At 35.5% G+C, this 72089-nt stretch overlaps 3 protein-coding genes, 1 long non-coding RNA gene and 1 other non-coding gene across 11 annotated transcripts; 2 read left to right on the forward strand and 3 right to left on the reverse strand.

The window, feature by feature from the left end:
* Positions 1-10979: 10979 nt before the first annotated feature.
* On the forward strand, positions 10980-13948 carry LOC126695161 (transcription factor TCP4-like). Its single transcript, XM_050391811.1, has 2 exons — positions 10980-13540; positions 13636-13948. The coding sequence occupies exon 1, from the start codon at positions 12216-12218 to the stop codon at positions 13494-13496; it is 1281 nt and encodes a 426-aa protein (XP_050247768.1). The 5' UTR covers positions 10980-12215; the 3' UTR covers positions 13497-13540; positions 13636-13948.
* A 1848-nt stretch (positions 13949-15796) lies between these two features.
* LOC126695162 (protein IQ-DOMAIN 10-like) lies at positions 15797-23398 on the reverse strand. Of its 5 annotated transcripts, XM_050391817.1 has the most exons (7): positions 22942-23041; positions 22729-22814; positions 22515-22627; positions 20470-20637; positions 18236-18511; positions 16416-16529; positions 15797-16330 (listed from the first exon to the last, which is right to left on the reverse strand). In XM_050391817.1, the coding sequence occupies exons 3-7, from the start codon at positions 22587-22589 to the stop codon at positions 16046-16048; spliced, it is 918 nt and encodes a 305-aa protein (XP_050247774.1). In that variant the 5' UTR covers positions 22590-22627; positions 22729-22814; positions 22942-23041; the 3' UTR covers positions 15797-16045. The 5 variants fall into 5 exon arrangements, with proteins under 5 accessions (XP_050247774.1, XP_050247773.1, XP_050247770.1 ...); XM_050391816.1 differs by lacking the exons at positions 22729-22814; positions 22942-23041 and adding an exon at positions 23272-23398; XM_050391813.1 differs by lacking the exons at positions 22729-22814; positions 22942-23041 and adding an exon at positions 23080-23211.
* A 165-nt stretch (positions 23399-23563) lies between these two features.
* TRNAI-UAU (transfer RNA isoleucine (anticodon UAU)) lies at positions 23564-23637 on the reverse strand. The gene has a single exon. It is a non-coding gene; the product is annotated as a tRNA-Ile (tRNA).
* Positions 23638-38144: 14507 nt separating this feature from the next.
* On the forward strand, positions 38145-41401 carry LOC126695163 (uncharacterized). Of its 3 annotated transcripts, XM_050391819.1 has the most exons (6): positions 38145-38287; positions 38921-39673; positions 39785-39901; positions 40490-40653; positions 40739-40946; positions 41059-41401. In XM_050391819.1, the coding sequence occupies exons 2-6, from the start codon at positions 39068-39070 to the stop codon at positions 41227-41229; spliced, it is 1266 nt and encodes a 421-aa protein (XP_050247776.1). In that variant the 5' UTR covers positions 38145-38287; positions 38921-39067; the 3' UTR covers positions 41230-41401. The 3 variants fall into 3 exon arrangements, with proteins under 3 accessions (XP_050247776.1, XP_050247777.1, XP_050247775.1); XM_050391820.1 differs by lacking the exon at positions 38145-38287 and having other exon boundaries at positions 38307-39673; positions 41064-41401; XM_050391818.1 differs by lacking the exon at positions 38145-38287 and having other exon boundaries at positions 38310-39673.
* A 23090-nt stretch (positions 41402-64491) lies between these two features.
* Positions 64492-66986, reverse strand: LOC126695164 (uncharacterized). Its single transcript, XR_007645983.1, has 2 exons — positions 65195-66986; positions 64492-64838 (listed from the first exon to the last, which is right to left on the reverse strand). It is a non-coding gene; the product is annotated as an uncharacterized LOC126695164 (long non-coding RNA).
* Between the last annotated feature and the right edge of the window lie 5103 nt (positions 66987-72089).

The raw sequence follows: 72089 nt of genomic DNA on the forward strand, positions 1-72089 counted from the left end.
ACATATTTGTTAAAATCAGGAGATGTCATGGAGCAAATACTTTTATATGCAATGTGATGTGATGATAATTTCTGAAGCTTGTTGGGACTTAAGGAATTATCAAATATGGCGAATGGTGCAATTTGATCAAGGTTCTTTGCTTGATTTGAAGGAGTTTTGACATTGATGAGGTTAAGATTTTTAGAAACAGAAACTTTTTGGAGACACTCAATCTCTTTAGGTTCTGGGTTTCTAAGAAACTTAAACTTAACTGGTTGGTCAAAAGGATGGGTAGTGATTCCTTCACTATCCGTGGTGAATGGATACAACAGACACATGAATGGGTTTCCTAGGATGACCCTATCTAAGATGGTATTGATAACAAGGTTCTCCTTCGATCAGGAGACCCCTGCAAACCAATCCAAGCCCCAGAAAAACCCTTTGTCAAGCTCCCCACAACCAGACAAGCTAGCCTCAAACCTAAGGACCAAACAGCCTTACAAGTAGTAGCCCAAAAGCTTGAAGATCTCATAAAGAAGGAACCAATTACCCCTTCATCAGAACACACCACAACCAGTAGGGACCCCAGGCTTGAAACCCGGTTAGAAACCCTACATGCCCATACAGCTTCTAGTAGTTCTAGTAGAACCTCCTCAGAAACTAAAAAGGAATTAGAACAGATAGAAGACCAATTTCGAGGTTTACAGGTAAATAGGCTTTACCAATCTAAGGTAACCCCAACCAGCCTTACCAAGAATTGGTACCCCAGACCAACGCCCCCTGACCTCCAGTATGAGGAAAGGACCACACAGTTTATAGTTTCCAGTGTTAAACTCTATGAATGGAACATAGATGGTTTATCTGAACAAGAAATCCAAAACAAAATCCAGCACATAACCATGGTAGCCAATAACTATCTAAATGATGGTATTCCAAATACTGTGGTTTTCCGGAAGTACTTAGAGGGAATGATTCCTTCTTGGATGCAGTTGAGATCAGCACCTGAGTCTATTAAGGCAACTACCTCGAATTGAAAATCCTCTATGACAATTTTTACTTTGGAATGCCATTTTTGAAAGTTAATTCTACTGATGGTTTGCAAGAACGATCCATTGGATGGTTCAGGCTCCATATCTGCAGTAGGATTAACAGTTTCATCTACTTCATCATCAGAAGGGTTCTGTAATGAGATTCTGTCCTCATTGCCTTGATGAGAAGTAAACTCTAGGTTTTTGACTCTTAAATCTATGAGACCATGATCAACCCTAAGGATGGTTAATTCCTGCTTGAGATTTCTCATTTCTGTTTTATGATCCTTGATCTCTTTCTGGAGTGCAAAGCTAAGGCCAAAACCCTTATCAACACCCTCATTAGTGACCAAACCAACAGAGAAGAAATCTTCAAACTCTTAGAACTTGATCACCTAAGCAGTGAGTCTAGTGACCGAGAGAAACACCAATTGTTTAGGACATCTTCTGAAACCTCCAGGGTATCTTCTAGTTCCTCTAGCGATACAGATGAGATCCTAGCCTGTCAGGATAGTTGTTGTAGAAACAAAACTGTCCATGTTCTTTCCAAGCAAGAAGAACTGCTCTTAGATCTCATAGAACAGATCAAAGACCAAGAAGAGAAAGCTCAGAGACTTAGTGAGTTCCACAAAACCCTAGTCAAGGAAGCCAGTGCATCCAAGCCTAGGTTTCAGGAACCCAAAGTTGATTTGGAGAAAATCTACAATAGGTTTACCAAATCTAAGAAAGAAATCACCATCCAACAATGAGATTATAGATGTCACCCATGAGTTATGGCAGAATTACCACTTTGTTGGAAATACTAGGAGAATTACAGTATTCACCACCAGGCCGTATTCTGAATCTCTCCATACCGAAAGGATTGACTACATAGAGCCCGGACAGATAGTAATGCGACAAGCAGATTATGAACCTATTCTGTACTGTGGCATTTGCGACAATCCTTAGGTGTCATAGATTATGATAACCTAACCTATGGAGACATCTCAAGCACGATCCGAAATGAAGGAATGAAGATGTGTAGAGATCTTAAAATCCAGAGTCAAGCCAACAAGAGCAAAGCCAAGTACGAAATAGGAAATTTCTGTACCCAATATGGCTTACCTTCAATCATTCCCAAAAAGAAATCCAAACACAAAGGTGAAGAACCCTCTGAAAAATCCCATAGGAAGAAACCTGCCTCTAAACATTATCGAATAAGTTACAAACAAACAAAGAGTGCCGTTCAGAGGGCACTGGGGGCGGAAGCATAAATAGGTTACAAGTGTAGGTGTAAACTAGAGGAAGGGAGAAGAGAGCCATTCTGATTACAAAGTATTTCAGAGTACCAAGTAAAAGAGCTCTGGAAGAGAGGACTTAGGAGTATTAAGCCTGCTGGATACTGAGGAGAAGGGTCCCTTTTATAGCAGGAGGGAGCCTTGGATCAGATCAGGAGACCCCTGGAATCACGGGAAGTGAAATGCTTTTACCTTTAGGTGAATAACTTTTCAGCCGAAAGTAAACAGTGATTTCTATGATTCTGTCTGGGTACTGTAGAGTGAACAGTAACTGGTCACTATTTATGAACAGTGTTTTGTCCCCTTGCTTTTCTTGAATAGTAACTCTGCATAGTGTTCTGGACTGTGCAGTGAATAGTGATTTGTCTGCATGCGAGTACTTGTTCTAAATAGTAACCGGTTTTGCAAAGGTGCATTTTGGGCTTGTCTGGGCTTCTAGGGCTATTCTGGAGCACCTGGGAGCCGTTCTTCAATCGCTGTCCAAATTATAACCTTCATAAGGATCTTGAGAATCCTGGAATGGGTCAATTGGGACACGGTTGCAAGAGACTTCTGAAGAGGCAGGAGAGTTCTTTTCTGCTGACTCTAGTTGTGCGGATTGAAGGAGTAGCTGCTGGGCAAGATCCTTGAGTTCTTTACTAGATTTTCCGGAGATCTGCACGGAATCTAGGCTTGATTGTGATCTTGTGCAATGAGCTATAGGTTTCTGAACTGGAAGAGGAAAGTCTTTATATAGTTTGGAGATAGCATCAGTAGGTCTGAATTTATCCCACCATTTTGTAAAGAATTCCCTATCGAGTAGATTCTGATTGATAGCATAATTCCACATGCTAATCCAGTGGATCTTGTATTGAACTGTCATATGCAAGATGGCCGGAAACTGTGAAGAATGCTCATTTGTCTGGAACCTGGAATTGAAATATCTTAGTGCATCCTGTAGGGTTTCTGGGAAGTTCTGTGGAGTTGATCCAAACATTTCCCACCACTTGAGGAACCAAGAAGGTATCTGTCCTTTGAAATTCCTGTCAAACTGGATGAACCATGAGTGGTCATAGGTCTCATTTTGAAAGAATAATACCTTTTCAAATGCATCCATGTAATCATAATAATTATACAGGGGTTCTGAGCCCTTGAGTACTGTAAGTGTTTTGAGAGTGGAGGGGTGTCCCCAATCTTTGCAACTTACAAAACTCTGGATTATGAACTTATGGTATAAGACTATTGAGGGATTATTCCTGTCTCTGATATCTTCTATTCTTGCAGACTTTTCTTGGGTGAGGATGCCTTTATAGAATTTGATGCTCTTTTCTGGGCTTTTGGGAAGGAAATGCCATTCATGAGGCAATACTTCCATTGCTAATGCTAGCGGATCCGTTATATGGGCTAAGTGAGGCTCAACATAAGAGATGTGCTGAACAAAAGGTTTCTTGATGTAAGAGGCTCTACCTGTTCTTGGAGGGAGAGTAAAAGAAGGTTGCTTAGGCACAATCGGGCCAAAGGGTTCTTCAACTGTATATGGAGAAGATGCTTTGGAAGGAAGTGTGGCTAAAGCAGAACTATAACTGTGTTGTCCTTGGGGCCTTTGGTAATTTGGTTTTGGAATTGTGGAGACCAAATAACGATTGGCAACAATGGATGGTGACACAGGTGCAACCTTGGGTGAACTGGAAAAGGGTACTAAAGGGCCAGGGTTTTGTGCCTGACTGGTACTTCTAGTGTTTTGCTGTTTAAGTAATTTGGGGGTTTAGGGCTGTACGGGTTTCTTCCCGGACATTTTGTTCTGGATTCTGCAAAAATTCACGGGTTAGGAAGTCAGGAATACTGTTCTGAGTCCTTGCTATGTATTCAATGTCAAAATCAAAAACTGAAAGAATGGCTTGCCAACGTGCAAAAATTTGTTTTGATGCAATGTTTTGAACATCTTTTTCTAAAACATGTTTTGCAGATTTACAGTCAATTCGTAATAAAAACTTTTGGTTCAAAAGATCACTTTGAAATTTTGAAATGCATAGTACTACAGATAAAATCTCTTTTTTAATAGTACTATAATTAAGTTGAGTGGGAGTCCAAATTCCTGAATGAAAACAGACAATTTGTTCTGGGGAAGTGAGACTAGCACGCTGAAGGAGAATGCCACCATAACCAATGTTAGAGGCATCTGTCTGGACTACCTTGAAGGAATTTTCAGAGGGGATTCCGAGGCAAGGGAGTGTTTTGACATATTTTTTGATTTGTTGAACAGCCAATGTATGTGTGAGTGTCCAAGGAGGAGGGTTGGTTCGGAGTCTATCAAAAAGAGGCTTGCATTGTTGCCGAAGGTTTTGATAGAAATCAGAAATGTAGTTGAGGGATCCTAAGAACCTTTGAAGTTGGGTTTTTTCGAGGATCTCATCTGGAAACTTTTCTGCAAACTGAATGGCTCTATCTATGGGTTTGATGACTCCATGTTTTATATCAAAACCTAAGAACCTTACATTTGTTTGGAAAAGCTTAATCTTTGGGGCCGAGACAACAAGCCCATTTCTTTTAATGGTTTGGAAGAATGTTCTGAGATGCTTCCAATGTTTGTCTAGGGATTCTGAGAAGATGAGTACATCATCAATGTAAACAATGGTGTGGCTTGAGAATGGATTAAAAATCTCATTCATGATATTTTGGAATTCAGAAGGTGCATTTTTTAGACCAAAGGGCATTACATTCCATTCGTAATGGCCAAAGGGTGTGGTAAAGGCTGTCTTGTACCTATCAGACTCACTGATCTGTATCTGCCAAAAACCACTCTTCATATCAAACTTACTGAAAACTACTGCTTTACTAAGCCTGTTAACTAAGTCTCTTTTGTTAGGAATAGGGTACCTAATCCATTCTAAGACTTTGTTAAGGGGCTTGTAATTGATGACAAGTCTAGAGACACCTCTTTCTATCTCAGCGTTTTTCTGGACATAAAAGGCTGGACATGACCATGGTGACCTAGAGTTTCTGATGATTCCTTTCTTAAGAAGATCCTCTATTTCTGTCTTGCAAGTATCCATAAGTTCTTGACTCATTTGGATAGGTCTGGCTTTGGTAGGGATATCCTTTTCATGGAAATCTTTGATATATGGTAGTGCAACTTCGTGCCTTTTCCTATGCCAAAAGGCTGTGGGAAGGTCAGAGCAGACTTCCTGCTTGAGTTCTTCTTCAAATTTTCTAATGTCTGATTGGTAACTTTTGCAAGCTAATTTCTCATCAGTCCTCTTGTAACTTAGTTCATTACTAAGGTACTTAAGGTGTTGGGTTTTGGCTTTGATAAGGTTAAGGGTCTTAGAGATGGAAACCTCTTGGAGACAATTGATGTCTCTAGGTTCAGGACTCTTAAGAAACTTAAACTTGACTGGTTGGCCAAAAGGATGGGTAGTGATTCCTTCACTATCTGTGGTGAAAGGATACAACAGACACATGAATGGGTTTCCTAAGATGACCCTATCTGTCATATTTTTCACAAGAACAAAGGTGGTTTTAAAACACGTATTGTCTTGGCAAACATGTACTTTTGGGATTTTGAATTCAATCTGCATTTTTCCACCACTTACGGAGGTTAACCTTTCTTTGGTTTTCCGGAAGTATTTAGAGGGAATGATTCCTTCTTGAATGCAGTTGAGATCAGCGCCCGAGTCTATTAGGGCTATAACCTCGAATTGAAAATCCTTACTGATGACAATCCTGACTTTGGAATGCCATTTTTGGAAGTTAAGCCTACTGATGGTTTGTAAGAACGATCTGTTGGATGGTTCTGATCCCATGTCTGCAGTAGGATTAACTATGTCATCATCAGAGGGGTTTTGTAATGAGATTCTGTCCTCATTGCCTTGATGAGAAGTATACTCTAGGTTTTTAACTCTTTGGTCCATAAGACCATGATCAACCTTGAGGATGATTAATTTTTGCCTAAGGGTTACAATCTCGGATTTGGTATCCTTAATCTCTTTTTGAAGATCTTGGATAGTGATTTCTTTCTTGGATCTGGTAAACCTATTGTAGATTTTTTCCAAATCAATTTTGGGTTCTTGGAATCTAGGTTCAGATGTATTGGCTTCCTTGACTAGGGTTTTGTGGAACTCGCTAAGTCTCCGAGACTTTTCTTCTGGGTCCTTGATCTGTTCTATGAGATCTAGGAGCAATTCTTCTTGTTTAGAAAGGACCTTGATAGTGTTGTTCCTGCGACAACTATTTTGGCAAAGTATGGTTTCATCTGGGCTACTAGAGGTGCTACCTGGAACTCCAGGAGAGGATGAATTTTGGTAAATCTGGCAGGTTTTTCGGTCAATAGAACTATTGGGGGGCTTACTTTCTGGATGGTTAAGTTCTAAGGCCTTGGAAATATCTTCAGGTACTAAAGAATGGGTGGGGGATTTGCCTGGACATTCTTTCTTGAAATGTCCTTTCTTTCCACACCGAAAGCATTTTCCTTTTGCTTTAGGTTTGAGGTTGGCAATGGTGTTGGGATTTCGTTTCTTATAGAAGCCATTGGTTATTAGTTTCTGACATTTATATTCCTTGGAAACTAACTTTTTCCTATGGAAATTCTTGAAGGCTGGGTTCCCTCTGTATTTGGATATCCATTTTTTAGGAGGAAGTGGAGGTGGATCACCAAGCTGGTCATCTAGTGGTTCTTTCTCCTTTTCATTTTCTGAGGAGGATTCATTAGAACTGCTAGAGGATACGTGGGCTTTTAAGACATTTAGTTATGGTGAAGGAGAGACTAGCTTCTCTACTTCTTGTGTTGAATGTCTAGCCTTTGTTGGTGGCGGTGGTTTGGTTTTGGACATGACACTATTCTTTTTATGCCATTTGAAATGTTTCTCAAAGTATTCAAAGAAAGGATAATCGGCTTTTACCTCTTTCATGAATAACTTCCATTTCTCCAAAACTTCAATCTTTTGTTCCTTGGTATGGTTGGCTCTATAGGTTTCTCTTTTAATCCTGTTCTTTTCAGAATTAAATTCCTTTTCAAGAGCTTCCATATCAGGGATGAATTCCTTTGTCAACACTAGGAACTGATAGTCATATTCAGTTTCCTGCTGAATAGGATTCTTAAAATCAGATCCTGATGGTGAAGGGGGCTTAAGACTGTCCTGACTAGTGCTGTCTTCTTCTTGATCAGCAACTGAGTCTTGTTTGGCTGTGTAACAAGGGGTACTAACCTGGGAGTGGTCTTTAACACCTTGAAACTGCGGACCTAAATCTCTTCTAGAGGTAGGAAAGGGAGCTCGTGTTCTAGACGAACTATACTGGGATGCAGGTCTATCTTTTAAGAGGATAGTTGGCTGCTTAAAGGGTTGGCGTAGATCTATGGATCTAGACCTATGGTGTAGATCTATGGGAGATCTGGGTACATCATAATCTAAGGGTGACCTAAACCTAGACTGATCAAAGCTTAGTCTAACCGTTCCATCGGCTAGCTGCTGGATGATATCTAGATATGGGTTCCTAACAGGGTTCTGGACCTGTAGAGGATAATTCTCATTTTCTAAAGTCCATTGTGCTGGGAATGTTATTTCAGACCATTTCAGGGTCTTAGGTACCTGAACAGTGGATCTAACATCCGAGGTTTGGATAAGAGTAGTTTCTCCTGGCTTTCTCTTATCGAATGCTTGAATGGACATGTTGGTTCTCATGCACTTATAATACACCCTGTATATAAGAGCAATCTGTCTGGTACCATGTAACACAAGGTTTCCATGGGTTTTAATGTTGAGAGTGAGGACCTTCAAGATGTGAGGGTCGTCAAGTGCAACTGTGAGGTTTGGGTAACAATCGAAGTGAACTGGACCATTACTCAAACTGGATTCTATGGTTCCTAGGAGACTATCATTAAACCTGATGAGGCGGGTGTCTCTAAGGGCCATAAGGATTGAGTTGTTCAATCCTTATCTGATCAATTGTTTTACTCCAACTTGGACAAGTCCTATATGGAGGAATTTATGATCTTTTTCCCTGTGAGCTTTCACGGCTGCAGGGGACAACAAATAACAGGTTTCATATTCCTTGTTAATGCTGTAAACTTGTTCTATAGTCCTAATATGGTAGTCTGTTCTGAAAGACTTTTTCAATGACCATGAAGATGACTTATAGACCTGGGTTGTGGGAACTTTGGGTATGTTCCAATCTCCTAACTTCTGATCTAGATCTGAAAGCTGGTACGACTCTGAGTTGATTGTTCCATCTTCTTGTGGAATCTCAGGAGGGTTTGTACTGCTAGATCTAATGGAAGTGGAAGAGTCACTCCTTCTAAACATCCTATTTATCATTCTGGATTAGAAGCCTAAGAAATCAATTACAACCTAGACAATCTTTATTTTCCAATTTCTGGATCTAACCTTAGATCTGAAACAGGGAGTGTATGGACGCCTTCTGTGACTAGTTACCAACTTACTGTGGCTCGGATGCCTTTTGTGTTGTCTGCTACTACTAACTGCCGCTATTCCCTATTATTGGTGTTGACAAACCCTATCGCTCACACCCTAACGCCTAACGCACTCCTTGCTAACGGCTCAACGGGCTTTACTGTTTGACGCAGGTTTACACCAACCTCGGTACTCTAGTCTTACTGGGCAGCAAACGGACACAAAACCGGGCTTACTCCTAGTCTTACTGGATAACATTCTTCATAGAATCTGGCTTAGTACACATCTGCAACAAATTGTGGGGAAAGAAACAAAGACGAGAAGAAAGGATAACTGGGAAGTAAAGGATTAGCTTAAACAGATAATCACAAGATAATAAACAGTTTGAATGAACGGGAGGCTCAGCCTACCACCAAAAGAAAGAACAGTAAAAACTGGCTAAGATGAAGTAGTAGATGAAAAATGCAACATATGGGAGTGGAAGTGCTATCAGAAAATAGATGTAAAACAAAATAATGTTTGTTAGAGATAACATACTTCAAAGTAATGTATAACCACAAAATATTGGATAACTATGGCGGTATCACCAGCCAACTTGATTGAAAATCAAAATAGTTACAGTAACTTACAAACACTTACTATCGGCCACAACTTGGCTCTGATACCAAAATGGGGGTAAGTTTCTGGAGTGCAAAGCTAAGTATTTGGCTCTGATACCAAAACTTGGCTCTGATACCAAAATGGTGAATGGATACAACAGACACAGAGGGCATTGGGGGCGGAAGCATAAATAGGTTACAAGTGTAGTTCTGGTACAAGTGTAAACTAGAGGAAGGGAGAAGAGAGCCATTCTGATTACAAAGTATTTCAGAGTACCAAGTAAAAGAGCTCTGTAAGAGAGGACTTAGGAGTATTAAGCCTGCTGAATACTGAGGAGAAGGGTCCCTTATATAGCAGGAGGGAGCCTTGGATCAGATCAGGAGAGCCCTGGAATCACGGGAGGTGAAATGCTTTTACTTTCAGGTGAATAACTTTTCAGCTGAAAGCAAACAGTGATTTCCATGATTCTGTCTGGGTACTGTAGAGTGAACAGTAACTGGTCACTGTTTATGAACAGTGTTTTGTCCCCTTGCTTTTCTGAATAGTAACTCTGCATAGTGTTCTGGACTGTGCAGTGAATAGTGATTTTTCTGCATGCGGGTACTGTTCTGGATTTTTTTTAATATATTACAATATTAAAAAAAATATATATTTTCACAACAAATCTTAGGTGCTAGATTTTTACTAGTTATAATTTGGGTTTGTCATTGACATCACTCTTTTAACCAATAGTAAGAATTTGTTGTGAAAATATTATGAAAGTATTGTGGATCTAGGATTTATAAATGTCAATATATATGTTTTATTTAAGTTTTTACTTTTATGATATTGATATGTTTTGAGATTATGATAATTTAGAATATTTTTAAACTAGATCTAAAATTCCATTTGCAGCATTGAAAAAAAAAAATGGATTAACTTAAATCTTTTATTGAGTGTCCTAATCGATTGGTTGACAAAGAATTCAACAGTACAAACTACAAAGCCATGTAGAAAATGTTGATTACATGGAACCCACGCAGGATATTAATAATAGACAGGGCTCCCCAAGCCTCTGGTCCCGCTCCCAAAAGATAAGAAGATATCATCAGGGTTATTTAATGAGAAAACAGGACAAATATGTAAGAACATATTTTGTTACAGATTAAGTTAATTAACGAAGGCCCAAGGAGGGGTGGCCCAGTTGGGAGAGATTTCACATGCAAGCACAAGGTCTCTTGTTTGAGTCGTGATGATACCGTGTGGAGGACAATTTCCTAGCTTGTATTGTGCCTCTCTTGGTAATTTTTTTGAGGTGTTAGGGTGAAGTCTGTAACGCCCCGATAACAATAATTATGGACCAATCCAACATTTTCTAACCGGATGTCCTATTATGTCACGTCTTGAAGGATTAGTTACAAAATGGTCGTTGCCACCCCTTTTATTCAGCAAAAAAAAAAAAAAAAAATTAACGAAGAAAAAAAGAAACAAGTGTGGCCGTTATTATTCAGTGTGCATCGATCCGACAAACAAGAAAAAGGTCGGTTGGGAGAAGGGAAATGAGAAAAAAAAAATGATGATGTTGGGTCTTTCAAGTGAAGCATTAAAGAGAGAGAGAGAGACCAGAAAAAGTTGAATGGGGTCACTTTCAAATGGGTTGGTGGTAGCATATAAAGGATCTATATAGTCCACCGAAGCATCGAGACAATCTCTTCAGCCATATAATCAACAGTTATAACTTCTTACCAAGATGTAAAAAAGAAAAACACTGAACAACAAAAAAACAAGTTTAGGGGTGAAAGTTGTAAGGGAGAGAGGAGGCGAGGAGCTAAAAGTTAAGGTGATTGAATGAGTGAGAAAGAGTTTGGGTTGTTGTTATGTGTAGTGTAGCTTGTACAAGAACAGCAGGAGACGCAGTGATGAGATCACAGGGATCTTTAATCCTCTTTCTGACCAAACACTGCCACACTCATCACTGGCATCATCAAGGGCTCTTATAGGCCTACAAAGAATTCCTCTTCCCTATAGCCTCTATATACTGTTCCATCATCACCACCACCACCACCACCCCACCACCACACAAATCTCACTCACATTCTCCTCTCTTTTCTCTCTTTTACTCACTCACAGTGCCTGCGAGGAAAAAATATGGAAAATTTGCAGGAAGTTTCCCAACAAGATCCCTCTTGAAAGTGGGTGTTTCTAGTTCCCTGCTTTGCTTGGTCAAGTGGGGTATTAAATAATTGACCCTATTTGTACTGCTTGGTACATAAAAGAGGCACAATTATCAAAAGCTGTGTAAAAAGAGAGAGAGAGAGAGAGAGAGAGAGAGAAAGGCAGAGAGATGGGTTAGGCTGAAAATAGAGTTCGTTTAGGCTTCTGGGTCTTGCTTGGTTTTCTTTATTCTTTTATCAGAATAGGTTGGGGGCTTTGGTTTGCGGTGTTGAGTAAATGGAACTGGGAAAACTGAATGGCAGGGCGTTTTGGGAGAGGCATCAGCAGAAGCAGAAGTATCAGGTTTCAGAGTGGTGGCAGTTGCACAAGCAACAAGAGGAGAGTACTAGTACTACTGGGAAGAAAAAGGAGAGTAAAGAATCAACAACCCACTAAGAAAAAGTTTGCTGTTCCATTAAAAGCTGGAAGAGCAAAAGCACAACGGACTGAGTCTGGATCCTCAAAGGAATCATCATTATTACCTAAATTCAAGTCACTTAGAAGAAGAGCAACACCATCAAGATTCTCCATCACAACAAAAAGAAAATCATCACCCTCAAGACCCAGTTTTCTATTTCCAGCAATACCCCCATCAATACCAGAACCAAAATCATCAGCAGTTTTTGTATGGAGGCCTAGACTCACTCTCACAACCACAAACCCCAAAGAAACGCTCTCACTTTTTATTTTCAGCTTCAGCTTCAGCTCCGCCTCCACCTCCTACTTCAACTTGCATCGAATATGCAAGAAAAATGGGAGAGAACCACCACCAAGCAAACACATCGACAAGATTTGGGATAAGAAGCGGAGGGGGCGAGATCGTAGAGGTCCAAGGAGGCCACATTGTTCGCTCTACTGGACGCAAGGACCGCCACAGCAAGGTCTGCACTGCAAAGGGACCCAGAGACCGCCGTGTACGCCTCTCCGCACACACCGCCATCCAGTTCTACGACGTCCAGGACCGCCTCGGCTACGACCGTCCCAGCAAGGCCGTCGATTGGCTCATCAAAAAGGCCAAAACCGCCATCGACGAACTCGAAGAGCTTCCAGCATGGAAGCCCACCACTTTGACCATCTCACAACAACAAGACCAGCAGCAACACCAGCACCAGACCCAGATACTCGACGAGAACCAGAATCCAACTGGTATTCACTGCAGCGCGGTGGATACCGTTGCTTCTGGCTGTAGGACAGCAACTACAATGGTGGGTTGCGATGGTGGTAGAGTTTCAGATACTAATATTCATAATCTTCAGCATCAAATGAGCGAGAACCCGAATAATAACAGTAGTAGTAGTTCGAGTTTTCTACCACCATCGATGGACTCAGACTCCATTGCTGACACAATCAAGTCCTTTTTCCCAATGGGTGCATCTGCTGAGACCACACAGTTTCAGAATTACCACCCACCACCAGATTTGCTGTCAAGAACCAGTAGCCAGAGCCAAGATCTGCGGCTCTCACTTCAATCTTTTCACGACCCAATTCTTCTGCACCAGCACCAAGCCCAGACCCATCATCAAAATGAGCATGAGCATGAGCATATGCTCTTCTCTGGAGCCACACCGTTGGGTTTTGATGGGTCATCTGCTGGGTGGTCTGAGCACCACCACCACCCAGCAGAGATTAACCGCTTCCAGAGAATGCTAGCTTGGAATGCTGGTACAGGTGCAGAAACTGGTAGTGCCAGTAGTAGTGGTGTTGGTGGTGAATTTATCTTCAATTCGCCACCTACAACTTCCACTCAGCAACTACTGCAGCCGTTTTTCGGCCAAAACCAGTTTTTTCAACAGAGGGGACCCCTTCAGTCCAGTAACACACCTTCAGTTCGCGCTTGGATAGACCCGACCATTGCCACTGCCACTCATCCCCATCTTATTCCACCAACATTCCATCAGTCTTCCATTTCAGGAATCGGTTTCGCCCCTGGCGGATTCTCCGGGTTTCGAGTTCCAGCACGTTTCCAGGGTGAAGAGGAACACGACGGCATCTCCCATAAGCTGTCCTCTGCTTCCTCCAATTCTCGCCATTGATTGAAAAATAATAATAATAATCCGGAATTCCCTCTCTGTACAAGGTGCTACTTCAAAACCCAGTTCTCGAATTCTTCTTAATATGCTTCCTCATTTGGTTATTAACATTTTCTTTTTTAATGTTAAAATGCTAATGCAGGAGTCTTCTATCTTCCAGAAGGAGGCTAAGAAAGTAAGCTTTTATGCCGATCAAGAATTAGTAGGGAGGAGAATGTTTGGTCAATTCAATCGATGGTGCTTGTACCGTGGGGAGAAGAAATCTGAGTGCAGTTCAGGTTATTCAATCCGTGGTTTGTTTAGCTTCTATCAGCTGATTATGTTTTTAGCTTTGTTGTTATGTTTGCGTGGGCTCTTAAAGCTCAAACGCTGTTTAAGCTTTGTTGAATTGGATTGCTAAGTGTTTCTGTTGTCAGACTTTTTTGTTATGTCATGCTGTTTGCCTTCAGCTTCCATTTTTGGAGTTTCAACTGGTGAAATTGCAACTAGTTTTTTCCAAGAACTGTTTGCTTTCATTTCTATTTTGAACACTTAGTCATAAAACACCAGGCACTTTTTTTTCGTCTACTTTTAGTAATGGTTAATTTCTCAGGTTGATGTGGGGAAGTTTCTTTGTGACTTGTGATTGTTTTGTTCCTTTACTGCATTCCAATGGAACAGTCCAATCGGCCTCAAGGATTTCCTTAAACTTGCAAAAGAATTGAAAGAATATCTTATAATTTTCATCAATTTGGTTGCTTGGGTTTTCGGAGCACTGAACTTGATAGTTCTGGTGGTAAGTTTAAGCACATTCGGTGCGTACTGAACTCACCATCCACTTTGTTCTTACAAGGAAAGAAAATGTCATTTTAGTTACAGCTCATTGATGGTTGAAAAGAAGTAGAATAATAATTTATTCCACAATAATTTCTCCCCCCAAGTTGAGAAGGAAAAAATGTGAAATTTCGTTAAGCAGGTTCTTTCTTGTCCATCTCTAGGAACTTTAGCATATACTATAAACTAACTTGAAAAATGTTTATTATGAATGCGAATTTGCTATATAAGTCTTGAGAACCTATTTACTGAATTAATGCAAGTTGGATGAGTCTTTTTAGTTTATATTTTGAAGGACAAGTTGGATGAGTCTTAATCAGGCCTCAACTTAAATTCATGAACCACCCTGAAACCCCTGTGTGCCCGCATTATTACAAATCTTGTTTCTCTTATTGAGCCTATGTGTTAGAGATTTAAAGCTAGCCTGTATTCAAAAAAAGTTATTTTTAGGTTGTGCAATAAAGAGGGCATAGATCTGAATTACAAGTTGTCAAAATTTCACTTTGGCATTAAAGATCAGGTTGGGTTGGTATCTATGATGTTCCATGATGATTATGACGAGTATGGTTGATAAATATAAGTAACAGGCTGCGTGCCGACCTTGTGGTGCTAAGTGGAGCACATCTGAAGTAGGAACCATAAAAGGGGAATGGATTGTACTCAACCTGCTTAATTATGGAAGAATGCAAAGATGGATACCACCAAAATGTGGTAGTTGGCCATCTGTCTATGGTCCCCTACGCTGTAAAATCTCAGTGCCTAATTGAATTCATCAGTCTTAACCAGGAGCTTTCTTCTACTCTTTAGGGGAGGAGGGGGGAAAAACAGTTGCCTTATGTTGAGATTGTGACATTTGCTTTATGATTGTTGTTACTTATGGTTTGTTAATAGTTAATACGCACGGCAGAGGAATGTGGGTGAAGCATATGTACATAAATGGAGAAGATTTTAATAAACCTTTAGAATTAAGAAAGCCTGAAAGTTTAGGTGGCCAACCGTATTGCTAGTCTTTTAAATGAGAGTAATAAAATCATGAGTACTTGGTGGGGAAATTGGTACGCATGAGCAGAAGAATATGTAGATTAATGGGGGAAGAATGGTAGAGAAGAGGAAAAGGAGACGATGTAGTATTCTTGATGCATATCAAATACCTTAATTAAGGAGGCAAATGAAGAATGTATATAGTTTATATATAATGGACGCATGAGTTGGATTATGCTTTGTTGAATATTCTTTATGTAGTGTAGATATAATATAAATATTAGAGCTTATTTGCCTCTGCATCATAATCTGATATTCCATTGCTTTCTCTCACGCTATGAATGATTGGATTCCGTACTATTTGGACCCTTCTTTCTTAAAGCTTCATATTTTAAAAAGCCATATGCTCTAAGAATCCAAATAATTGAGTTCAGAATTTTCCATCATAGGCCACACGACAATCAGAATAAGTTTATATGTTAGGGAAATGAATTTTAAAGACAAAGCCAAGTTAAACACGCATTTTAATATATATGTACAATGTGTATAATTATATTACTGACAATCCAACAATAATATAATGTCAGTTATCTTATTTACACACAAGGACAGATTCATACCAAATCCAAATGGGCAAATTAATAAACCAAGATATAAAACAACCACAATAAATTCATGACAGAAATTGGTAAAGCTAAAATCTTTGAGCTGGGTATGTCTTCAATTTTAAGCCAACATAAAGATGATTCTTAGGCAGCTTATTTTTCAGCAGCTGGGTAGACCAAGTTTTTCACTTTTGTGGTTCCCTTCCCATTTGATAAAGCAGGTTTGAATGAAACTGTTAATTTCTTCTCTGGCTGATTTCCCATTTTATATAATTTGCTCTGCTTGGTTTGCACTTTCTTCGATTCAGGAGAATGTACATGAACCCGGATCTCCCAAGGGCGAGCAGCTATCCAGCGCTCCATCCAGCTCCAACCCCAGTTTTCCTTTCCAAGATTGTATGAAGCCTGGCCTAGATATTGGCTAGAGTTGGCCCTCCACTGCTAGTCAAATTTATGCATTAATTTTCTATAACTCTTAACCATTAGTATTAAAACTGAGGATGTAAGTGTTCTCAGGGCAGACCTGATGAGAGAAGGCATATGCCATGGTTCGCTCACGCTTAATAGCGGCTTCTTCTCGCTGTTGTAACCTGGAAAGGATTTCCTCCATGGTTTCAGAGCCACCACACCATTCCACCTATTGAGCAAATTAACAATTGTTAAGCAATGGCCATCCATCCTGGATGTTCAGATAAGGTTAGCTTTTAGCTGTTTTAAGGAGCTTAGATGCTTTTGAAAGCTGCGTAAGAGAAAATATGAAACGATATGCATAATAAAATAAATAACGAAAAGCTAGATAGCTAATATGCTTTAGTTGCATGGGAAACGGGAAATATTTCTAAAAAGCTAACCACACAAACTGTGTTACTCTTTGCCACTAATACAAGTTCCTTCTCCCCCCCACCCAACAACACCCCCCCCCCCCCCCCCCCCCCAAAAAAAAAAAAAAAAAAAACCCACAAACCAATGTTGTTATGATCTTTAGTATTCCACATGGATTAAGCATAAGCTTAATCATATGTTTATAAGCTCTTAGACACTCTCCCCTTGCAAGCCGGTTTTCAAGGATGAGTTTTACTGAGTTTGTAACATTTGTAATTATAACAAATGTGCTTTAACAGAGAAGGTAAGTTCTACCCATATGCTTGCTTATTCAACTTTTCGGGACCAAACTATGGTGATGAATTTTGGGCATGCCATGTGTTTTAATAATTCACAATCTAATTTTCTGTTTTTATGTTTTGCGAGTTCATTTCCAGTATATGTATATCCGCTTGGATGTGCTTCAAAACAGCCAAGCGGCCTTTGGTCTAATTAAATTAAAGCTATCTTATTGATCACAACCCGAGAATGGACGCTAAAGGAACGCATACGCATAGCACGAAGGCAACTAGGAAAACCGTGCTAGAAACTACAAAGCAATGGCCACCCTACTTCCCTCCATAAAACCTAATTCAAAGTGCGATAATAGGCAACACAAAGTTTTATTACCAAGTCTAATAGACTTCAAATTGTAAAAGTGACTGCTAAATATTACTGAAAACCATTAGTTTCTCTTCAAACATTTTCAAGACTTGATGTTTGATTGTTAGCGAGCTAAACATTATGTAGAATGCTCATAGCTAGTCATGGTCACGACTACGAGATCCAATATCCAACACAACTAGCTTTGCTATATAGATGAAATAAGAATATAAGATGCACAATCGAGGAAAATAAAAAAAATGTCTCCCAACTGATTCAAGGGACAATATATAGGACCAGAAATCTCTGTCTTAAAGGATAATACAAGGTAGCACCTTGTTCTCAATCATGTAACTAGTTGGTGTAATTAGGTTCAGCGGGGAACTCACTAGTGGCATATGCTTCGCCTTTAAAGCATATTCACTCAACCCCTTCCCCTAGTCCCAGTAATCAATACTATGTATAGTTGTTCTAATGAAATGTCTGGATTAGCGAACCAAATACATAAATAAACAAATATTTAGAATTTAAACCACATGATATGATGATTTGCTGATAAATTGAATAAATGCAAATACCATCAGAACAGGTATAATTACAAGAGCAAGAAAAGTATGAGATGACCTTATCCAAAAAAAGTATTAACAGAAGAAAATTTACTGATTTCAAATGCCATAGAAAGAGGATTTTTTTAATTTTTGTTTTTAAATTGGTTTCTGACTCCTAATAAATCATGTTACTAAGAAATTAACTATAATTACATTGGCCTCCCACCAAACGAGAGGCTGCACAAGACTGGCAGCAAAGTACTAATAATTATTATAGGCAATAAAACAAAGCAGTAATGACAATTAGGAGATAGTCACAGACTCACAGTACCTCGAGCTCATGGAGCTTAGCTTCAAGCTTTAACTGATTTTCCAATTTCTTTTGCCTAATTCGACCTTCTGTGACCATATGGAGTCGGCGAGCTCTGATTTGGTCTTGTATTCTACTCCATGAATGTATATAATTCAATGCAGTTGATGCTTGCTCTCTGACATTTTGATCTTGAATGAAGCCCTGAAATCTCACTGTCCCCATTGGATGGCATAATGTTTCATTTTTTGATGGTTGATGGCATAACATTTTTCTTGCCTGTAACATTTTTCTTGCCTGTATAAGTAGAAAGAGAGACTTTGATGATGGAGATTCAAGTTCACCATAAGTGCTAATGGGATGAGCTTTAGCCCACATATGAAAGCACCATTTTACATTGATACAAGTTTTTACTATTTCCTATGGCTTCGTGCCAAAGATAACTGGGATTGAAGTTGTCTGATATGCAGATGCAATCCTATTACTACAACGTGTTGAGGTGGGCTTAAGCATACATAGTCATAAAGGCAATTAGAATGGTAGCTTCGTATGTTCAAGATAGTTTTTGTTTTTTGAATTCATAAGGTGATAAACATGTTTGGTTAGAAGTACATAGTTCACAATTCACATAGCACCTTTTTGTTTACTTTTTTTTTTTTTTTTTTGAGAGAGAGAAGAACAGCTTAATAATAATAATAATAATTATAAACTCTAACTAGTTTTCTCTGCCCTTTTGCATAAATTTCTTAAGACAGTCTAACTTGTTGGATTTACAGCTTGTCAACGATCCTGCAATTTGAAACTTATCAATGATACTCCAACATAAATTTTGTAGACAAATACCAAAGATCCTGATCAATGCTGAAAGTTGTCCACCTGATGAATTTCTCATGCTTTCTGTGATAGGAATTCTGCCCTGGTAACAGAGTCGTAGTATTCCATTTACACAACGGATGTCAATGAGTCAAGTAGAACTATCATTTCTTGTATCTTTTTCTAAGAAGAGAAGAAACATATTACCAGGAGAATTGGACTGTTAACATCATGCAGTGGCACTTGTATTATCAATTTCACTGACAAGAAAATTAACGACACTACAGACAGACACTGATTCCTATCTCCGAGGTTGATGTATAGGGGTGAATGAGGGAAGGAGAGCCCAGATATTCAACTACTTGATTTACTTAAAAATTTTTACCTGCCTATTTTGCTGATTTGAACTAATAATATCATTTGTTCAGGTTCTATTTTCTTATTCTTCGGTGATTTGAACTATGTCATCAGGTATTTCGAATTTCATTTGAGAGAATGAATCAATTAAGGAAATATTTTAACATCCCAGAAACAGTGAAAAACTTTAGCATATCATGTCACATGTCATAACTATCAGTTATAACTCCTAATTTAATAAATACCTCCAAAATAAATCTACTTGCCTAATTTCTTTTGTTATTCTTAAATTGTATGCTCTACATTGCAATCCTCTGTATTTAGTCTATGAAAAGCTTACTATACATATTCATTAAGCTCATTAGTTATTCCTGTACTCAGAATTATGCAGAAATGATCTTTGGTGTTTTATTATGCCAATCAAGATACTATACTTGAGGGAACCATCTTGAATCTTATGCCTTTTACATAAGAGGTTCAAAGCTATGGTTTAATTAATCTTTTTCCTTAGTAAAATAAGGAATGATATAAAGTTAGCATTTTGGGGAAGTGCCATCTCACGTGATGCTTAAATTATATATATAAAGGGACAATAACATGGTGAGTTGGTGACACTCCCTCAAAATCAAAATATCTAGGTTGCGACAGAAAAAGTTGAAACCTTACTTGGGACACTAGCTTGATGTTCATATATTGTGGGACAAATAGAGTAGCATATACACTATTTGTCCCACAATATATGAAATGTTTCAAATGGCACGATTATTAATGAAAAAATAAAAATATGATGATCTTCTTAGACTGTACTTTACTTTATAATAGAGGTAGCACAAATTTTGACAAGAATCTTGTTTTTTTTTTTTTTTTTTTTGAAAAAAATGTGAGGATGATATAGAAAATTGAACTTCTACTATTGGAAAGTTTTATATCTATATATATATATATATATATATAGGGAAAGTTTTTATAGAAAATTGAAAAAGTAAATTTTCCATAAAAAGTTTCCTAAAATGGTTTACTAATATATGCTCTAAGGGCAGACGTTAGTAATTCCATATATATATATGGAAATGTTAAGGGAGTACCATATATGCCCGAAATGCAGCTTGAATCCGAGTGGCAGCTATATTTTTAATTGGAACTGGTGGAGCATTTGGAATTTCATTTGGACCACCATTGGAAGAACTACTTGACTCTGTATGAGACTGATTCTTGCTCTTGGAACCATTTGATTTATCAGTAGTTGAGTGCACCTATGTTGAATAAGTATTAATAGATTAGATTAAGGAAATAGTTATCAAAACAAAATTCAGATATGATAGAGAGATTTGATATGTAAGTGCCAGAATAGCATTAATTTCACAAAAAATTTTCAACTTAGTTTTTAGTTCCACTTCCAAGTGATTATTGAAATCTTCCTGTCATTTATTTATCCTACATCGATGGACTTAAATTAAGGAAAAGCCTGGTCAATTTGGCAACAAAAAAAGAAGAAGAGGTATTTGTTTCTTTTTTCTTGTCAAAGATATTGTATTCATTCAAGAAAAATAATACAGTATATTGAGGTAACAGGGTAAGTAAGAAAAATGATATTATGAGAGGAATATTCGGAAAGGAGAGAGAAGACTACAAGAGTGTGATATTTATCTTCAGAATATGGAGGTCCAAACCCCGTTTAAAGTTGGAGATGCTAATCCTACTAAAAGATCTATCAAGGAGCATTAACAAACAACACTGCAAACTTAATTTAGTCATCTCCCTTCCAGTTTTCTATTTATTACAATTTTACAACGTAGAAGGGAGTAGGAAATGAATTAATATTCAATGATTTTTTTATTTTTTTATTTTAATTCAGCTTTATGTTATTGTAACTAATTGGTATTGTCTTGTCTCTTTTACAATAGAATCAAAGTTAAAATTCTCCCTCTCCACTTCTTGTGACAATTGAATTTTGAAATTTATATATATATAAAAACTCTTTTATCTGTCCAATTCAACTGTTAAATTATTTTAATTTTGTAGGATTTTGTTTACTACTAAGTTAGAAGTTACAAAAGAAATCCTGGCCTTTGTAAATAGAATCTGATGGTTTCCACATACAATTTTTAAGAAATGCTTTGTTGCTTCTATAAGAACTGATAAATCTGAGAGCACCTAGAATCATTTTGAATTATGACAATGCAAAGGGGAATCCAAAGAAAAACTAGATAACTCTTGTAGATATTTTGGTCCTTCATTACTCTCAAGATATTGTACATATCTATACTATTAATAACAAGTTTTCAACATTTTGCGTACTAAAATACCTTTACACAAATTCTTAAACTCTCTAAAATACCCCTATCTTATAGTTAAATAATTTTAAATTAAAAAATATATATAAATTGGTTAAAAGAGTAATTTACTATTTTTAAGTTTTAGGTTTTTTCCTTTATCTTCTCAATTCGTTCTAAAACTTAGGACATTATCTCTATTTCATTTTTAAATATTATTCTACATTACCTAACCTCTTTTTTTTTTTTTTTTCTTAAAAAAAAAAAAAAAAACACACACACACACAATTATTTATATATCATTTTAAGCATTATAACTCTAGAAAAAAAAGAGCATTATTGCACATGCAAAGCGCGTGTGATGAGTCTAGTATTATCATATTGTAATTATTGTATGTTACAAATTTCTAATGAATGACCCTATTTACAATTATGATGCCCATTAAAAAATGAAAGTCATTCTATAAATTTATAAAAAGAATTTAAGACAATTGAATGTTTCTTTCCTCTTTTTTTCTTACTTAATTTTATTTATTTTTTGAATCCAATGCCTAACTATTTGGCTTGGAATTCCCCCCCCCCCCCCCCCACACCCCCCACCCCAAAAAAAAAAAAAAAAAAAAAAAAACATAAACAAAATTTGAGTTAAAATATATATATATATATATATATATATATATATATATATATCTACAAAACTTGAATTGTTTATATGTCACTCCAATAAATAATAATAAAATAAATAAATAAATAAAACCCTCCCACCTTCAAAAGTTATGTCCTCTCATCTAGGCAAAAAGGCATACGAAAACACTAGGTTCATAAACTGTGCATGATAAACATATGAAAATGTTTACCTTTGCTTGTTTGGATCTATCTTTCTTCACTCTTCTTAGGCTAATTATTGACCTAAAACAGTCTCCAGAACCCATTTAGAATTCAGAAGATTGCAACGGAGCCCAAGGCAGACCTGGCACAAAAAGTATAGTTTCCTCAGCCAAGGCAATAGAATTCATATATGTCATGAGAAAGACATTAACAAGAAGATAGGAAAAGAAAACAAGTAAGAACCACAATCGTGTCTGTAATATCCAGATATGGTGTTATATAAAATACTACATCAACACTTCAAATCCAATTCCAAGAGAAAACTTAAACTGCAACAGCCAAATTAAGAACCAAAATATGGGTATCAATCATCTGCACAAGAATTGAAAAGCCACAAAGGCCATAGGCCTTTTCTATTTCTAAAAATGAAAGGTCATCAATATCAAGGGAGGTTACCTATGCCTCACAACACCCTAGTCCTGTAGAGCAAACGTAATAAGCTAATAGCATCTGATTCATTAATAAAATTTACATATATAAATATTTTTCAATGAATGCAGAAAGAAATATATATGCATGCTTCATCACACTCACAGCAATATTCTTCTTCTCTAGACTCTAGGTGTATGCTACACAATTCAAGACACAAAAAAGAAAAAGAAAAAGAAAAAGCAATTGATCAAAGAACATAATTAATTGAATAAAAAAACTATAAATAAATGTAACAACAATTAATAATTAACTCAGAAATGGGAAACAAATTAAGATGGCTTAAGGGATGCGCACCAGAGAAAATGGGTTGGAGTATAATTCAAGAAAAAGGCAGAGATGATGTTGGCACTTATAAATAAATTAATTAAAGGAGAGGAGGCATGGTGATGGTATCTCTCTGTCTACAGAGAGGGTCTCTCAACCTCCCAACTGACAACGCAACTAAACTGAAGCTGCTGTTTTATCTTTCCAAGTTCAACAGTCAATTTTGTGTAATACTGCAAAATATCAAAACTATACTTATCACGTAATGTTATTTGTACTTATTAATTTAATAAAAAAATTAATTCGTTAGTCTAGGGATACGTGGTCCCGGCGGGGCTCGAACCCGCGACCTTCGGCTCATAAGACCAACGCTCTAACCAACTGAGCTACGGGACCAGTTGTTAGTCTCTGGCGTTCAAAAGCTACATCAAGGAAATTCGGTTGTGCGCTTCTACTTTCGCAAATATTATAGGAACCAAGATATGGGCCACATTCGTTTTGGGATTGAGGCTACAGAAACAGATTGTCTTTTAAAAGCATCTCTCAATGGACAGGTTAGATAAGCAATCAAACGCAAATAGAGATTTTGTTCATCATATATATGCCCATACGTTTTTACTACCACTTATTTAGGCTTCTATGTTTTAGATGGGCTTTTTCCTAATTTTGGATTCTGAGCATTGAGGCAGCTTTCGGTTAAGCTCTTGAAGCCCATGTGTTGAACGCATAGAAGCGGCAGATAAGTTGTTGTGCTTAATTACCACTTCTAAAACAAGTAAACAGTGTGCATTTTGGCTTCTTAAGAGCATCCACATCCGGATCTTATATCTCATCTTATTTTACCATCCAAAAAACCTACTTTATCAATTATATAATACCATTTTACAATACACCCAACATCCCAACTTTTATTTTCCTATTCTACTCATTAAAATAATATTTTTACACAATAAAATAATATATCCCATAATTACCATCATTTACAATAAAACACATTATTTATTCTTTCTCTCTCTTTATTTCTGCTCAACAACCACAATCACCACCATCGACGCACTACACACTTGACACCGCCACCGCCACCGCCACCACCAGTAACAACCCATAATTTACCGTCACCACCCCAAAAAAAAAAAAAAAAAAAAAAAAACACCCAGGTAGCAAACCCACCCTGCCACCCACTGACCCAAAAAAACCACAATCACCACCACCGACGCACTACCCCCCTGACACCGCCACCGCCACCGCCACCACCAACAACAACCCATAATTTATCGTCAACACCCAAAAAAAAAAAAAAAAAACCCAGGCAGTAAACCCACCCTGCCACCCACTGACCCAAAACCCACTCCAACGGAGCCATAGACACCCACCCCACCGTCGACCCACCAGCCACAACTACTTCCACCACCTCCACCGTCGGCCCACCAGCCATAACCACAAACCCCAGTAGCTGAACCAAAAAAAAAGAAAAACACAATCCAATGGCAACATAGCACAGCCAAATCCAGCCAAATCAAAATCCAAACCAAAATCAAAATCCAAAATCAAAATCAACATCCAAAATCAAACCCATCTGTTCTTACCAAACCCAAACCCATTTGTTCTCACCGGCAGCGATGGCGAGAGAGAGAGGGTTGCCCGTCGCCGTCTGGATTCATCCCAAACCCGTCATCATCATCATCATCATCTTCGACCCAAACGCCAAACGCCAAACATCACCCAAACGCCGACAGCGATGGCGAGAGAGAGAGGGTCGCTTGTCGCCGTTTGAATTCATCCCAAACCCATCATCATCATCATCATCTTCGACCCAAACGCCAAACACCACCCAAACGCCAACCCAAACACCACCCCAACGCCACCCAAACGCCACCCAAATTCGACCCTAACGCCGAAAACCCACGACCTCCACGCCTCCACCACAGCTTTTCTGATCGAGCCTCCACGCCGTTGCCCCCATTCCGTTGAAGAAGAGAGAGCAGGAAGAAAGAGAGAGAAAAGAAACAGAAAAAATGAGAGAGGAGAGAGAAATTTACCGGGATAAATGAGAGAAGAAAGAGAAATGAGAGTATTAAAATTTTTTTTTTTTTTTTATACCATTCAGCTACAGTACCATCTTACATTTGAGATGGTACTGTAGCTAAATCCCAAATTTAAGAATGGCATATTGCATATAGCCTTTCCATTGTTGAGTAGTTTTGGGGCTTAAATGCCAAATGTTCCTAACATTTGGCATATACAAGCCCCACTGCTGATGCTTTAATTAAAAGCTCTGAAGTCTGAAGCCATTTCTTTTCTTCAAGAGGGAGAGTCAAATGCTTTACCATATCAATTTCTCCCTCTCTTGATTTATTGGCTACTTAATCTTGAGCCTAATACAAATTAATTTATTTCTATTAAATTAAGGAATAATGCACAAAGAGCTTTAGCTCTCGATTGGGAGGAATGAATGGAATAGAATGGAATAAAAATAACAATTTTAGAATATTTTTCCTTTTCCTTGTTTGGGAGTTTAAGTAGAAAAAAAAATGAAATTGATAGGAGGGAACACTCATTCCTCTCTATTCCCATAAAACTTCAAATTTTCACTCTTCAAAATTGGGAGGAATTTGAGGGAATGGAATTAGATTTAATAATTTTTTTTACTAAAACTCCCAAAATACCTCTGTATATTCAGCCATTTATTTTAAAATAAGGATTTAATAGTAATATTATCATAAAATGATTCAATTATTTTCCCTCTATGTTATTTTCCATTCATTTCCTTTACTTAAATAAATTACATTTCTTCATAACTATTCATTTCAATTCCATTCCATTCTCTTATAAACTCCCAAATGAAGCCTATAGTAGCTTAAAATTCTAGATTTCACTTGAAGTTTTCTTTCAGTTTAGGGGATCCCTAGAGCTTTTTAGCAAAATTTTCAAACATATAGCACTTTTTACTAAAGAGATTCAAGGTCCATCAAAGTATGTCAAACTCATTAGTATAAATATGTTTTAAGGAGATCCTTAAAGTTGAATAACAACTTTACTCAGCGGATGAAGCAAGAATTTTTTTTCAAAAGGGACTAATGAGTGAAACTTAAAATATGTTTTTCATTTTTAAGAAAAATTGCAAGAGTAGGTAAATTTTTTTCAAAAGGGTATAATAAGTGAAACTTAAAATATATTTTTCATTTTAAAGAAAAATTGCAGAGTGGATAGATGTTTTTTTAAAGCCCAAGGGGGTTGGCCCCCGTTTACGTCCCTCCACTAGTGGCTTTAGGCTAAAGCTGAAAATTTGAGTTTTAGAGTTAAGGATCTTTAAGGCACTATCTATGTTTTGGGCAAATTAGATTCACCTCCATTGAGATTTAAGGAAATGTAACTCCCCCCCCCCCCCCCCCCCCCCACAAAGCTTGAAGGGAAAAACAATTTTCCCCCTTAACATTTATTTGACCAAACTCTGTTAAATTAAAGTTGAAAATGTTGTATCTTAATTTGCCATTTGGTTAAGGGTAGATTTTCAAAATTACTCTCCATTTATTGTTAAAAATTTCACTAGACCCAAAATTAATTACCGTCCATGCTTATCACATAAATTTTGGTGCAAAGCATTGGTGAGAGGTGCAATTAAAAAATTCAAGAATTTACAAACTTAAATAATATCAATTGGTAAGGTGCGACTAAAAGAGACTAAGCAAAACGTTTTATAATATGCTCATTTCATTTTTTTTTTAAATTTTTTTCATGTGAATGCTCTTTTTACTAACCATGATTAAATTTTGATTAAAAAAAATCTGTTAAAATTTAAAATTTTTGTTACTAATATTCATGAAAGGGAGGGGGGGGGGGGGGTGTCATTTTTTTCAAACCTCAAGAGAAGAGTGTTTTTTCCTTTTAGGTTTAGGAGTGAGTGTCATTCCTCCAAATTTCAAGAAAAGATAATGTAATTTGCCCTTAAGTTTTTAATAAAAGTAATGAATTGACATAATAGCCGTACTTATTTTTCAAAATTGCACTTAACCATTGAGAGAGAGAGAGAGAGAGAGAGAGAGAGAGAGAGAATGTGTGACCATTATTAATAATGATGATGGTGATGACGAGGATAATGATGATGTTTGAGTATGAAAATACAAAGCATATTTATTATGTCTTCTTTTATTATTTCTCACATCTTAAAGACCTTTATCAATTTGGTTCTCAAATGAGAATAACAACTTCAAAACATTTTATTATCATTTTGGTATTGTTGTAGACAGTGGCGGAGTCAAGAATATTTTTTAGGAGGGGGTCAAGCTAAATATAACAATTACAAAATCCTTAAGTAAAAAAAATTATAAGTTAGCTTTAATTCAATAAAGTTGTGTTCTCAATTTAGTTTTTTTTTTTTTTTTTTTTTTTTTTTTTTTTTTTTTTAAATGGTACTAAAACTACTTATAATTGATTTTGAATTAAATTTTATAGTAGCCTATTTGTTTTATACACAATTAAACAATCATTCAATAATTACACATACTACTTTTTTTTTTTTTTTTGGGAGCAAAATTACACATAATACTTTGTCAAATATAAACATATTTTAAGAGAGGATCAATGAATATAAACAGTAACCATTGTTATCAAATTAAGAGCATGTTTGGATCCACAGCTGCGTTTTTGGATCTGCGTTTTTGTTCTTTTTTTTTTTTTTTTGGTTTTCACGTGTTTTTGGAGTATTGCGGTTACTGTTCATTGAACAGTAACCGCAAATCTTGACTTTCTGCGGTAAACAGTGCACATGTGCACTGTTTACGGACCCACAAATTTCATTTTTTATCAATTTTTTCATTAAAAATGGGTCCCACAGTACTATTCACACATTTAAAAATTATTTTGCTACAGTATTTTCAGTTTTCAGTTTCAACAAAATAAGTTCTATCCAAACACACACTAAATATAACATAAAATATTCAGTCAAAAATATTTAATATAAAATATTAGAAAAAGGTGCCAGCTATAATAAGTCAGTAATCAAACATGAACTGACACAGTGGCGTCATCTATAAGCACTAACAAATTAAACACTACTTCAACAAGATAGAGAGACTTACCAAACAGGGGATATCTCAGCAGATAACAAAGCAAAACAGAGAGAAAAGGGAAGAGAGATTTACTGTAGGTTGGAGCGGACGACAACAACAAAACAGATTGTTGAGTCGTTGAAGTATGGAGAAGGGATTTTTTTTTTTTTTTTTTTTTTTTTTTTTTTTTTTTTTCAAGTAACCAAACTGATAGTCTTCAACTGATAAATTTCAAGTTTGGGGATTTGTTATAGATATTTTTGGTGTTTGGATTTAAGGGGCCGATTTATTACCCCCAAAAAAAAAAAAATATATTGAGGAGCTATTGAGTATATTAGCATGTAGCAAATTACAATGAATAGTGTTGTTAAAGTAGTAAGTGTACGTTTGACACCACTTATTTTTGCCAACTTATTTTTACTATTATTTATGGGTCTCATTACACTTTTTGGTACTATTCATTCATGAGTCTTATTGTACTATTTTAGCTAATTTTTACCTTTATCTACAGTACTTTCAGCAAAAAGTTTTCAGTTTCAGCAAAATAAGCAGATCCTAAATAGACCCTAAATATCTAAAAGCATAAGCTACAAATGGTAGAGGGTTTTTTTCATCCGAAAAGTTAAAATTTCATCTTTTCTTGATAGAGGTTTTGAGGAGCTCAAACCTCTTTTTGGTGAGTTACCATTCATCCATTACCATAAACTAGTATTTTTTTTTTCTTAAAGTACATTTTAGAATGCCTCACAAAACTTTACAATGAGAGAGAGAGAGAGAGAACCCAGAACCCTTTGCCCATGTAACTCTGCTTTTAAGATTAATACAAATTGAATCTTTAGCTTAAACCCTTGGTAATGTGAGTATGGCTTATTTCCAGTACTTTTTAAATTGAACATGTCCTTTTATTTTAAATATACAATAACAAATTATAGTGGGTTTTAATCTCCACATTTTATTTAGTTAGTGGGTGACATGACAGTTTTTCATTAAAACAAAAGGAAATTTCAGTTTAAAAAGTACTAGAGATAAATCACAGCCTAGTAATGTAATACCAAAGCGGCACTAAAAAGATTAAGCCCATTAAAAAAAAATCTCTTTAAGAAAGCTCTATTACAAAGCTATATGTAAAATTTGTTGTCTGCTTGACAATTTTGCTAAAGAGATTACTTTCCTCCTCTTTTTGTTTCGACGTTAATATTTCGTGAAAAATTAATAATTTTCCAAAAATAATTTTGTAGAAAACTTCCTATTTATCTATGTTTAGTGGTCTTAAAATGAGTTAAAAAATTATCTCTTGACTTTCTTTAGTTAGCTTCGCTTGAGATAGAGTTGTTTTTCAAAAAAATTTAGCAGAAAACAACTTTATCTCATGTCAATCTAAATAAAGGAAGTTAAGAGATATTTTTCATTTGACCCTTTTTTATTTAAAGAGTTTCAACTTATCTGATACTACCAAACACAAGAAAATGTATAAAATTATCTTAACTTAAGATTTTCTATTGAAACAAATAGAGCAACTTGAAAAGCAATTTTAAGATGATGCTGAAAACTTATAACTAATTTTGACACTAAAGTCCTCTACTTCTAGTACTCGTCCCGTATTTCTTTGCAAAGGGGAGCTCATTTAACAAAATTGTCAAACATATATCTATTTATCACACATTTTTTGCTATAAAAAAAAAAAAAAAAAAATTAAGTATCAACATTGACTTGGGTTTACCTAAAATTTTCTCTTTGTTTTAGGATAACAGTTTTTTTTTTTTCCTTATTTTAGTTAACCATTTTTCCTTTTCATCCAAATCAAAATCTTTATTCTAAACTATATGGTTTACATTCATTTATATATATATATATATATATATATATATATATATATTCATTCATTTTATTAATTATCTCACTTTTATGATGTAAACTGTTTTTTCTGGTTTTGATCACCTATTTCACCCCCTTAACCTAAAAATGGGGACTCCTTATCCCTCATGGTCCAGATCATGTTTCTAGAAACAAATAACATTCAATCTATAATTGCAAAAAAAAAAAAAAAAAAAAAAAAAAAAAACCGGAAACAGTGTCATAGAGAATCTTATTGATAGATGCCCTCGATCCCTTTATATATTGTGTCTCCAAGAAAATCTTTTGGCACCTTACGTGACAAAAGAGGTATCATCATGGAGGCTCCACCGCGTGTCCTCCTCAACGATTCTGGTGGGTTCTATTTCCTGAAGTCAAGACTTTTGTATTGCTAAGGCGGGTCCCTTTGGTAAAGGTAGAGATAGGTTTGCTCAATTTTGTATTCTATGTGTGAATGAATGACTTCAATCATCTCCACCACCGCCCAACTTGGTTTTAACTTTCAACATACAGCTTTCTACTTCAAGGCAAGGCAATGTATAGCGATTATATTAAGAAATTAAAATTTTGTGATTCCACCAACATTTGGTGGCCTAGTTGTTGAGAAACCGAACCAACAAGTCTTAGGACTTGGGTTGAAGCCACATTGGTTGCCCCAATTTTTTGTTTACCAAAAAAAAAATTGTAATTCCGTTAATATAATTTATTCATATAATAAGAAATTAAAATTTTAAATTACTTTGCCCTGATTGGTCCAATGAAAACCTCATTTGATCCATAAAGTTTTGGATTCAAAACATCCGCTTAACATCTTAAGGCTATTTTAAGGGATTCTTGTATTTAATTCTAGAATATGTGAGATGAGTGGACTACACATACCCAAAAATAACAGTCAAGTGCTTAAACAACTCTAAACATCTACATTAGCAATATATATATATATATATATTAAATGTTTAAATGACATGACACTAAATACAAATATAAATTGTAAATCTAAATCATTATAATTATAATTATATATATATTAAGGTATGTGTAGGGGCACAATTTAGTAACCAAGTTCTTGCTGTCACAAGCCTTGATCCAAAAAGCCCAACACAATGAATTCTTGTAGAGTATGGGTTAAAGAACTCGGTTTAAGTAAGTTTAAACGGGTTGTTGCATGGGCTAAGGGAACACACGAACAAGAACCAATGCTATTGTGTTGAAAGGTCACCCGGTAATGATAGAGCTAAAAACTTGATTAACAGATCAGTGCAGTAAGACTTCTCTACAGTATTCTCTCCTTTTTTCTCCCCCCCTTTCTCTTGGGGGACTTTTACATATTATATAGGCCCTTTCCAAGCATCTGGGCTTTACACTTGTTGATCATCCAAACCCCCACTTGAGTACCTGTCCCATCAAACACCTTTCTCAGTTCTTTGTGAGTTGCAGTAGCCAAGGTAGCACTATTCAGGGGTCTTCTCCTCATTAATGCGGTCAGGAGAGTAGTTGTAATGCATTTAATGTGGTGGTCACAACCTTTGCTGAGATATTTCAGGTTTCCTTCCTTTTTACGTATTTGGAAGATGGACTATAGTGGCTTGGATGTACCTTTGCTCCGGATTTTGCAGTATCCGAGGAGAAATTACTCCTCGGACATGTTCTCTTTGCCCTAGTGGGCCTGAATAAGGATTGCTTGGGCTACGCTGACTCATCAGATGGGCTGCGTCCTTAGACGGGCCTAGGGCTCAGCCAGCATGTTATTTTGGGCCGGTCCCCACAGTATGTCTAGATAGTTTTTATTAATTAAGTTCTCAAAAAAGAAGAAGATAGTTTTTAGTATTTAAAACTCACCCTTCTATATATATTTTTTTAAAAGTTTGCATTTTACAATCTTGTTCCAAACTAATAAGTTTTCAATAAATTAAAATATTTAAATAAAATAAAACAAGAAATGACATGTTTCCTCGTGAGTAAACCAAATATTTTTTTTTAAAGTCTTTTATTTTTTTAACATTATGCATAAGAGATATTTGGTTTACCGTGCTGTGTCTCTGTTGTGATGCACATTACCTTAATGTGACATTAAGGTGTTTGGTTATTTTAATTTTTTCTAATATTACCGTAATCTAAGATTACAAAATATATCAAATCACATCACCTTCTTAAATAGGGGTTATTATACATTACATATTGGTGAGGATGTAATAATTTATTGAATTCACAAAATTGCTTATACTAAAAAAAATTTATTTTACTCATGAGAATTTTTAAAATATCAAAAAAAACCTGTAAAATGACCAAAAAACCCTTGGAACTGCCAAAATGACTAAAATGCACAACGAATGTCCAAAATGACCATAACACCCCCAAAACCTCCAAAATGACCACAATACCTCCTAAAACTTTTAAAATAATCAAAATACCTTTGAAACCTCCAAAATTACGAAAATACCCTCAAAACCTCTAAAAATGACCAAAATACTTCTAAATCTAAAAAATGACCAAAATACTATTGAAGCCTCTAAAATGACCAAAATACCCCCGAAACCTCAAAAATGACAAAAATACCCCAAACCTAAAAAATTACTAAAATAACCCTAAAACTTCTAAAATGACCAAAATACCCCCAACACCTCTAAAATGAGCAAAAATACCTTGAAACCTCCAAAAATGACAAAGAATACCCCAAAACCTCAAAATGAACAAAAGTTTCGGGTTATTTTATGTCATTTAGAGTTTTAGGGGTATTTTCCTAATTTTTGAGGTTCTAGAATAATTTTTGGCCATTTTTGAAGTTAGAGTATTTTGGCCATTTTAAATATTTAAGGTTATTTTTGTTATTTTAAAGATTTCAATGAAATTTTGGTCATTTTAGAGGTTTCATGGGCATTTTTGGTCATTTTGAGGTTTAAGGGGTATTTTGTTCATTTTGAGGTTATAGGGGTATTATGGTCATTTTTGATATTTTTGGGGGTGATTTGGGTCATTTTACAGGATTCAAGTTGTTTTATTTTTTTATTTTTTTTATATAGAGGATTTGAGGTCATTTTAGAAATTTTTGGAGTGTATTTTAATCATTTAGATGTTTTGGGGGTATTTTAGTCATTTTTGAGGTTTCGGGATTTTTTTGCTCATTCTAGTGATTTCAAGGGTATTTTGGTCATTTAAGAGATTTCAGGGGTATTTTGGTCATTTTAAAGATTTTGGGGGTATTTGGTCATTTAGAGATTTTGGGGCTATCTTGATCATTTTTTTAGATTTCGGGACTATTTTGGTCATTTTGAGGTTTTGGGGGGTATTTTGGTTATTTTCTTTAGATTTATGGTATTTTTGGTAATTTTAGAGGTTACATAGGTATTTTGGTCATTTTTTAGATTTCATGTGGTCTTGTTGTTATTGTTGTTGAGGTTTTAGGGGTAATTTGGTTATTTTGGGTCTTTCAGGGGTATTTTTTTGCTCAAGGATAATTTTGGCATTTTTAGTGTTGAGGCTATTTTCAATCAATTTGTTATTATAATAATTATAATTATTTCTAAGAATGTTTATGAATCAATTATATGAATGTTATACTTTTGAGTTATGATTGAAATGTAATGTAATGAACCAAACACCTTAATGTCACATCAAGGTAATGTGATTACATGAATCTAAGATTACAATAATGTAACATTGCACCTTGATGTAATATCAAATGAACTAAACGTCCCCTAAAGAGATTAAGATGAAATAGTTCACCCTTTTTTTTATTTGGCTAAAATGTGAAACTGATGCTCTAAGTTTCTTCAGATTTCATTTCAGTTATCTAACTTTAGTTTTGTTCATTTTAGTCGTCCAAGTTTCAAATTTATTCAATTAAGGTTTTTCCGTAAACTTTTATTAAATTTTTTTGAAAAAAAAAATTGGAAAATAGTTTTTAATCATCAGTTGAATTTAAAAAATTTGAAGAAAAATTGAAAAATTAACCCCAAATATATAACAAAAGTTAATGGAAAAGTCTTAATTTAATAAAATTGAAAATTAGAAAACTGAAATGAATAAAATCAAAGTTAGAGGACTGAAATGAAATCTGAAGAAACTTAGAGGGCTAGTTTGCGTTTTAGCCTTTTTTTTTTTTTTTTTTGTATTTTATTTTGTAAGTTGTGACAAGTGGTGGAACCAAACTGCCATCTTTCACACTATAATACCACTCTCTCATAACAAGCCATCGTAAGAATATTAATTTATTTGCGATTGTTCTATTTCTTTTCCTCATTTTTTTAATCTCCATATTTCTAATTTTTTAATTGATTTCCTTTCTTTAGGCCACCAAAAAAAAAAAAAAAAAAAAAATTCTCAATGCTCAAGCATATTTAATTTCATTAAAAAAATAATATTATGTATTCAATATATTAAGCTAAATTAATCTAATATTATCCATATATATATATATATATATATATAACCGAAACCTCTGAAACTCTCACAATTTTTCATATCAACACAATAATTAAATAAAATTATCATTTTATTCATTATTTTTGTTTAGTCCAAACTTAACAAGAAGTGAAACTCTATCTCTCTAACAAGTCCAACTTAAACTCAAACTCATCATTATCATTTTTTTAAAACAAAATTATTTTTATTTAATCCAAACTTAACAAGGAGTGAAACTCTATCTCTCTAACAAATCCAACTTATACTCAAACTCAAAGTATATCATCTATATATAATATAAAATTGAAAATTTTGACTTTTTGTTGTCATTTTTAAATTTTGACACGTCAGTTTTACAAGTCTCATAAATTTACACCTCATTATAATTTATTTTAATTATTTAATTAATTTATTAGTTTTAACTTTTTATGGGGACTCTTCCATATTAGTTTTACATAAGCCCAAAGGAAACTAAACAAACTAACTACTACTAAGTAGTAATATATAAACACTCTTAAAACCTAAACTCAAGGGAGTAAAGAAACGCTAAGAGAGAGTGAAAAATAATCAAATACTCTCTATAATATTTTTTTTAATCAATGTTTTTTAGATTTATGCTAATGAGTTGGCTTCTCTCCATAAAGATACTGATATTTTTTCTAAATAATTGTGATCAATTGTTTAGTGCTCTGTGTTTTTAGATTACTTCTCTAGGTCGGCTTTTCAATGGGTGCATTTAGTGGACTCATAATCTCAATAATTTTCCATAGATTATGCTATTGTATGCTAAATTTATAGTGTTTTCTTTTGTAGTATGCAGCTTATCATGGAGGTTAGCATTTGACTTTTATTTATTGGTCCATATTTTCTTCCCATCCCATTACAATTTTCTTCCCATTAAAGTTGGATGTCAAATTGAAGTTTCTGTTAGCTAATTGAATATTTTCTCTCTTATATTTTTCTATTGTGTAGTCATATATATATATACACGTATATATATATTTCAATAATTTATAGGCACTGAATCTTCTAATTCTTCAAATTCTTTTTGCTTTTTAGAAGTTTAAACTTTTGAATTCTTGGGTTATTTTTTGCTAATATTTGAAACAATTTGGCAAATTTCAAAGACTATAGTCATGGATTATTCTTTTGAGGGTATGCCATCTTTCTTTTATATTTTTCTATTGTGTAGTTATATATTTTTTGTTTTGTTTCATTAATTTATAAACTCTGAATCTTTTGATTTTTTTCTTCAAAACTTATTGTAACATTGAATAAAGTGAAGATATTTAAAATACGCTAACTATACTGTGCATTGCATGAGTTAGCGACTAGTTATTAATATTAGCATATATTATCAAGTGTATTGTGGGGCCCAATAGTTTATGGGCCCGGCCCGCTCGCTTATGGGGAGTCCGCAGGTCCAAACTGAAGGAGGCCAGGGCCCAAGCTCAAAAATAGGAAGCCCAAAGTGGCCCGAAGATACAGCCGAGGACAGCTTAGTCCTCGGCAGGCCCAAAGTCTCATGGATGAGAGTGGCATACAAGCAAACTTAAAAGATCAGAAAATATCTCAGGGAAATTGTCCTTAATACCCTTCACTGATATGACACTGCACCTAACAGAACCGGATTCCTAGGCTTTATTGACCATCTCCAACAATTTCGGGATTAGATTGATGGGACAAATATCTGTCCCGGAAAGATCGACCCTACACGTGGACGAGGGACAACGAGCGTAGGCTAGTATAAAAGAAAACGTAAGGTAATAAAGGGGGGGGGGTCCCATCTCACTTCCTGGGGAAAAACTCCAGGAATGAGGATGCCCGGATAATATTTGCGCATCACCCCGAAAAACCCACCGTCGGGTAACCGGAGAAAATATTAGTGCTCCTCGGACATGATCCGAGGAGCCAAATCCCTCAAGTCACAAAGGTGTAAGGCCCGAATATCCAGACTAAAGCCTTTTCTTGTCTGGGTTTATCTAAAGTCCGGCCGGTACTAACGCCCCGTGACCCAACGTTAGCCTTTCAAGCCCACTCTCTACAAATTTTATTGTGTGGGATCCATCACGCGCGAGCCCAACCTCGTCGCTGGGTCGTTTGAGGATCGTGTCCCTACATGTATATTATGCACAAAATTAACCTTTTTTTTAGGAACGGCTCAAAATTAAACTTAATCTCTTACTTCTTACTCATAAAAAATTTATAATTTGAGCCATTATATTCTTCACAACGTATTACCAAATTTCAAGTCTAATCCAATCCAAAACAAATATCATGACTACCTAAATGATTTGGGTGCTTAAGGCTTTAGCCATTACCAATCCTCTTCTTCTTTATTTCTTCACTTCTCAAATTATTTTATTTTATTTTTTAATTTTTTGTTTTTTAAGTCTTCTCTAATTATCCAAAAACACAAAACAAACTCAACACACCTACAAACAAACAATAAACTTAGACATTGCCACATAAAGCAGAATATATTATGGGCATGACACATTTTGACATGGCAAATATTGGACCCGAACTTAGTAACCCAGCCTAAAGAAAAATATCCGACCTAAAACCAAGATTTTTGACCAAAAGATAAAAATAGGTTGACTCATGACTAGACCTATTTTTTCTTGAGTCATATTACGTTAACCCATCTAACATATGACCCAACTTGTTTTTTAAACAAATTTTTTTTTTTATTAAAAAAAAATCATACCATATAAACTAGCAAATCACTCCAAATGCTAAACCATGTAAATGCAACATGACATCAACCATCCAAAGGTAATGAATACGTTAAATCAAATAGCATAAACCAATAGGTTTTCTTGCTAATTTGACCATAGGGCAACAATATTCAAAGAAATTGAGCTTACTACATAAATTTTATGATCATCAAAATAGCTTAGATTGAAATAGTATCTCTAAATCCTTTGGTATGATAAAAGACTTAGAGCATTGGACTAAACCCCAAATTTTTATAATAAAACTCGGAAAATCCTTTTCATTATTAGTCTCATTTGCTGCAAGTAAACCAACATCTTTTTCACTGTTTTCAAGTGAAACAAAGTTTATTTCTAAAAGGACGAGAGTCAAAGGAATGAGCTATTATTGCCTAAGAATGTAACTAGAGTGATGAACACTTATTGTTCTTTCTTTAAATATATATATATATATATATATATATATATATATATATATATATTATTTTTTTAATGTAAAAAAAAAAAAAAAAAAAAAAAAAAACTATATCATTCTTGAGTACTTAACGGAAAATCATATAACTTTTTATGGTGATAATATCATTAGAGAATATTGAATTATATAAACTTAAGAATTTATCTATTATATAACTTATTTTTAAATATTTTGTTATTTTTCAATTTTAATATTTTTTTATTCATTTAGTAATATTTTGCATGTGAAAAAAATACGAATTGACGTGTAATCTGACCAACCTAAACACGTTTTCGATATGAATCCTACCAACCCGACCCCACCCAACTGTTTGCCATCTAGTGACTAGACACATTGTTGAGGGATGGAGGGTCATTCTAAACTATTAAGGGGCAATAGCTTACCCAAAAAAAAAAAGGGGGGCAATATGGTAGTGAATACACTATTAATCAAGCTTTGTATTTGTATGTGTTTGTGTTTGTTGGACACTTATTGGGCCCTACAATTGGGTCCTAAGTAATGCAAGGCCAGCTAGCGATTTCTCCCAAAATCAAACAACATACACAGATAAGGTAAGGTGACATTGCTATCCAGTCAGTTTCTAACTCTTTTATTTTTTTTCAAAACGAAGTTTCTTAACTCTTTTTAGAACTCGAAGTAACATAATTTAGAGAGAGAGAGAATATAGACGGTGTGGGTTGGCAATAAAGTCTTATAATACACACATGACACATGAGAGAGAGAGTTCATGAGAGTCGGTCTAGGAAAGGAATGAGGAGTGGAGCGAGGATTTGGGCGAGAAATGAGTGAGAAAATAATATTCGCAGGGCTTTAGATTTGCATGGTTTGAATTTTGAAAAAATATAGGCTTCTTTTTTTTCATTTTTGTTTTGACATGTGATATATTTATATATCTCATCTGTCTCTCAGACAAGCAACTGGGTTTGAGAAAAATCAGATACCTCTCAGATACTTTCTCTCCATAGACTCCTTTGCTTTCTCTCTCCAATCTATGCTGAAAACTTGGCAAAGCTTTTGGGTTTGTTCCTCAAATTCCACAATCTAAGAGATTTGTGCAATCTTTGCCAGCTTTGGTTCTTCAAATTGCTTTAGATTTGCACTCCAGATTTGATTTCAAAATGATGGGTTCTTGAAAGTCAATGATTTATTTCTATCTCTAAATCTTTGTATTATTTCTTGTCAAGGAAGAGAACTATAGTGGCTCAAGAAAGTATAACAATTAGCAACAAAAGCATGAAAAACAGAAACTTGGCTGTCTCTCCGTTTCTTGGTATCAGGTTTTGTTCCAGACTTTCTTGAAATTTATAAACTTTAGATGGAAAAGAACAAAAATGGATCAAGTGGACAAAAACCAAAAGTATAGCAATAGCAGTAGTGGTGGCGGTGGCGGTGGCGGTGGCGATGATGGTGGTAGTGGTAGTGGTAGTGGTGGCATTGTTATGGGAGGTTTTGCTAGATCTTCCAAAAGGCCAAAGCAAAAGAAAGTCCCACAAAGAGGACTTGGTGTGGCACAGCTTGAAAAGATCAGGCTAGAAGAACAACAAAAGAAAGCTCCAGCTGCAATTTTGTCACCACCACCACCTTCAGTATCAGCAACCAATTCTTCCATTCTATCTTTGCCAATTCCAGATTACCATCATTCAAATCCATCTTCCTCTTCTATCCCATTCTCTTCTCTTTCCCAAACCGATCTTTCTTTGCCAAATTTGATAATTAGGCCAACTCAAAACATTGGTGTCATAAATTCAAGCACTCCACCGTTGCCTAAATTGTGGAACTCTTATGACTATAATCTTGAGAAGGAGAATTCTGGGGTGGATCCAGGATTGGCTTTTCGGTCGAATTTGAATTTGCCTTATGAATCCGACAACCCCTTTTGGCCTCCACCTGGTTTCATGCCAAGAACACAACAATATCAGCATCCTTCTCATTCAATGGTAAACCTTTTTGCCTCGTACGCGTTGTTTTTAATTTCAATTTGGTTTTGCAATATTTTTTAGTTTTGGACTGACGAGGAATTTTGGTTCATGGATGATGGAACTTTGTAGGCGAACGTCTCATCAGGGACTTCTTCATCATCATCTGTAATAAATTTTCAGATGGAGCCCCCTTCAAACCAAAGCTACTACGGCAACTATACACCCATGTGGCCGGAGGAAGAGAAGGTACGTAAATGCAAATCCTGCCTATTTTAGTGCTCTTTAAGTTTTTTCAACATGGAGAGATGATTTTCATGAATTTTTTTTTATGTTTTTTTTTTTTTTTAATTTTTTTACAAAGAATTTATTAAAATATTAGTTTCAAATAAATGTTTGTTATAGGGAATTTTCTATAAGTTTGTTTTGTTAATTTGTATAATCACATCTGAAACTGGGATATTCATTTTCTTATTTTAGGTAAATATTTAATTTTGGAATTAAAAAGTTCATACACTCCCACTTTTTATGGGGTTGAGAGAGGCAATTGGGTATGATTTATTTTTTATGGAAAATCTTAAAGGTAATATAAAGTAATGTAACAATGAATGTAATTGATGGATTTTAAATACTCATAAATGAATATTTAAATTTTCTTTTTGTGATTAGTAACATATTAGATATTAGTTTGTAAGTTAATAGTAAAAATTTTAATACTTATAGCACTACTATTTTTTTGGGCTTACAATTAATGTAGATTTTTTTTTTTTTTTTTTACTGAGATCTAAAATGTGGATTTGTATCTTATGGACTAGTTGTTTAAATGTGTGTATATAGATGGTTGGCATGAAGAGGCCATATCCCTTCTCTCTAGACAATCCACCAGGCCCGTCTTTCAACTACAAATTTCCAACCCCTGTTGCTCCTATAAGATCAGATGAATCAGCTTCATGTGGAAATGGAGGCGCATTTAATTTCGATGCCGGAGATACAATTTATAGGTTAGCTAAATTTTAATCTATGGTCCTTACATATAATGTTACCTGTTGTCTGTTCTCATAGTGTGTGTTCTTGCACCGTATTCAGAGAAGGCCCTTCCTGCTCAACTTCCAACTCCAAGCTGAATAATCCAAAGCAAAGTTTCAAAGAAAATGAGGTTGTCTATGGAGATTTTCTCAAACTAGCTCCTCCTACGACCACTTCAACGTGTCCAAGCTCAAAGTTCAAGCACCCTTCGGCTTGTCTAGCCTCTTATAACCACAAATTCCCTGATTTTGAATCATTACCTTATCAAGTAAGATTGAACAACAAAAACCCATATCCCATATCCCATTTCACTAATTTCATGTTTCATGTATATTTGATTTGTACTTAATTAATTGCTATTTGCTATTAATTTGTTGAAGGGAAGTATACAAGACCCAATTGTCCAGGCAGGACTAAGTCAGTTGAATCAACAACAGCCTTTTTATAGCTTCTTCCCACCAGCAAAGGTGCAGATTGACCAAGCAACAACAACTATGAACAATTGTAATGGTGAAGTAGGAGAAAGTGTTGATCTCAATTTGAAGTTATAAATGACTTAGCCCATTTTTCTCTTCCATATCTTCTAGTTTGTTTTTCAGGCTAGTAATTACTCTCTTATTAAGAGACAATACAAGAAACGTCTTCTCTTTCTTTTCTGTATTTCTTTTGAATATTACAATTAATTAATAGGGTACATATATATAATATATCTAAATTTGCATATGTAAGCTTGAGTATTAAGGAAACCCCGAATCTTGGCCATGTGAGGGTAAGAGCAGAGAAAGATAGGGAGATTTTGTTTGAATTTGTCGTACTTTGATGACCATGGTTTGGTGGTTGTGCTTTGAGGGTTTTGTGGTTCTGTTTCTAAGTTTCTATACTTTAGTTGCTTGGTTGGTGCATTGCATTTACAGGATGAGTCAGACACTGGATTGGTAACAAACTTTTGCATGTGGATTGTGGGAACTCTGATTTTGCTTTGTCTTGTCCTCGTTTTGGTGGGCTCCTCATTTCTATGCTTCATTATGGTTGCAGATGAGTGACGATATGAAGGGTCCACGTAAGTTGAGAGAAAGAGACCGAGACCATGTGGATTTATTTAACAGCAAAGCTTTAGATTAAGTCTTTTGACGTGGTATCATTTTTTTTTTTTTTTCGTCCAAGTTAACAGTAAATTTAATAATGAAGTGCAAAGTGTAACAATGGTTATAGTTTAGGATACAAAATGTGTAATTTCTTCTAAAATAAAAAGTACTTTCATTCTCTTCCCCCAAATTTTCTGTGCATCCAAACACACTTTATTCACCCTTCAGACCCACCCCTCTAAAATAACAAATCTAACCCTATCGTGAAAATCAATGCTTTTCCTGGAACCCAATCACTATCAAGAAAGAATGAACCTTTCTTAGGCATCTTCAGGAGAAGTGAAGTGACAATTGAAGCCTAGTTAGGCGTCTTGGTATGCCATTTGGAGTTTTGCCTAGTTCTCGAGTTAGATCGCCTTTTTCCTCTTCCATCTATTTCTTTCAAACCAAAACTCAAACAAAAATGAAAATTTAAGATTACTCTCTCTCTCTCTCTCTAACCCAACCTTCTCTTTCTAGAATATAAGATTAGTGGCCTCTTCTCTTTCTCACTCTAGAATAAGTTCTTGTGGGTGTGTTCAGAGAGTTGATGTTAGAGAGGGTAAGAGACTTGGTGAAAATGGCCCACTACCACTATTTAGCAAAAAAATTAGCAATTTACTACTATTTTGGAAATATGTAAGGATCTACCACCTTTTTGAAACTTTAGTTTGCCGTGAAACTCGAGTTCTTTGAAAAAATAGTCTTCAAATTTGCTGAAAAATTTTTGATGGTGCCCGAGTTCCATGAACTTGAACACTATGAAAAACTCGATTTCGCACTCAAAAAGTGGTAAATCCCTACATATTTCCGAAACAGTGGTAGATTGATATATATTTCGGTAAATAGTGCTACTGTGCCATTTTGGCCTAAGAGGCTCCTTCTATGTGTATGTGTGTGAAACCTATGATGTATATCCTCTTTGGAACTGCAGTGGTGAAATGACATTGGCAAAGGGTGAATACCGCAATTGAATACTTTTATTTTGGATTTCTCATCTTTTATGTTATTTAAATGCTAAAATTCAAATTACATCCTCTCATGACTGAAATTCATTTTAGTATTTTAACTTTATTTTCGTTTAATTGAGTATCTTAAATTTCAAATTTATTCAATTTAGGAATTTTGTCCAATTTTATTAAAAACTTATGCTTAAAAAAATTATTTTGACATAAAAAAAAATCTATAAATTAATAAAAATATTTTATGGTTTTTTTTAATGTAAGAATTATTATTATTTTTTCAATAGTTGATTGCATACTTAACGGTATTTTTTTTTTTAACAAAATTGGACAAAAAGCCTAAATTGGATAACTCTGAAATTTAGAGGACTCAATTGAATGAAAGTAAAATTAATTACTGAAATGAATTTTAGTCAAACTTAGAGGTTGTACTTTGCATTTTAACCTTATCTATATATATATTAATAGCTAAAACTCAAAGAAAATCCAATTAGATTTTATTTGATTCTCAATTTTGAACTATGTGTCTTATTTAATTTTTAATTTTGTGTTAAGTGAATTATTGAATGTAAAATCGAAGAGTCCAAATTCAATTAGATTCTAAATTGGATTTCAATTGGAGTCTATATTTTCTCTACATGTCCATTTACGTTTATAATTTTTGTGGCAAGTGAATTATTGGGTGCAAAACCCAAAGAGTCTAAAACAACTTAAATTCTAAATTATATATAATGAGAAACTATTACATATTTTAGAAATGTATGGTTTAAAAAAAATGTAAGTTAATACCATGTATAATTTGAATATTTTCTAAAAAAAAGTATAATTTGAACCATATAATTATGATTATTTTTAATTGTACCCATGCATATACACCAGGCTAGGGGTGTCAATTCGGATTAGCGTGTCGGGTTCGTGTCGTGTCAAGGTAGGGGTATTCGACTAAATGGCTCAACCCTAACCCGACCCATTTAATAATCGTGTCATGATCCTTCAACCCTAACCCGACCTGTTAATAAAGTGGATTGACCTGACCCAACCCATTTGACACGCTTAATAAACGAGTCGTGTTGGGTTGACACGAATGTAACACAACCTATTTCAACCTGCATAATATTAAATATAACATCCATTTAGAAATGATTTTTTTTACATCCCAAAAAGCAATGCATACACTTTAAGTCTTTAACCCATATTAAAAATAATATAATTCAACAAAAATATAACATTCATCTAGAAATAAGTTCTTTACACTCCAAAAGAAGTTCATACACTTCAACCCAAATTCAAAATAACAAAAATAAAACAACATAGTTCAACAAAAATATAATATCTTTGGAACTCGCCAAATGCTAAGTATCAATATTGAAAGAATTTGAGCAAGCAGTAGACTAATCCTAACTATGACCACGATTATCATCCATAGATTCTTTGCTGATGTCCAAATTCATAACATCTTCCACAAACTCATCCAATTTCATTTGTGCAAGTTCTATGCGCCAAAAAAAAAAAAAAAAGTATTAGTAGTTCTAGAGTCTGTAAAGTTTCAATTTCCAATTATATCCCTTGTAAATTTTTGTAATTACTCACTTTTCTATTTAAATTTAAAATATATGTTGGATATAAAAAGTATTTGACAAATCTAAAATAAAATAAATATTTGTTTGTTATACGAGTTAAACGAGTTGTGTTAAGTGGGTCATTTCAGGTTGACACAAATAAATTGGCGTGTCAAACGTGTCTATTGCAGGTTACGCGGGTTGACCCGCTTATGACACGTTTCTTATCATGTCGCTTTCGGGTCGACCCATTTATGACCCAAACCCATTAAGGCCTAACCCTAACCTGAAAAAACACGTGTCGGGTTCGTGTCGTGTTCGTGGGTTGGGTTGAACATTGACACCCCTACACCAGGCTACATACTAGTTTAAATAATAGAGACTTTCTTATATTTGTTTTCAATATGTTATGGCATTTTCTCATATATGTTGATTTGTTGTTTTGGAGGTGGGTCTATGCGGTAAATTTTATTATCAAGTTAGGTGTTTGGTTGCACAAAAATTTTAGAAGAAAATAATAAACTTTAAAAAAAAAAAAAAAAATTGTGCTTTTTTTCCTGAAGTCACTTGGCAATCCATGTGGCATCAAGTCAATATAAAAAATTTCCTGAAGCCACTTTGCCTTGTTAGATTTTTTTCTCCTCTATTTAATATTCGAATGATTTTGGACCAAATTAAAACACATTATAAAGATTAGTAACCAAATAAATAATTAACCAACAATATTATATGGTGCACATACAACTACAAGCCCACTAAGAGCATCCGTAGCAGGTGTGCTAAATGTGTTAAATGCTATAATATGACATATTTGGCACAACAAACCCCAAAAACAGAGTTTTATCAGATGTTCCAAATCTCAAAAAATATGCCACACTGCTACAGTACCGTCTCAAATATGAGACGGTACGCACAGAGATGGTATAAATTTTAATAGTTTTTTATTCGCTTTTCTCTCTCCTCTCTCTTCACTTTTTCTTTTCTTTTCTCTCTCACCGGTTCCCTCTCTCTTCTGTTCCTCTCACCGATTCCTCTCAATCTCTCTCACCCTCTGAAGCTGCCACCGTAGATCTCGCCTAGTCGTCGTCAATATCGTCAGTCGCCGTCAATATTGCTCAACCACACTCGATCTTGCCGATCTCACTCACGGTCTCACCTTCTCCAGTCACGGCTGATCTCACCCTAGGCCACCGTCGATCTCACCCTTTTCCCTCTCCTCTTTGTTTGCCTTTCACTCTGCCTCTCTCTGGTTGTGGGTTTTTTTTATTTTTTTTATTTTATTTTTTTTTATACTGCAATTTGGGTTGATCTGATATTGGTGAGTAATTGTGGTCGTTGGTTTGCAATAGAGGTGGGTTGTAGTGGTGGTGATGGTGAGTTTTGATATGATGGGTGAGTTGTGGGTGATGGTGGGCTATGGGGGTGGTATGGGTTTTGTGTTTGTTTTTTAAATTGTAGGCGACAGGTGGTGGTTCAGTTAATTTGGGTGGTGGTGGGTTGTGGGCTATGGGCGGTAACAGTGGCAGTGGTGGTGGTGGGCTGTGGGGGTGATGGTCGGTGGTGGCTATCAGTGTTGTTGTGAAAGTGGATATTGGTGGCTGGTGGTTGTGTCGTTGATGTTGTTGCTGTTGTTGATGATAATGGGGAGGAGATAATATATTATTTTAACGTGTAGTAAATATTATTTTAATATATAGAATTGAATGATAAAACATCTAATAAATGAGATATTGTAAAATGATGTGGTAAAATAATAAAGTAGGCTTTTAGTGTGTTAAAATGGCATTTTTTATGAAACATTTGCTACAGATGCTCTAAGTATGCCAAAAATCCATTGTTGTACAAAAATTCCATGAACACACCCTTAAAGCGTGGATGAAATGGGTGATCTGTAGGGATATCCAGTACTACCATGTATGACCATGGCCAACAATATCATTGAGCCAACTCGATTGCGCTGTCATTGAGAGAGTCCACACAAAAGCCACCCCACTCTTCCAAGCCACCGTGCCAAGTCAGTGACCACAACAATGGCTTTATATACCATGCTTTATTTTATATTATTTTTATTTTTTAATAATATACTACGCTTTATTTCATTATTTATTATAAAACCGAAGCATTTAATTGATCTTTTAAAATTTTGACACATCAACTTTGCAAACCTCACAAATTTGCACCTCATTATAATTAATTTTATTTTTTTATTTATTTTACTACCGCATGATACATAATGAGGCTAATAATCAAAGTTAAGAGAGACTCACATTTAGGACTCCTCTCTTCATATCTCAAAACCCCGGCAACTATCTCAATGGCTTAACACTCTCTAATTAGTTTTCCTATATACAACGTTCTTCCTGCACAAAACATGACACTCTAAAAGATTAACAGAGGGAGACACTGCTCATATAGAAGTCACTGTTTGAGCAAGTTGTTCGGCTATTGTGGGCTAGTGGTAGCAAAGAATCGTGAGACTCAGGTTCTCTTCCTATTCCTCATTTAACTTTTATGCTTTCAATTTAGTTGGGAAGATACTTGAAGCTTTCTATAAAGAATATATTATAGACTACTTTGCTTCATAACAAAACATAGATTTGGTTTTTAGTGTGAGAGGTTTAGACTTTAGAGAGAAAGGGATGAGGAGTGGGGACCCACAAGCCAATAATTTATTGGTGATTTTTATTTTGTTTATAAACTTCTCTTTACCTTTTCTTTTTCCTACCTAAGTTTAGTATGTAATTGTAAATAGTTTGATAAAAAAAATATATGCCTTACATATATAACATATTGCAGGGATTTACATTAATAATGTGTTATCAAAGCTTCTGATGATAGTTATTTCTATTTCTATTGCCATTTTCTATAGCGAAATATAATATTCTCGAATTTGCAAACTATATACTTTTCTTTGTATTGTTGTGGTTGGTGACATTGGGGTAACAATTATATTTTATATCAATTATATTCTGTTTTATATCAAGAATACATGACAATCAAACTATGTATATATTTTTTACTTCCATCTTGGTTGGCCTACCCAAATTAAGAATTATGTATATTTCTTTGTGAGATAATAATTTTTTTTGAAAGCACTGTTAGCACTAAAATTATTTTTCTTGCAAAATTCACATAAAGCATTTGATATGCTAATCTTTTAGCATTACTAAGAAACTTTTTCGTGCATCGCACGAATTAGCAACTAGTTTATATTGTTTTGATAATATAACATGCTTTTTTTTTCTTTTTCTTTTTTTTTTTGAACTATAAAAGTTAGGTCTTTTTAAGTTATACATAATTGGGTTATTATGTAACTCAATGTAAAGTATTACAAGTTATACAACACTTTGTGACAACTGTATGTACATTAAAATTACTAACCAAGTTTACTTTAAATAAAACTCTATTTTGAAATATATATATATATATATATATATATATATATATATATATATTTAACTATTTGATAGTATAAAGTAATCTTTAGTTTAGTTTAGTTTTTAGTTTTTTTAAATTTTTTATTTTTTATTTTGTATTTAAGACTTGCTATTATACAATGTCCATTTATCAAATAGTTTAATGTAATTTTTGTTTTGGTTATCAAAAAATGTAATTTTTGTTCTTTTATTTTTACCATCTATTTAATTTAATTATATTATTGAAATATTTTCTTTAGTTATATATAATTTTTTATTAAGTTGTGCCTTGTTCGAAAGAAAATACTAGTTTATAAAATAAAGGCATAATTACCTTTTTAGTTCCTATATTTTGTTGGTACTTTCAATTTGGTCCTCAAGTGTTTTTTTTTTTCTATGTTTTAAAATTTGTTATCATTTTGGTCCTCAAGTAAGGATAATAGGGACCAAAATGATAGCAAATATATATATATATATATATATCAAATTGATAACATGACCAAAATATAAAGACCAAAAAAGTAATTTTCCTTTAAATTAAAAAATACATGTATTTTTTTTTAATTTTTATTAAATAAATAATGAAGAGGCTTCTAATTAGAAAATCCGAATAACTAGACAATCTCAAGGTCTTATCTTCCTTGGACAAACATTTATTTTATTTTTCTAAAAAATAGACAAAATTTCAATTTGACCTCCATTTTTTTTTATAATTTGATAGTTGGAGGAGGGAAGATTTGAACCCTTAGGCTCTGTTTGGGAGTTCATAATGGAATGGAATGGAATATATTTAAGTAAGGGAAATGAATGGAATGGAATTAAGTAACCTTGATTGGATGTTTTAAAATAAATGAATGGAAATGAATGAAAATGAATGGAATGTAAGTAATCTTGTTTGGGAGTAACATGAAGAGAATGGAATGAAATTATTTTATGACGATGTTACTATTAAACCCTTATTTTAAAATAAATGGTTGAATATATAGGGGTATTTTGGGAGTTTTAGTAAAAAAATCACTAAATCTAATTCCATTCTCTCTCATTCCTCTCAATTTCGAGGGGAATGAAAATTTGAGGTTTTAAGGGAATATAGAGGAATGAGCATTCCCTCCTACTCATTCCATTCACTCCCACTTAAACTCACAAACAAAGGAATGAGCTTTCCATTCCCTCCATTAAAACTCCCAAACAAGAGAAGGGAAGAATATTCTAAAATTATTCTTTTCATTCATTTCCATTCCATTCCATTCCCTCCTCCCAAATGAGGCCTTAATGTCTCTTTTGAAAATATCAGGATGTGTCAACCAATTGAGCTATATAGGGCTCTTGTCAATTTGACCTCTAAAATTTGAAATAAGCTGGCTTATATGTTTAAGGTTATTTTTGGTGGGTTAAACACAGTAGACACTCTCTCATAACATAGGGTGTCAAGATTAAAAAAATAAAACAACTTCGAAAATTTCAATAGAATATTACGAGTTATTGATATTCATATTCTATCAATAGTGCTTTCTCCAAAAAAAAAAAAAAAAAAAAAAATCTATCAATAGTGAGTACTATATTTTATGCTTGGATACACTTAATTTACCATTAATATAATTCTTTATGTTTAAATTTAGTAATGTTAGAGATACAACAATTAATTTTACTATATTAATTTTAAATATCAACATATCAACTTTTAAATAAATGACAAAAAAGCCGCCATTGTGGTTCAAGCTTCATGCCAAAACAAAGAACAAACTTGTCATTGAAGTTGATCATTGCCATTCATAATTGATTTATCACAATTGAGCTTGTATGAGGGGGTAAGAATTCTCAACAAATCTAATAAATTATCCAACCAAAAACCAAATCGATGCCAACCCACGATAAAATCTTCAAAAATGTACCTCCATCCACACACACAAAAAAAAAAAAAAAAAAAAAGGTCTATGTGCAAGTGTAAAACATCTTCGCAAAACGTCAAATATCGTCACAAAAGTTTGTTAGTGAGGGTATATGACCCTTGAAGTCATTGTATTTGCTCTTGTTGCTTAAAGGGATTTTATGACCATACCTTTGCTAATAGTTAATTTACGAGAGCAATTCACTATTGTTACTCAACAAATCTACTTTCACAAATATATTACCAAACAACTAGAAGAGTGGACAACTTATTTCTAGTATGGGGATGTAGTTGTCGTTAACAAGTATTTGTGAGGGCTTTTATACCATCACAATTAATTATTTGCAAATTTCAAATTGAGGAATTAATTTTTAGCCACTAACAATGGTTGTTGTTATAGTTTGGTTATTAAGTATCGAAGAGGTACGTAAATTGACATATAACCCCGTAAGGATCTTCATTTAGGGTTTAGCTTATCTTCAGTGCTTTTTAAAATGAACCTCATTTTGTTTTAATGAGAGACTACCACATCACCTACTAACTAAATAAAAGGTAGGGATTAAATCTCACTTTCACTTGTCATTGTATATTTAAAATAAAAGGACATGTCCAGTTAAAAAAGTACTAGAGGTAAGCCACACTCCTTCTTTTATTCTCCGAAAAAAAAAAGTTCGTAAGGTATTTAATTTAAATGTCATACTCTTAAAATGTTATAATTTTGTGACATTATTTTCTTGTTCTTTGAGAGGTAAATAAAGATGGCCCAATACCTCCAACAACACCAAATCCTGGGACCTATTTTGGATTAGGTTACAGTTATCCTAATAAGCAATCCAGAAAGTCATCAACTTTTGGTGTTCGAACTTGAGTAGTTTTGTTTTTATTATTATTTTTATTTTGTGATTATTGACCTATCATTCAGTAAGTTTTTATGGTAAAATTGACAGATTTCAAAAATATCTCACAATTTTAATTATCCTTAATTTTGCATCATTATTGTTTTAATCTTTCAGAAGAGGTGAAACCCAAAGGCCCGATCCCTCAGTCAACACCAAATCCTTTGATCCATTGATTCACAAAAAAAAAAGTCCTGGGATCAATATATATACCTAGATGGTTTGCATGACCAAGCACTCGAACTTGATTACTTTCATTGTGATCCTAGTCTGTATAAGCACCGTATCGTAATTTTTGAGATATGTAACTCATGAATAAAGAAGGGAATGAGTTTTGGCTCCAATACTTCTTCTTTTTTGGGTGAGAAATCCACTACTTGGTGATCTACAACCCTTTGACATTAGAAATGTTTAAATAAAAAAAGAGATCATCTACCTTCTTCATAAAACAGTCACTAGCATTAGCATTACTGCATGTAGTAGTAATGCTAGCCATCAATCCGCGCAGCGCGGAACATTTTATGAAGAAAATACTTGTTTCATGTTTGAATTATTTTAGGAGTTATTTTTTAATCACCTTTATTTTCCGATCAATTGTTTAAAATTTTAAAGATTTTTTTATTTTTTATTTTTAAAAATCTCTATTTTCTTCTATCATGGATTAAACAAAATGTTCAAAACACATTCAGTTTTTTGAATTACAATGGTAAAAATTTCAGGCTTTTGCCAAACACATTTAGTAGATAAAAGATTCTTCAAATCATTGAAAGCTTTTGCCAAACACATTTCAGGCCAAATGACAATTCAATTGTCAAGAACCAAAAACTTCATTTACCTCAATATAATTATATAGACAGATAGACAGATAAAAGATTGTGCTGGGCCTTTTTGTGTTGTTGGGCTTTGATCTATCTTACTGTATTGTGGCCCGTAGGTTTGAGGTAAGAGAGTTGGGGCTGGCCTAAATGAAATACACTTTAGGCCAATTTGTGCACAAGTCGAAATGGCCCAATATAGACGCGTTCTGGCAGAGGTATTGAGTGTACGGCGTGCCTATAGAAGGAACAACTGTTATGGATGTTATAGTAGGAATACGGTATGGCAGAATAACTATAATTCTAAACAAATGATACTAACACCGAAATAAAGGAAATTAGCTTATTAAGGTTATGGCAGAATAATACATCAAATGGAAATAATGCTACAGTAAACAGTTTAATAACTAAACGGTAAACTAATCACCAACAAGCATAAAAGAAAAACTTGTCTGGCAGAAAAGTAGGCTTAGCTTCTCAATAGATGCAAGTCCAAGAAAGGAACCAATCCCCAATGTGAGTAACCTCAAGGAAGGTTTCTACCATAGAAGTTACGCACTTTGGAAAAAGGGCCTAAATGATTTAAGCTTCAATCCTCAATTTCTCAGAAAGTGGGTTTGTCAAGAGGGAGAGAAAAAGGTAGTTTATTGATGCATGCCTCTATTACCACTTGTGTCTCTTTGATTTTTCTGTATATTCTTTTCTTTTCTCTTTATTCTTTCCCTTCTTTATTTTTCTACCTCTTCTTCTTTCTGTCCCTTGTTCCTCCCTCCTTCCTCCTCTTTACTGTTCATAGCTACTCCTTTTCTTCTCTCTATTCTTTCCCTTCTTTCTTTTTCTACCTCTTCTTCTTTTCGTCCCTTGTTCCTCCCTCCTTCCTCCTCTTTACTGTTCACAACTACCCCTTTTTATACTATTTGCTATGGTGGAATTTACCATTTTTACCCCTTAACTGCTTTTGGCTCCTTATGGGTGTCCTTCCAAGACTGCCCATTGGCCTATCGGCTACTCAGCCACTACCATTACTCTGAATGTGTTAGTTGCACCACTCCTCATTCCCAGACAAAATTGCTTGTCTTTTTTCTTACCTCTCTCTATTTTTTCACTACCCTCATCTGGATAAGGATTAAGCCTTTCCATCACCTACCTCTACGGCATGTATCAAGTGGTCTCAGCCCATACTTACTTCTTTTGGGTGAGATGCCATCCCAGCAGGATATTTCTCCTTAAAGAAGTTTGAGTGGGAACCCCAAAATAGGCCTCTCTTTTTCCCCACTGACAGACCATACCCTCTAAATACCTTGGCCCTTTGTGCGTGCTCCACTTCGTCTGAACTTTTTTCTTTCTAGCCTTCACACCATTTCTGTTGCCCCCATTTTTGTTTGATTCTACTATACATTCTGGTTGGTGTTTATCTTTTGTGGCATGAAGGATGTGTGGGCTTTTGGGCTCATGTTCCCTGCCTTTTATCTCTTCTTTGGACTGAGCATTGCTTAGGCAAAGGCCCTCATCTTCCTGCCGAGCCCATGCTTTCCTTTTTTGTGTCAATGGGCCTTTTGGCTATTGATCCTGCCATATCACTTCATTGTGCCTACTATAACTTTACCCTCCCTTTTACTTCATGTTACCCCGTGAACTTGTGGGCTGACGTTTCTACCATGCCAGCCCACTTCTTTGTCAATCCTTTGCTCAGGGCTCCCTAGGCCCACTTTTCACATTTTTACTTCTTTTGTGGCTTGTTGGCCAACATTCCTGTTGTGCTAGCCCATTTCATTATTTCATCCCTCAGGCTTCTGATGTGCATTGATAATAGCTTAATTTTGCATATTTATATCATTGTTAGAAAGTATTATCATACTTATTTTGAGTTAATTCATGCATTTTATATTTGGTTTTGGAATAATAGTGAATAATCAATTTTGTGCTTAATTGAATCTTATTGCATGAATTTGTCTTTTGTAGGAGAATGGAATTAAATAAGTGGATTTGTGCAAAGAAGAATTCTAATGGACTTTACTTTTACAACGGCCATGATGAAATTAAAGAAGGCCAACCCAATTAAATTTAAATCCAATTGGAGCAATGAATCAAAAGAAATTTGCACCAAATCCAAGTCCAATTCGGATTAGGATTCCAGCCTACACATTAGTTAGTATTTTTGGTATAACTTTCGGCTCATATGTCCAATCGAGATGATTCAAGATGGGCTGAAAAGTTAACTTAAAGGGCTACAATTTGTAGTTTACTAGAAGTCCGAATTCTAACGTTAAATAGGTCAAAATCGTCGGTTAAGTGAAGCCTAAAAATCTGGGATTTTCTCCAAATGGGAATTTAACTTGTAATAGGATTCCTTGACCTATTTAAAGGCTCTTTAGGGCAAAATTTAGGAAGGCTAGTGCTAGGGCTGAGATGCAAAACAGAAAATTGAGTAAGAGGCAGTGCCGCATGTGGCTTCTCTATACCTTTTCTCCTTAATAGCATTGTGACTATTTCTTTCTCTATTTTATTTGTCTAGTTTAATGTTTAGTGTTTTATTTCAATTTCTATGAGTAGCTAAATTTATAATTAGGGTTGAGGATGAAACCTTGTTAAGGATTATTAATAATATTTATGTGATTTGATTTTTCCCACAATAGTTGTTCTTTAATGATTTAAATTGTTCTTGATTCATATCAATTGACTAAGATGGGATTCTAGATATGAGTTCAATCATGTTTTTCTCATGATTTAGGATTTATCTTAATTAATTGAATGCTTGGTTTATTATTTCTTGATTATAAAATTGGATATCTCTTGTGATTTGTTTGGCTACGGATACAAGTAATGATTTGATTTTATACCTAGGAAGTGAAAAAAAATCATGCTTTAGATATTTAAATAGAAGTTTTAATGATAATATTTTCCATGATAGCAAGATTGATTTCTAGATTATCATGCAGTGATTGAGAAAAATTAATGATCATAAATATATGCTGATATGAATTAACAAGGCGGATTCCAAAACCTTAGTTCCTTTCTCTAGATTGTTTACATCTCTTTACTGCTTTATATTATATCTTTGCTTAGTTTAATTATTTGTTTAGTTTATTTAATTGCAAACAACCAATTTTTATTAAACTAGATTAAGATTAATTTTGTTAAGATTTGATTAATTATCCTACGTTCATTTTAGTCCCTATGGGTTCGACCTCATTCTTGTCAAACTATATTTCAGTATGATTCGTACACTTGCGAAGACTTTAAAATTTCACAACAACTTCCTTAGCCCGTTTACTTCCTCTTTACCTCTTTTACTCTCATGGGCTTTTTACTAGATCCTTTGGGCTTCCTCGGCCCAATTACTACATCCTTACCTCTTATTACTTTTCGGGTTTATTGGTCTTTAAGCCAACCCAATGAGTTTACTAATTCGTTTCCCAAGCTTCCTTGGCCCATTTACTTTGTATTTACCTCTTATTATTCCCATGGGCTTACTACTTCATTCCTTGAGCTTCCTTGGCCCATTTACTCCTTCTTTACCTCTTTTTATTCTTGTGGGCCTATTGGTCATCAATCCTACCATTTCAACCTACTGGGCTTGTTTCCCTATTCCCTTACTATTTTCCCTGTCTCACTTTCTTTATATTGTTGGGCTTCTTCTGCTGTTGGGCCCTTTGTTAAAAATGGGCATCAACACTAGCATAACACCTTACATAGTACACACCATTGGCATCAAAAGTTACAAAAGAAGAAATATCTGGCGATGGAGGGCTATTAAACATTACAAAGGTTTCCCTGCTGCAGGCATCCTCTCTTCGCCATCGCATATGCGCAACTATTCACTTCCCAAAAAATATGGTTCACTTGCACTTGCTGGAACCTGTTAAGCATAGACTTGCAATCATTTAAAAAGGGTGAGTATGCTCTATTAGGCGTCAAGCTAGATAAAACAAGGTTCACAATAGATCTTGCATCAAGTTCACTTCTAAATAAGGGATCCCCATCTGAATTGCTAATAGTAAGCCATCTCTTCGAGCCCAAAATTCAGCCATGACGCTTGTGGTAATGCTAATGCCTCAACTGATTCCTTTCAACCATGCCTTTTGTGATCACGAATTAGGCCTTCTCCCCTAGCTTTCCCCGGGTTCCTTAGTGAAGCACCATCCATATTCAGTTTACACCAGCCCTCCCTAGGTTTAATCCATTGAACCTGCAATGTCCCAACTCTTTTGGTTCTTAGTGATTTTCCAATACAGTGGAAGTAATCAATCGCTTGCCTTGTGCTTGTACTATGGAGGTTGGGATTCAAGGTAGTATTTTCAAAAACTACCTTGTTTCTATGTTTCCATAAAGCCCAGATGGTGAAAGTGAACAAAGTTTTCCATGGAATTCCATTAGGGAGTATATCAAGCTTGCTTAGGCAATTTTCTTTCAGCCACAGCCACAAATCAAGCCTAAAAGATGCTTCGAGAGGCATTGGGATTCCAATCTTTCTCCAGGTTTCATAGCATATGGACAGTCTCTAAGAAGGTGCAAGATTGATTCCTTATGACTCATACAGAAAGGGCAAATCATATCATAAACAATACCTCTACTAGCAATAACTTCTCTCACTGGTACAATGTTAAGATGACAAAGCTAAAGGAAAGATTGAACCCTTGGCAGAGTATCCAACTTCCAAATCCATTCTCCAAGGAATGGAATGTCTTGGTTTCCATCAGGAATAGCTAAGAGATATGGCTAAGAGATATGCTGAGGCCGAGCTGAACTCTCCATCTTTGGATAAACTCCAGCTTAGCGTGTCCTTATCTCCATACATCTGAATGGGAGTGGCCTTGATTTTGCCTAATATGCTGGTTGGAAGCTCGAAGGAGAGCGCATTCCAATTCCATTCATTACCTTGGAGCATATCTGCCATAGTCATATTGCTCTCCATCTTATTAATTGGCCCTTCAATCTATTCTCTAGGAGAACATTCTCTCATCCATTTATCTGTCCAGAAATTAAGCATCATGCCATTCCCCACATTCTAGCAAATGCCTTTAGAGAAAATAGGGAAACCCATCTTGATAACCTTCCAATTTATGGAGCATGGTAGATTTTCTAGATCCTTGGATAATCTTCTCGACTGCGAGCAGTATTTCCCCAAAATTACTTTTGCCCTTAAGGCATCCTTCTTCTGGTACATCCTTTAGTTTAGTTTTGCAAGAAGTGCAAGGTTTTTTTGCTTTGACAGCTTGAATACCAAGCCTTCCTTGCTCTTTTGGTCTAATGATTTTACTCCATCCAACCATGTGCATTCTCTTTTTCTCTTGTGATGAGTATCCCCACAGAAAATCCCTATTGATTTTGTCAAGCTTTTCATAGAGGTGAGTGTGGAGTGTCACTCATTGCATTACATAATTGGGCATTGCTGACATGACTGACTTAACTAGCACTGTTTTGCCAGCAAAGGACAGGAACTTAGATTTCCGACATGCTAGTTTGTTGATTACCCTCTCTGCAATAAAATTATATTGGCTCCTTGGTGCTCCCTTGTGTTTAAGGGGAAAGCCCAAATACTTCCCTAAGTTGTTAGTGGCATGGATGCCTAGCTTCTCACAAATTATTTCTTTCAACTAAGGGGCAACATTTTGGGAGAAATAAATCCGAGACTTTTCTATACTCACCTTCTACCCCGATTCAGCACGAAAACATTCCAGGACTTCCATGATAGCTTCATAGTTATCTTCACTTGCTTTGGCAAACAACATTAAGTCATCAGCAAAGAACATGTGTGATATGCCAATATTATCCCTGGGCCTAAAGGTTTCTATAGCACCTCCATTGAACAAAATGGATATACTTCTGGAAGAGATGCAACTCATTATGAGCTTGATGAGATGGTCAGGGAAGTGGAAGGCTTGCAGTACTTTGTGAATAAAATTCCACTCAAGTCTGTCATAGGCTTTTTCAAGATCTACTTTTATGGCCATGTACCATGTTTTCCCCTTCTTATCAATAGAGTGGATAAGCTCCTGGGAATAATGATATTGTCTAGTCCTCTTCTCCCTAGAACAAAGGCTACTTGCACTGGAGAGATTAGGCTGCTAAGGAGAGGTCTAAGCCTAGCAATGATGACCATTGTGACAATTGTATAAACTGAATTGCACAAACTAATGGGCCTATAGTTGTTGATAGATTCAGGGTTTGGGCATTTAGGAATTAGTGCAATCAGAGTCTTGTTCAAATACTACAGTACCACCCTTGTGCTAAAAATGTTTCCCACTTCTTTGCATACCGACTCACTTACTTCATTCCCAAATAATTGGAAGAACCTAGCATGTAGTCCGTCTACCCCTAGAGCCTTAAAAGGCTTTAAAGCCCACAATCCGACCTTTATCTCTTCAGATGTGACTACTTGGTTTAGTTTAATCTTATCATCTTCATACAGGAAGGCACAAGAGAAATTTGCCACTTCAAAAATTCTAGGGGCTTGAAGGAGATTTGTAAAGAAGATTTTAAGGAAGTTATTACAAATAAGGTTTTTGATTTCTTCCTCGTTTGAAACCCATTCTCCAAGTGGATTCTTAATACATCTTATTCTGTTTTTGTTTCCTCTAACCACCATGGATACATGAAAGAAGGAGGTATTGCGGTCCCCAAAAGCAGCCCAATTTAACCGAGATTTAAGTGCCCAATATTCCTCTTCTTGGAGCTTAATTGTGGAGTATTTCTCAGTTGGTAGGGCTTATTAGGCTCCATATAAACTTGCCAACACTCTTCTTTTCCTCAAAAAGAGGTTGCCAAAGACCTCCACATTCCACTTTTTGGCTTCGAAAGTGAAGCTTGAAATGGCTGTAGTAAGGGGTTGGTCCTTCTTCCATGCATTTTGCACTATATTGGGGAATTCTGGATGTAGGAGCCACATAGTTTGAAATCTGAACGGCTTATTTTGAGTAGTAGGGGGAGGTTTAACTAACTCGATTAGCACTAGACAATGATCTGAGAACACCCTAGGCAGATGAGTTACCCAAACTTCAGGGTATAGCAGGCACCAAAAGATGGGTTAGCAAAGCACTGCCTTTCTTTCCAAAATCAAGTTTGAGATTTGCCTAAGGTTGTACCAAGTATATTTAGGACCAGAGAACCCCAAATCTAGCAGATTACAGGCATTAATTCACTCTTTAAACTCAATGGCTCTATTAAGATTTATATTCCTTCCCCCAAATTCGTCCTCCCTACTTAAAATTTCATTAAAATCTCCAAGTAACAACCAGGGTAGGGAATGCAAACTAGCTACTTTAGATAGGTTAGACCATAATATTCTCCTTTTAGATATACGAGGACTAGCATAGACCGAAGAAATAAGCCAAGAAAGATTAGAATTACATAACTTCACCGAGGCATGAATCCTTTGTTCTGTGGCCGATAGGACAAAGACATCTGCCTCTTCCTTCTTCCAAAGCAGCCACAGTCCTCCATCATATCCTATCATGTCAGTTGCAAAAAGGCCGTCAAAGGGAAGGCCATCAACAATCCTCTCCGCTTTATCTCCTCCTATCCTTGTTTTTGTAATCACCATTAGAGCTGGCTGGTGATTCACCACCATTTCAAGCACTATTTTCTTGAAATCAGCATTTAGTGCACCTCTACAGTTCCAAAGCGGGATATTCATCTTGACAAATCCTCCAACCGAAACCTTAATTGGATTAGGCATCATTGTTGCCGCCTCCATCATACTTCATCCCAGAGTCTTCAAAATATCTTTGGATGCCACCCAATTTGGCTTCCACACAACCATGTATTTTAGGATCCCAACAATATCCTCCTTGCAGCATACTAGCAGGTCACATTTCTAAGGCTAAAATTTGAAAAAGCTTCATTGTTGGCATGTTCCCCATGTGTGAAGCCACTGTGCCCCTGAAGTCGATGACCTTTCTTTCTTGGACCAACCATCCTGATTCGTCCAAGTGAGGCACTATTAAAGGCCTCCTTTGCTAGTTCAATTCCTCTAGTTCCTTCTCCGTTATCAGATGAATGTTGGTGAGAAATTCCACCATGGGTCGGGAGTCAAGCCCCATGTTGGATGATCCAAGGGCAGATTTCTGATCCTGTTTCTTGACGGGGTTATTGGGAATATGTGTTTCCATGCTACACAGAGTTCTTCCTTGAACCAATCTGTTAAGGACATATTTTTATGTAATTGGCATATCCTTTGACAAAACGCACTTTACTTGTATTTGGGTAAATCTAAGTAGGTTTAAGATGATCATTACAAGTGGTTAAATTGAAGACATGAAGATTACTCAAGAATTGCTTAAGAAAAGTGCAATCTACAGGACTCGATACCTCCTAGACAAAAGCTCGATCTGTCGAGATTCATTAAATCTCGATAGATGTCTTGATCTATCGAGCTTATGGGATTTAGTCTATAGTCAACAACGTTTTTATTCTAAAAAGACTATTTGCTTATGGGTTTGTATAATCCTTATAGGACTAGGAAAACCCAAGGTTTGTATAATCCTTATTGGACTAGGAAAGCCCAAGGTTTGTATAAACCTATTTGGAATAGGAGAGCCCATTAAGCACTTGTTTAAAGGAGGTGGAAAAAGAAAAACCTAACCCTAGAGAGCTTCATAAGGTTTTCTTTTTAAAACCCTAGCTTTCTTCTACATAAGAAAGAGTTCTTGCTGCGTTTCTTGTACGCCTTTGGGTTCTGTAACCAAGCAAAGTCTCTTGCACCAACATTGAAGATCTTATTGGTGTTTCTATGTGAAGTTGCTAAAAATCAACTACAACAATCAAAGGATTGTTGTGGAGTTAGTCACGTACTTGGATTCGTGCAAAGGAGTAAGTCACGTACTGGGATCCGTGCATTAGATTGGTTAGTCACGTACTGGGAGCCATGCATTACAAGGAGAGATTGTCACTACAGAACAAGTCCAATTGGGTATTGGGGTAAGGGTTCAACTGTAGGTTGGTATAAGGTACTGGGATTCCTTTACTTGTAACCGCTTGTTGTGATAATAGTGGAATTTCAGGAGTGGTAACCTGAAAATCACCCAGTGGGGTTTTTGCTGTGTTGGTTTTCTCCATTTGTAAACAAATCACTGTGTCAAATTTTTATTTTCCGCTGCATACTTAGTTTATTGGTGATTTCTTTGTGCTACCACGTGTTTGCTTGTTAATTAACTTAATTAATTCACTTGGCTAAATTAATTGGTTAATTTATCACAAGGGGTCAATTCGTTTTTGGCCTATCACAATCCATCGTGTTTGTGGGTGCCACTCTGATTTGAGCAATCATCTTGTCTGATATGGCTATCGCCTTGTTCTTGTACCAAATCGCCCACCTTGAACTGGGTAGGTTGTGTGTTGCTGGGAATAGTGGGTTCATTACCTTTCTTTGGGAAGCTTCATAATATTTTTAAAAGGGTTGATGCTTTGCTACCAGTTGAAGAGCTAAAGCATTTAAACGCTTTTGTGTTTTTAGTTCCAACCAACTTCTTCTCCGTAGGAGTTTTAAGTAACCGAGGCAATGGGGCTTCCATTCCATCCATGACACTGCTCGAGGGGGATGGGCAAATCTCCATTATGTTTCCAAGGTCTGCTCCTGCCGTTGGTTACGTGTGGATCTCCTTTTTCTCATTGAACCCAGCTAGCCTCTTTGTTGTCAAGGCTTCTAATTCAACAGGTGGGGAATTTGTGGTTTGTGACATTTGCATACTAGAGTTTCTAGGCCCCACTTCATCTCTTGTAAGGACCAAACTTCCCTTAGAAGTTTTCCCTCCCTGATGGGTTAGTTGGTTAGGCCCACGGCCTCGTCCATTTCTAACTAAGCTTTTTTTCCTTGTTACTATCATCCATGCACCATAGTTAGGTTCTGACGTATCTTCCACTTTACTTTCCTTTGGGGAAGTAGGCATAATTTCTTCTCTAGCTGCTTCTACCTTCTTGGGTTGAATCTCATAGCAACAGTTCTCCTTTTTGTGCCTGATGCGCCCGCAACAAAAGCATAGTGAGCTTATTCCTTCTGTAAAAAGGAGAGAGCTTTTCTAAATAGAAATGGGAATTTATTGATCTGAGAAATATCTAGAAGCTCACCGCAAATACAAGTTGTTCCCTTCTTTATATACACGTAGCAGAGCAAATAAAATAACTAACTAACCATCAAAACAAACTAGTTAATCAGAGTCCTACACGTGTAAGCTATTTACATCAACACAAACAAATGATTGACAGCTGTACATTTAGTCTAACGACACCGTTTCTTCAATCTGCTCTTCTTCTTTTTAATCAAAACACTACCGTTTTCATCTGCCTTTAATTCTTGACAGCCCCTGCTTTTGTTACTTGAGATTTCAGCTTCATCTTCACTGAATGCTTCAACACTCCCCTTCAAGTCTTGAACTGTAAGTTCACAGACTTGACTTTCAGTAGGCTTGAGACTTGATGAATAAATGTCAATCAACCCCAAGCAATTCACCAACCTTGAAAAGGCTGGAAGCCCCAATGCCTTTGTGAAAATGTCTGCAATTTGAAATTGGCTCAACACATGGAAAGTTTTGATCACACCCTCTGTTATTTTGTCTCTAACAAGATGACAATCTACCTCAATATGTTTGGTTCTCTCATGGAAAACAGGATTGGCAGCAATATGCAATGCAGCTTGATTATCACAAAACAATTGAGCACTCTTAGAATGATCAACTCTCAAATCTCTTAGCAACTGAAGAACCCAAACAATCTCACATGTCGTGGTAGCCATTGCTCTATACTCTGCCTCAGCTGAAGATCTAGAGACAGTACTTTGTTTCTTAGACCTCCAAGAAATTAGAGAATCACCTAGCAAAACACTGTAGCCTGTCAAAGACTTCCTTGTATCAGGGTAGCCTGCCCAATCTGCATCGCAGAATGCTTTTACTTGTAAATCTGAATTGCAAGCAATGAACAAACCTCTACCAGGTGTCCCTTTTATGTATTGAAGAATTCTGTTGATTGCAAGCATGTGAGGTTCTCTTGGTTCAGCCAAAAATTGACTTAATTTGTGTACAGTGTATGTTATGTCGGGTCTGGTTAAGGTGAGATATAATAATCTCCCTATTAACCTTCTATACTGATTTGCATCTGGCAGTAGCTTTCCTTGATCTTTTGATAGATGCAGGTTTTGCTCCATAGGTGTTTCAATTGGTTTAGACCCCAAATGGCCTGTATCATGTAGAATTTCCAAAGCATAGTTTCTTTGGTTTAGACTGATTCCCTTTTCACTCCTTGCAACTTCAAGTCCTAAGAAATACTTTAGAGAACCTAAGTCTTTTAGTCCAAACTTAGCATCAAGCAAAGCTTTTAATTCATGAATGCACTTAGGATCATTCCCTATAAGCAAAATATCATCTACATACACCAGCAAAACAGTAAATGATGAGCCTTTAGTATGAGTAAAGAGAGAGTAATCTGCCTTTGATTGGATAAAGCCAAAATTCAGGATGGTATAAGAGAACTTAGCAAACCACTGCCATGATGCTTGCTTAAGTCCATAAAGACTTTTGTTAAGCTTGCAAACCAGTGTTCCAGAACCTCTAGAACCAAAAGCACACTCCCCTTTGCTGTGAAAACCAAGGGGGGGACTCATAGATACTTCTGCATCCAAATCACCATGCAAAAACGCTTTGTTCACATCCATTTGATGGAGGAACCACCCTTTCACAGCAGCCAAAGACAACACCATTCTCACAGAAATTGATTTTGCTACAGGGGAAAAGGTATCAATATAATCAAGCCCTTCCCTCTGGGTGTACCCCTTAGCTACCAACCTGGCTTTATGCCTTTCAATTGTGCCATCTGACTTATACTTTGTTCTATAAACCCACTTACACCCAATTGGAATTTTGCCAGGTGGTAGAGTGGTCAAAGTCCAAGTATTGGTAAGCTCAAGTGCCTCAATTTCTTTATCCATAGCAGCTCTCCATTCAGGAGATTGAACTGCTTCAAGAAAAGAGGTAGGGTTTGGGGAAGTGGAATCTATGGCCATGACAAATTGCTTATAGGATTTGCTTAGGTTAGAGTAAGTGAGGCAAGCAAAAATGTCATAAGGTTGACCAGGTAATGGCTTAGAACCTACTGCCTTACAAGAATAATCTTGAACATAAGAGGGTGGTTTATGTGGTCTAGTGGATTTCCTGATGCCTAAAGGTGAAGAAGACCTAGCAACAACTAAAGGAGTAGTATCAATTTCAGAAATAGAAGGCAATATAGAAGTATCATGTGCAAGAGGAGAATCTGGAACAGAGAATTTTTTTGCAAAATGAAAATCTGCAGTGTTTGTAATATCTGCAGAATTATTAGCAGCTGCAGAATCACAAACATCCCCAGAAACAATTGAAGTGTCAATGGTATTTTACAAAGGAATAGAATGTGAGGGAATAAAACTTGGGAAACTATCAGGTACACAATGAGGGACAACAAAACTATCAAGAAAAGCATCTGAGGAAAGAATAGTAGAATGTGGTAGAGTAGCAAAGGGAAAAATTGATTCATAAAAGATGATGTCTCTGGAAATAGAAATGGTTTTAGTGTCCAAGTCTAAAACCTTGTAACCCTTAACACCAGTGGGATAACCTAGAAAGACACTTTTTAGCCCTTGGTGCAAACTTATGTCTATTATGAGCAAGTGTAGAAATATAGCACAAGTGTAGAAATATAGCACAAGCAACCAAAAGTTTTAAGATGATTATATGAAAGAGGTTGCTTGAAGAGCATCTCATAAGGAGTTTTGTTCCCTAAATGTTTTGAAGGTAATTTGTTAATGAGATAGGTTGCTGTAAGAACACAGTCACCCCATAGCTCTAAAGGAACAGAAGATTGAAATCTTAAGGCTCTAGCAACATTTAAAATGTGTTGATGCTTCCTTTCAACAATGGCATTTTGTTGAGGAGTATCAACACAATTTAATTGATGCAGTATGCCTTTAGTTTTGAAAAAATCTTTCATAAAAAATTCTGTGCCATTGTCACTTCTAAGACATTTGATTTTTGCACCAAATTGAGTTTCAACCATGACTAAAAACTGCTAAATTAAGGCTTGTGTTTCTGCCTTGGATTTAAGTAAATAAACCCAAGTACACCTAGAGTAATCATCCACAATGGTAAGGAAAAATTTTTATCCATCAATAGTAGGAATAGAAAAGGGACCCCAGAGATCACAATGAATCAAATCAAAGATAGCATTTGAAACATGAGTACTAGAAGGAAAAGACAATCTCTTTTGTTTAGCAAGATGACAAATGTCACAACAATGTGACTTATTTACTGTCAAACCAGATACAGTTTTATTTAACAAAGACAACTTGGCATGAGAAGGATGTCCTAAACGAAAATGCCACAAGTCAGAAGTTACAGTAGTAAAATTTGCAGCAGAAGTTTGAGAAGGAGCAGGTGAGCTAACAGCAAGCACAAATGATGATGGAAAAGAATTGTGTTGCAGCAGATATAGGCCTCTTGTTGCTTTACCCAGTCCAATCATGTTCCAATGAACTAGGTCCTGGATAAAGCAAAAAGAACCAAGAAAAACAAGACAACAAAACAAAGTTTTAGTAAGTTGACTAACTGAAATGAGGTTAAAAGTAAAAGAAGGGACACATAAAACTCCATAAAGCACCAAAGTTTCTGAAATGTGAACTGTGCCAATGTGTGTTACTAAAGCCCTTTCTCCATTAGGTAGATAGATATAGGTGTTTATAGTAGATGTAATGATGGTTAAACAAGAGACTGAGTGCACCATATGATCAGTGGCACCAATGTCTATGATCCAGTCTTGGGGTTTATATGCTTGTCTATCTACATACTGGGCTGAAAATATAGAATGAGATAGATTTGGTGGTAACCAAAAAGGATTACCTAAGAAGTTATTAATGAAATGAGGTGGCAAAGAAGCACTAGAACTGGCAGCAACATTTGCAAGTGGTGATAGGACTGAAGCTGCTTGATGAGTAGGAGCAACTTGATGATTAGAAGCTTCCTTAAGAGACTGAGAAGCAAGGAAGGACAGCAATTGCTCACACTGAGATTAAGTGATTGGACATTGAGGCACATTGAATTGAGATTGTGGTTGTGTACCAGAATGCTGTGGTGAGTAACCCATCATCTGTGGTGAACAATTCATCATCTTAACTTGATTAGGAAAACCAGATAATGGCTGAGAAGCAAAATTCCCAAAACTACCAAGATTAGGAGAGAAATTTCCAAAATTTCCTGCACTAGAAACCTAATTGGCAGAAGATTTCCCTTTAGGCTTATAACCTGGGGGATAACCATGTAGCTTGTAACATTTATCTGCAATATGGCCAACAACTCCATAATAAGCACAGATAGGTCTTTCTTTCTTTGAATTCCCTCCTTTTCCACCATATCCTCCATGATTACTACCTTGATGCCCTTGCTGATTCCCACCATGATAGGTTTGTCCTTGATAACCCTTGGCGTTTGAGCTATTATTAGCATACAAAGCAGTTGGTTCAAGAACCATATCTGCTTGTCCAATCTGCCTACGTTTCTCTTCTTGCAAAATCAAGGAGTAAACTTTGTTGATGCCAGGGAGAGGCTCAGTTATCAGAATTTGACTTCTAACATTAGCATAGCTATCATTAAGCCCCATGAGAAAACGAAAAACTTGATCCTTTTTCTATGCATCTAACTGAGATTTTTTAGAACCACAAGTGCAAGTGCAAGTGCAGGTAGGAAATGCTTGATAATTCACAAGTTCATCCCACAAAATCTTGAATCTTGTAAAATAAGAACTCACCGAGATCTTACCTTGTGAAAGCTTCGAAATTTCTTTCTGAACTTCAAAGAATCTTGGAGCATTTGGCTGAGAGAACCTGTCATGCACGTCGATCCATAAATCCCTCGCAGTGTGAATGTACATCACACTAGATTGAAGCTCTTTGCTCAAGGAATTCACTAGCCAAGAGAGAATCGTGGTGTTTGATCTGTACCAAGTATTGTACAGAGATGAAGATGGATCAGGCATGGAGATTTGGCCATTGAGAAAGCCAAATTTGTTCCTACCACTCAAAGAGAGAAACACAGCTCTCGACCAACTCAGGTAATTCTCAGGACCAGTGAGTGGTTGTGAAACAAGAACCACAGAATTGTCAGAAGGTGGAAGGTAGTAAGGGCTTGAAGGATTGGTATTTTGATCATCCATTGAAGGAGTCGAATTTGATATGTGATCTGTAGCAATTTAAGGATTCGTTGAAAACAAAGGATCTGTTGGTGGTGTTTCAGAATCTGCAGCAATGTTGGACGCCATTGATGAGCTTTGGAAGCTCTGATACCATGTAAAAAGGAGAGAGCTTTTCTAAATAGAAATGGGAATTTATTGATCTGAGAAATATCTAGAAGCTCACTGCAAATACAAGTTGTTCCCTTCTTTATATACACGTAGCAGAGCAAATAAAATAACTAACTAACCATCAAAACAAACTAGTTAATCAGAGTCCTACACGTGTAAGCTATTTACATCAACACAAACAAATGATTGACAGCTGTACATTTAGTCTAACGACACCGTTTCTTCAATCTGCTCTTCTTCTTTTTAATCAAAACACTACCATTTTCATCTGCCTTTAATTCTTGACAGCCCCTGCTTTTGTTACTTGAGATTTCAGCATCATCTTCACTGAATGCTTCAACACCTTCATACATAACCTTCTGCCTTAACCTTCCTATTTTCACTGTATTAATCAATGGCTTGTCCAGGTCTACTTGAATACATAATCTAGCATAGCTTCCCCTAGAGCCAGACACCGTGTAGGAATTGATTCTTAGGACTAGTCCTATTGCACTTCCAGTCTGCTTTAAAACCATAGCATCATAGAATTCAATGGGCAATTCTAGGAACCTCACCCACACTACTACTGAGGTAAAATATGGTTCCCAAGGCTTGATGGCTAAAAAGTGTTCACCTATGAACCATGGGCCTTCTCGCAACACCTTGTCATAATCTTCATTATCATTAAACTTAATCAGGAAGAAATCTTTACCCAAGTCCATACAGTCCATTTTGGCTCTAAGGCTCCACAAGGTATTGATCTTGAAAGTGAGGTAACTAAAACTTATAGTCCTACCATACACTTTCACTATCAATGCCTTGGACCAAGGTGCTCGTATGCAGGCTTTGGTTTCCTTTGAGAGAGGGACTTCCACCATTCCTTCTAGAAGCTTCTCTACTTCAATATTTGACACCTCCTTTTCTTCAATGTCTCTCTATCAAAGCAAAATGCTTGTGCATATGCTCCTGGGATGTCTCCTATTAGACTATCCTTATAGCTCACTTGTTTGCGTGGATTGGAGATGGGATTCTCCCCGTTGCTATCCTTGAACTTTTTGACATTCCTTCCAAGCACTTCCTCTTCTTCGCTTGAACTCTATCTCTCTTGCGTACTCCACTTCCATGGTCTCATATCCTTTCAGCATATCATAACGTTTTCAAGCAGTCAATTTTAACATTTTCAGTCTTCTTTATATTGTGAGTGACTTCTCCTTAAGAGCCCGTTTGGCTGGGCATTTAAACTGTTCAAATGCTTGCTTATTTTAAGACCAAAACGTGGAAAGGCATGTGTTTGGCTCGGTGATTTTTTATGAAGTTGCGTTTTAAACTCAATCATGTTTCATGATGCATATTTTACAAAACATAATTAAAAACCCAAAAGGGCCAAAATGTGAAGAAAAAATAAAAATACACCGGATTTTTAAAAACATAAAAAATTATCTATACTATGCCAGCTCAAAACACTTAAAATAATATAATTGTTGTGAAATAATAGAAATAGATAAAACAAAGTAAGAAAAAAAAAACGAGAAATATATATTGATAAACTCTTGTATTCAAGTGGTCATCCACAATCCTTTTGATATCTCTTAGATGTGTACAATAACAGTAAAGAAATCCCACATATATATAGGACCTTAGAACGCGTGTAGAGTTTATGAGATAAGGTTGTAATAATGAGTATACTTATGGATATACATCTCTCCTATAGATACTTACAGATATACATCTCCCTTATAGATTTTACACATCCCAAATAACCTTTTCATTGCCCAAAGTTTACACATTCCAATCAGACTTTATTTCTAACACTCCCCCTTGGATGGCCACTTTCTAAGAATATGCCTCGTTAAGGAAACCCTGTGAGAAAAAAATTTTGGATAAGGAAAAAGAGTACAATATTCTTATATAACTTCTAGTGCCTTAGGATTGCCTCATTAAAACCTTGCAAAGGAAAACCCAGTGGGAAAAAACTTTAACGAAAGAAAAAGAATACAATCAGCACACATCCTTTAGAAAATTTACTCCCCCTCATGAGTACATAGAATTTCCATTGTTCATGGTAAAAATATCCTTAAGTCGACGCATGCCAATGTTGTGCACCATCTTCTTAAAAGTCGCAGTTGTAATGGCTTAGTGAACATATCAGCCAAATTATCACATGATCGTATCTGCTTGACATCAATATCGCCACTTTTCTGGAGCTCATGTGTATAAAAGAATTTTGGTGCAATATGATTTCTATCACCCTTGATATATCCTCCCCTAATTTGAGTGATACAAGTGGCATTATCTTCGTATAATATCATTGGACTTTTTATGATTGATGATAATCCACAGTTCTCACGAATACGTTGAATTACCGATCTCAACCAAACACATTCACGACTCGCTTCATGAATTGCGATAATCTTTGCATGATTTGAAGAAGTAGCAGAAATTGTTTGCTTAACAGATCTCCATGAAATAGCAGTATTTCCATAAGTAAATAAATATCTTGTTTGTGATCGGCCTTTGTGTGGATCAGAAAGGTAACCTGCATCAGCATATCCAACTAACTGTAGTTTTGATCCATTTGGATAAAATAATCTCATTCCAATATGCTTAAAATAACTATAGTCCCACGAAGATAACGTAAAATATGATTAATTCCATTCCAATGTCTTCGAGTTGGTGCAGAACTATGCCTTGCTAGTAAGTTAACTGCAAATGCTATATTAGGTCGTGTGTAATTTGCAAGATACATCAAAGCACCAATTGCACTAAGATATAGTACTTCAGGACCAAGAGTTTCTTCATCATCTTCTTGTGGTCAAAATGGATCTTTCTTGACATCAAGTGATCGACCCACCATTGGAGTGCTTAAAGGATGAGCTTTATCCATGTAAAATTGCTTCAAGACTTTTTCTGTGTACGTTGATTGATGAACAAGAATTCCATTTGGAAGATGTTCAATTTGCAGGCCAAGACAAAATTTTGTCTTACCAAGATCTTTCATCTTAAATTCATTCTTTAAACAATTTTCTGTTTTTGTAAGCTCTTCTAGAGTCCCTACAAGATTTAAATCATCAACATATACTGCAATAATAGCAAATCCGGGTTCTGATTTTTTGATAAAAACACATGGACAAATAAGATTATTCTCAAATCCTTCTTTCAAAAGATATTCACTTAGGCAATTATAACACATGTGTCCGGATTGCTTTAACCCATATAAGGATCTTTGTAGCTTGATAAAATACATACTTCGGGATATAGGATTATATGTTTTAGACATTTTATATCCTTCAGGGATTTTCATTATTATCATTATCTAATGATCCATACAAATATGCTGTAACAACATCCATTAATCGCATATCCAAATTTTCTTTTGCTACCAAGCTAATCAAAAATCTGAATGTAATTGCGTTCATTACAGGAGCATATGTTTCTTCATAACCAATACCAAGTCTCTGCAAGAAACCTTGTGCTACAAGTCGCGCTTTGTACCTTATAATTTCATTTTTCTCATTTCACTTACGTACAAATACCCATTTGTATCCAACAAGTATTACACCTTTAGGTGTTCGGACTACAGGTCCAAAAACTTCACGTTCACTTAGTGAATTTAATTATGCTTGAATCACCTCTTTCCACATTAGCCAATCATTTCTACGTTGACATTCATCAACGGTTTGTGGTTCATATTCATTATCATTACTTCTGGTAATATCAAGGGCAACTTTATAGGAAAATATGTTGTCGACAACAATTTTATTTCTATCCCATATTTCTCTTGTATGTACATAATGTATCGAGATCTCATTATTTTTAGGTACCTGATCCTCTTCAGGGGATAACTCTTCAGGATGTTTATTTTCAGGAGATTTTTGTTCATAAGTTTTGGATAGATCAATTATTTCTGTGACCTATTTCCTGGGTATAGCCTCTTTATAGGTTGCAACTTGTTTTTTTTGTACTTTTCTCTTCCAGGGAATTTTATCTTTAACACCGATAGGCCTTCCACGCTTTTGGTGTGGCTTTGATTCATTTGCTGCTATATTAACTGATTGTCTTATAGGGTCTTCAATCTGTGCTGGAGTATTAGCAGCTGGAATGTGAGATTTCACTATTTTCTTATTGTCGGTGAATACATCCAGTAATTTATTTGCAATTCTGTGCAAATGAATAATCCTTTGAACTTCCAGTTCACATTGATTTATACGAGGATCAAGATAAGATAACGTCGAAACATTCCAAGTAATCTCACGTTGTGCTTCAGGCAACGACTTTTCTCCCCCTAATGGTGGGAAGATTGTTTCATTTTAATTAAAATGATAATCCTCAAAACGTGCCTTAAAAATATCACCAATTAAAGGTTCAAGATATCTAATGATAGATGGGGAATCAAAACCCGTATAAATTCCAAGTCTATGTTGAGGACCCATCTTAGTACCTTGTGGGGGTGCAATAGGTACATATACAACACAACCAAATGTGCGCAAGTGAAAAATATTTGGTTGTTGGCCAAGTACAAGTTGCAATGGTAAGAATTTATGATAAGCAGTTGGCCTAATGCAAACTAATGACGCAGCATGTAAAATAGCATGACCCCAAGCAGAAACTAGTAATTTTGATTTCATAAGCAAATTTCGAGCAATAATTTAAAGTCTCTTGATAAGTGATTCAGTTAAACCATTTTGAGTATGTGTATGGGCAACAGGATGTTCAACATCAATTCCAATTGACATGCAATAGTCATTAAAAGCTTGAGATATGAATTCACCAACATTATCTAAACAAATTTTCTTAATTGGATCATCTGGAAATTGTGCTCGCAACCTAATTATTTGAGGAAAAAGCCTACAAAATGCAATATTTCTAGTAGAAAGTAAACATACATGTGACCATCTGGTTGATGCATCAATTAAAACCATAAAATACTTGAATGGACCACAAGGTAGGTGTACTAGTCCACAGATATCACCCTGAATTCTTTCTAAGAAAGATGGACACTCAACAACAATCTTTGAATGTGATGGTTTGGTAATTAACTTACCTTGAGAACATGCACTACATGGATAATCACTAGATAAAAGAATCTTCTGGTTCTTTAAGGGATGTTCGTGAGAGTTTTCAATAATTTGACGCATCATTATTGATCTTGGATGTCCAAGACAATCATGCCAAAGCACAGGGACGGAACCAGGATTCATACTTGAGGGGGGCAAAGCTTAAAACCAAAAAAAAAATTATGAAAATAAAAACTAGCATCTATTTCATATTCAACAAAATACTACATACAAAATAAGTATTTCTTAAACATTTCATATTATAAAACACATCAACAAAGTATAACATACAAAATGAGTATTTCTTATTTTGTGTGCGATTTTTGTTTAGTCCATATTTATTTTTTTATTTTGTTTTTGTAGTTAAAGGGGCATGAATTTTTTTTATTTATTTATTTTCTTGTAG

This window comes from Quercus robur, chromosome 8 (genome assembly GCF_932294415.1).
Source record: "Quercus robur chromosome 8, dhQueRobu3.1, whole genome shotgun sequence".
NCBI classification, from domain to species: Eukaryota; Viridiplantae; Streptophyta; class Magnoliopsida; order Fagales; family Fagaceae; genus Quercus; species Quercus robur.

Excerpts from the sequence above, each read along its gene's own strand:
- LOC126695162 (XM_050391816.1), bottom strand. The coding sequence starts at position 22,589 with ATGGGTTCTGGAGACTGTTTTAGGTCAATAATTAGCCTAAGAAGAGTG. Across the intron at positions 18,512-20,469 it reads CTGCATTTCGGGCATATATG|GCAAGAAAAATGTTACAGGC; the intron begins GTACTCCCTTAA and ends CTACTTATACAG. Across the intron at positions 16,331-16,415 it reads CATATGCCTTCTCTCATCAG|TGGAGGGCCAACTCTAGCCA; the intron begins GTCTGCCCTGAG and ends TTTGACTAGCAG.
- LOC126695163 (XM_050391819.1), top strand. The coding sequence starts at position 39,068 with ATGGATCAAGTGGACAAAAACCAAAAGTATAGCAATAGCAGTAGTGGT. Across the intron at positions 39,902-40,489 it reads TGTGGCCGGAGGAAGAGAAG|ATGGTTGGCATGAAGAGGCC; the intron begins GTACGTAAATGC and ends GTGTGTATATAG. Across the intron at positions 40,654-40,738 it reads GCCGGAGATACAATTTATAG|AGAAGGCCCTTCCTGCTCAA; the intron begins GTTAGCTAAATT and ends CACCGTATTCAG.
- LOC126695161 (XM_050391811.1), top strand. The coding sequence starts at position 12,216 with ATGGGAGAGAACCACCACCAAGCAAACACATCGACAAGATTTGGGATA.